Here is a 72089-nt window from a genome sequence, read left to right as displayed (position 1 = left end):
TGCACATCCACCACCAGACCGCCTAGACACTGTGGGCTGAGAAAAACTTCAAACATCTGCTTCCATAAGTAATGTACTGGTGATACCTGCTTTGTTAACAGTTGATGTTGCGTGCCTCTGCGACACCTCTCAGCAGTGCTTGCAGCCCCCCTTGCCACCCACGCATGTGGAGGACCCTCCTACATCCTCTCCGTGGCTTGAAGCCATAGTAACTCTAGTTGGGCTGCTAGCAGGACTGGCCCAGGAGGAGACACTGACCCTCACTGGGTCCTTGTCTCTTCTACCAGCTCTCCAGCTGAACGTAGTATTTAAGGTCAGAAATTTTGTTTCCAGAGAAAGCCAAGGAAGGATTCATGCAGATGCCAGAAAAGACAATAATAAAGATAAACAGCAACCCAAAGGCCTAGCTTTGGGACATTAATGTCCCTCATGAACTGATGGTGATGGGAAGATGTTTCTGTAGGTATAGGTTAGTATAAATTTGCCTCTTGCAAGGTGTCCTGCTTCCCCCTCAAGCTGCTCTCAGCATCAGGGTCCTATGAAAGCAAATAGCTGTTGTAGCCCACAGTTCTTACTTGCCTCTCCCTGCTATGAAAAATAGCAGCCCAGACTGCTCCCCCTTTACAAAAGAACCCCCAGCCTGGCTATAGGCTGCAGTGGAGCAACCACGACCCTCTGCAGATAACCCTCCTCCACCGGACCCGTCTCAGCACACAGCTGTTTCTCAGATCAGTGTTGGATAGATGGATGCCTATACCAGAAGGTGTGATTCTCCCTCCATGATCTGTCAAAAGCTACTACTGAAATATGTCTAATGGGAAAACACTCAGGATAAAAGCCAAATAAACATGAACTGGAAGAAAGAAATGGGCCATCCTTTACCTATGTCAGATATAGCCCCAACCCTCCCTCTTCCAGCCAGCACTGATACCTGAAGTATCTACACACTGTCTCTAGGCAGGGATTAAGCAGGGCTGTTTTGGTATGTTGACATTTCTCAGAGGGTTGTTAAAGCATCTGGCTTTGCCTAAGAAATGGCTGCCTGGCTATATGCTGCTCTGATTTGTTTCCCAATGTTCAACTCACTGAATCCATTTCTCCAGCCTCATTAAGCCCTGTGCTACAGTGACAGAACATCACGTTTCTAGCAGGGTGCTGCGACATTGCCAGCAGAGAACTCTAGACGAAGACAGGGGTCTATCTAGTCAGGCGGAAGAACAGCCATGGGTATCTCTGGCAAATCCAAGCGCTTCGCTGAAATTAAAAGCTTTGCAGCCACATGCTACTTTATTTTAACGACTTTCCTGAGAGAAGTTTGAAGCAAAGCATGGGATACTACCTATGGCGTAATTTCATAATGAATATCAGCACAGACTTTTTAACGTACCACTTGTTGCTGTGCAGTCAGAATCACTCTCTCTGAAGGCCTCATCCTGTCTGAGAAAAGTTAATAACCTTCAACTTTTCTCTCCAGCTGGAGGCGGTACATGTTCATATCACCATAGGCTGCAGAGCATCTAAACCTTTAGCTTTGGAGCAATGTCCTGCAGGAACATGGCCAGCCCAGAGGAGACTGTGAGAAATTCTGTCCTCTGGAGAGTCCTGTTTATTTTAAGCAAAACAGCTAGTTTACATGTTGGCCTTTTAAGCAAAATACTCTGGTTCATTCTGCCCTGGATTTAGTTATGTAACCAAATCGCTATGTTTTTTAAATAATCTAAATGGAATTTGTAATGTTGCCTCCCAAGGGAAAGGGCCCGATTCTTTTTTTTTTACAGCTAGTGCCTTCACACAGGTGAGACTTCACCAATTTCAATGCAATTCAGCTTGAAAACTGCATTGTTTATCTCTGCCTTGCACCCAGGAAAACTGAGGCATAGAAAAATTGAAGTGTATAGACCAAAACTACTGAGCAAAATAACATCAGAACCAGGATCTGATGCAACACTCTTGAGACCTGGGCTGTCCGCTCACTGGTATCGCCTCCTGCCATGGCAAGGCATTGGAAATGATCCAAGGCGACTCGAACGTTACCACCCTCTGAGAGTGTGATATTTCCAGAGGACAGCAGACTCAGTCTTTGATTAACTCAGGATGCACCAGGGAAGGTTCAGATTGGATATTAGGAAACACTTATTCAAGGAAAGGGTTGTCAGGCATTGGAACAGGCTGCCCAGGGCAGTGGTGGAGTCACCATCCCTGGAGGTGTTTAAAAGACATATAGATGAGGTTCTTAGGGACATGGTTTAGTGCTAGAGTTAGGTTATGGTTGGACTTGATGATCTTGAGAGTCTCTTCCAACCAAAATGATTCTATGACCCAAGTTGCCCCGAGTTGTGGCCCATCTCTTCCTGATTTCCACATCAGTGCCAGACCTTGTCCCTAGGCTGTGCCACCTGACAGAAGGTGGCCTGTGGCTTAGAAATGTCGCGTGACTTGTTTAAACTTGTTTAAACTCCCAGTTATAGAAGGTCTTGGGGCTGAAACACCCTGGGGAGTGGGGGTTGGACATTGGTGTCAGGAGAAGTAACATTAAACCCAGTAGCTGTGGTCAGAAGTTCCACAATGTGATGCAGTGAGGTATCAGTGTATGAATTTGCCCTTTCAAGTTTTCTTTCAAGATGTATCACACATTTCTCCCTGCCTCACATAAGCTTCCTCAGAGCTGGCCAGGTCTTGGCAGGCAGGGATGAGTTTCTTCATAGCTTTTTGTGTCTAACATCTTCCCACAGGTCTGATCTTCTTCCTGGACAGCATTGATTTGAAGAGGGTGAACTAAGTTTTTTCTCGAAGTCAAAATCACGAGTTTGAAGGTTGAAGTGTGTTTTTGGCAATCTACACTACAGGCATGTGAATCATGGGCACATGTATTATAAACTTCTGCATTTGTGTTAATTGACCCCTGGTAGCTCAGTATGAGCAGACTGCATCCTTATACCCATTTGGGGGCCTGTGTCCTTGGATCCTACCTTGGGGCTGATATACAGAAAGGGTCACAAATCCTCTTGAGGTGCTACCTACTGGAGTCACTCTTTTGGTCAAAGATCTTTATTTTTGCTTACTAAAGGACACCAATATCGTATTTGTCTGCCTCTGTACTTTTTTCCAGCTCAGACCAAGATCTGCTGTCACTTGCAATTGCCAACATCTGGGTAAAGCAGAACACAGAATTTCTGGAAAACTGGCTTTTGTGAGATTTCTAACCCAAATTAATGAGTTGTAGAGAAACACAGCCTTTGAAGTACGTAGAGACGACATCAAGCTCTCAGTTTTCTTGAACTCAGAGAACTCCTAATCCTCAATCCCTTCCCTGCAATTAGAGCAAGGACAGTTGGTGCTCTCCACACACCATATGACCAATAATGCCATGTTTTGGCTTGGAAGCACCTATACTAGCAAGGAGCTGCCATGTCAGTTAGAAGTCCAGCCTAAACCATGTGTGGTTAGCAGCAGCTCTGAATTTTTGCAGTGCCTATTTATACAATTTGGATTGACTTTAAATTCTACAGCTTACTTTTTCTTCTGTCACAGTATCGTGCAAAGAAATGAAACCCCAATCTTGTAACTGATCCTTACACTGTCAGTGCAAGATGCACAGCTGAATTTCTTATGTATGAGTCCTGACATGGCAGATGACTCTATCCTGTGTTGAATTATGGAGCATATTTTAACATACATAGTTGCTTGATACACCTTAATTATACCACAGGAGGGAGCTTGTATGGTTTAGGCTGAAAGCTCCAGTCTCCAAAATGTATCAAACACCTATTAATATGACCATAAAAGGTGATCATTTTAGGTGACTTGCATATAAAGAGATAATAAATACAAAATATTGGGCTGGAAAAGTTGCCAGGCTGCTTTTGAAGCCCTGTATTCTTCTTCAATGTGCACTTCTTCATTTATGCTAACATTGAATATAAATGCCATGCTTCAATCCCTCTTGGATGACATGGTGGGGTTCTTCCACCTCTTCCCAGGTGAGCTGGGATGACACTGATCTTAGCAGGATGAACCCTGCTGCAAGCCTCCCTTCTCCCTTCCCTCTCACCCCTTTCTCTTTGCCCTCCTTCTCACGCAGGGACACAAGGTGGTTGGCAGGTACAAGTGGTGTGTCCTCACCGGTGGTCATCTTGGTCTACCTCTTTCCATGCCCCATGTGCAAGCCTAAAGCATGTTACGAGCACCTCAATACCTCTGTCTTTGCTTCTACCCCCATCACTGTGGCCAAGGACTCAGAGAACAGAGGATTTGGGGTGACCCCTACTGAACCTGGCCCTGTAAGACACCTGGCATCTCCTGTCATCCTCATGGGTAAGCTCATCACCCTGTCCTGTGCTTCCCTCACCGTGCTTGGCCGTGTTCTTCAAAGCCAGTGTGCTTTGGCTGCTTCTCTCCGAGTTCTCTGCTTCTCAACCCCAGAGTTATTTCAGGCAGCGCTGCACGGTTTCCCTTCCAAGGGCTTATGAAACGCTCTTCTGGGACTCTTCACCTGACTCATTGTTTCCTTGTCACCCCATGCTGGGAAGCACCACCGTGCCAATGACTTCTTTGGGAAGCTCCTGAGGAGAAGAGAGCAAGAGTAGCCAGGCAGAGCCTTTAACCCACAAGTTTATCTCCACAGGCTCACAAGAGTGGGGTTTTGGGGGGTTTCTGGGGGGCTTTTAGTTTAGTTTTGTTTTGTTTTGTTTTGTTTCTGCTTTAGCTCCTTCTTGCTTTGAAGAGATTTGATTTCACTTTAGATGACACCCCACTCACACTTTGGGCATCTCTCAGGCCAGACTAGAGTGCTACAATAGGGACTGCTCCATACTTAGCAGGACACTCCAAATTGCTGAATGCCGTATAACCACACCCATCATCAAAGGCCCATACGCTCCCATTTCATCCGCTAAATTACAAACCACAGAATGACTTTGTTTTATTCAATGGCAAACAGCCTGACATGGAAGCCACCCACCTTCAAAGTGCTTTTGTTTGTTTGTTTGCTATCTTACTCAGACTGGCTTTTCCTGCCACCATCTCGCTCCTTGTGTCAGAGCAGCCACTTACGAATGCGGACATGCTTTTCATTTCATGTGTTTTTTTCCTGAAATTGCAATTTCTGCCTCATGGTTTTCAGCTGGAAGGAAGGAAATGGCTGTCTTGGTTCAGACAAAATTAATCCTTTTTCTTCATGTACAGTTTTCCCCCATCCACTGTTTTTATTTTAAGATTTTTTTTTTTCCCTTGAAACTCTTAAACAAATTATTTATCAGCCTTGAGGTCAGTGATTTCCAAGCATGAACAAATATGGTCCCAAATCTACAAACTCCTTCCCATCTAACATATTCTACTTTCTCAATTGATCCTCTTCTTAAAAATCACAACACCTCTGATGAAGAGAACAAAAAATTCTTCTGCTGAGAGGCAGACAGGGACCCATCTATTATATATGTTAACAAATACAGGCTTCACATAGGTATCTTATGACCTCCACCCACTCTCTTTCAGCCCAGCTTCTTGCAGAGACAAGGGCCTGTTTGATCAGATTACATGTCCATCTGCCTGTCACTCCTCACCAATTACTGTGGAATTCCCTGGCCATTTTCGGTTGGGTTTGATGAGGTCTTCAAGATGTTAAGTTCCTACAAGGTCAGTGAAAAATTAAAAGGCTGGCCAGAGAGAAAAGTTGAAGCAGGAGATCTACTCTTATGAAATATCATCAAATCCACATGGGGACTCACATTCGAATCACAAACCGTTGGAAACTGAGACTTATTAATCCCATTGCTGGTGGAACAGCTCAGACTTTCTCTCCGTTTCTGTTTTTGTTTGGTTGCTTGCTTATTTGTACATTTGCTAGAACAAAGAGCTTGCTCTAGTGGAGTGCTACAAACTTCACAGATCCAACCCAAACACAGTTCTGCCATCCAAACCCACATCCAAACCACCCCAGCTGAGACCCATAAGGAGCAACACAGACAAGGAACAACTGTGGGGGGGAGTTTGCTCTGAATTTTGGTGTCCCTTCTCTGTGAAGAGTCTGGATACACCCCAGTCTTGTTTTCCTTGTAGATCCCACAGATCCAATAGTACAGCACAAACTCCCATACTTGGTAAATCGTGTCCAGTTTTTGACATGCCCTCAGTTCCTGAAGGATATTGAGAAACTGGAAAAGCTACAAATATAGCTTTATCAGGGCTTCTTCTCAGTAAGGGCAGGCACTATAACAAGGTCTTGAAGCACAAGGGGTTCAGATTCAACATTAAGAGAAATGCCGTCATCAGGAGGTGGTGCAGCACTGGGACAAGTCACTCAGGAGGTGGTGGCAATCTCCATCCACAGAGGTTTTCAAGGCTACAGTGATCTCTGATCGGATCCCATTTCAAGCAGAACCCACAGACCTGCAGAGATCTGTTCCCACTGATATTTATGTCATTCTGTGAACATAATTTTCTCCTTCCTTCCTTCCTTCCTTCCTTCCTTCCTTCCTTCCTTCCTTCCTTCCTTCCTTCCTTCCTTCCTTCCTTCCTTCCTTCCTTCCTTCCTTCCTTCCTTCCTTCCTTCCTTTCTTCCTTTCTTTCTCTCTTTCTCTCTTTCACTCTTTCTCTCTTTCACTCTTTCTCTCTTTCTCTCTTTCTTTCTCTCTTTCTCTCTTTCTTTTCCTTTTTCTTTGTATTCCATTTTGCTTTTAAAGAAGGAAAAGAAGTTTGGCCAGATTGGCTCAACAAAACCCCCTCCTCTACCTGCATATTGTTTTCTTCTGTAACTGTTTTTTTTTCAAGTTTTAAAATACCCATTCCTTGCATAAAGAAGGCACCAGAGGCCAGTCTTCTGCCTGCCCTTTCTTGGCATGATAGCAAAAAAAATCACTGTTGTTTTTCTGTTCTTCACCCTATCATTCCTGTGCATTTTCACAGCTTCATTTATAAGTGTATGCTCAGAATTCATAGAACTCCAACTTGCAGCAATCAAGAGCTGAGTGGGTCGCCCATGTTAACCCTCAAGATTAATTAGTTTAAAAGAAAAGACAGCACTGATGCGGCTCCTGCTACTTGCCCTGTCACAGGCTGGTCCTTAGCACTGAATTTAAAGTGGAGGGAAAGAGCCAAAATCATCTCTCAGCTCAAAAGAGCATTTTCAGCTCATTAATCTAAGTTTTCACAAACCAACTCCTGCCCCAACTCTGAGGCACAAGATGATGTTTAATAGAAATCTTTATGCATAACAGCAATGAAACTTTGAAAGCACAAACAGTCATAGCAAAATACCCCAAAATGCCCCATGAGAACTATATTTCCCTTTCTTTTTAATCAGTTTGACACCAAAACTATTTAGGTTCAGGAAAACAGTGGATTTCCCACTGAGCACATCTGCATCCACCAATGCCTAATCTTGGACAGCCTCTCCCTAACTCCATTTTGGAAATGTCTTCCCATATAAGCAGGTCAAGGCAATAGTATAGATGTTGCAGTTTCAAGGACCTATCTTAGAGAGAACAGAAACAGCTAACGTATACCCAGATCTCACAGAGGCCTTCAGTTCTGATGAATAATCACTATATTTTTCTCTTTTGCCTAAAAAAAAATAAGGAAATAGCCCCAGGGTCACTTATGGGCACTTCCTCTGCTCATACTTCTGATTTGTGAGGCAGACAGATAAAAAAATTAGAGTTACAATGGACTAAATATATTCAGATTCAGAATATAAATTTCACTTAAAGTCAGTTTGCGATTGCTAAAGACTCAGATTCATTAACTAGCTTGTCTGAATATTGTCATGAAAATCTAAGCTTTATTGAGTGCTAAAAGCCTTAAAAAAGATGGAAACATATGAAAATAAAAGGATAAATTCCCTGCTACCACCACCACTCTGAGTGCAAAAGAGAACCAAACCATAACAATGGGCTCATTACAAATGCTCCATCATTTTGTAATAACCAAGCACTTAAAATGTTCTTGGTAGCTGCTCTGAGGATGCCATTTTTTTCATTATGAGTCGTATTTAGTACATAATTTATAGCTGGTAGGACAGGAATAACCCTACAGTATGAATGCGCTGCAAGACCGCTGTAATTACAGCAGTGCTGTGGTTGTGGGCTTTGTGGAACTGATACTCCTTTTTAATTGTGGAGACGATAAGATCAAATCCAACACCGTGTTTCTCAGCGGCAGGTTTGCGGCTGTAACCGTAGCTGCCAGCTGCTTTCCTGGTTATCTGCTCTCCCTCCAGGAGCCTACAGATGATGGGACGACTGCAGAAATGAGGACTGCAGGCTCCAAACCCACCTCTTAGGGCAGTTTGTTGGAAAGGCAGACACCCGTTGCATGTGTGTCTCAATATCAGGAACTACTATGAAAGATAACCAGCTTTTTGGGAGAGATGGGCTGAGGGCAGAGGACCTCTCACCATGGATGCAATGCCACAGCCCCTCTGTGAAACTCATCAAGTGCATCCACCACCCACCCACCTACCACATCCCATGTCCACGGTCACAGACCATCTCCCAGAGCACAGCATTTTGTCTCGCCACAAATCCACTTTTTTTCTTCGTCTTCTGACCCCCAAACCATCAACCAGTTAGAGCCTGGCCTCCTTGGAAACAATAATAGAGCACGAGCAATTTAAATGAATAGGCAGATGGGATAAAACCGAGCAAAACATCCAGATGTTTCTATTCCGTCACTTCTGGTTTGTGCTCCGTTTTCTCCAGTAAGTCACTGAAATACTTTGATGTGAGAATTTTATATTGGTGATGGCTTTGTATCAGCCAAGTCACCAGACAATAATCCCCTGGTGTAGATGCTAATTGGCTTTGTTGTGTTCTTAGGACAAAGGGGGAAAAAAAACCTAAAACAATTCTCTACCAAAAATAACTTCAGAAAATAAATATTTTGGCCTCATCTTGCAAAAAGTCAGTGTGACATTTAGAGGAAGCTAAGAAAAGGAGTCTTTCCTGCTTTAGGAAGAAACTTTGCTTAACTGGGTCCTATTAACTTCGTCATACTATTACTTGGGCACTGTTTGGTATTAGTCACTAGCTGCTCCTTCTCAGCTTTATCCAATTTAATTTCAAATATAGTGCAAACAGATGCCTTTATGTTTCATTTTAAAATCATTTATTGTTCTACATGTAGCAAAGAAGCTTAAAAAAGAATGCGAAAGAATTGCCAGAAAGGTTTGGTTTTTTTTTAAAAGATATATATATCTAATTGCAGTTGTGGTTGCTGTGGTTTCTTTTGGGTGGGTCAGAAAAAAATCAAGTCTTCCTTCCTCGGGGATATAAGGGGAAAAGAAAAGAAGAAAAAAAAAGATGAAGAGGAAAACTCATTCCCATGTCTAGTGCTTTTTATCAGTAATGGAATGAAGCAATCAGGTTTAAGGGCTTGTCTAGACGGAGGACTCTGGCACTGATGAAGCTCCCGCAGTGTAGCAAAGTCTCTGCAAGTCCCAAATGCTGTTCAGAGCAGCAAAAGAAGCCACAGGGGTGCAAAGCCACCATGCAAAGTCAGGGGGCTCCATGCCCTGCAAAATCCCAGCTCAGGCAAGGCGATCCAGCTTGTTTATACAGGGGAGAACCAAACATAATTTGAGAAATTGCTTTTCTTATGTATTTATCAAAGGTCCTCAAAGCAACATTACCAGCACAACATAGCTTTTGATCAATTAAAATATTTTAACAACTGCTTCTTTTGGAAGGGTTGGGGTTGTAAATGAAGAATGGTGAATAATTGCTGAGCCTAATCCATAACTCCAGTTTTTAAAAGAAGCTTATTTTAGTTAGAAATATAACAAACAAACAAATGAGCAAAATTTTCTTTGTAAAGTTTTCTGACTGAGACCCATAATAACAGAGTGATACCTTGGTTTTACACCACTGTTTGTCAACAGAACTTAAAGCACATGCTGAGCCACTCCATGTCATTATCACCATTTTATTGGCAAGGACACAACGTGACTTCCCAAAAGCTTCACAACAATTCATGGCAGCACCAGAGCAAGTGAGCAGATCTCCTGAACTCGGTCCTACATTCAGCCTGTTCAGTGGTGCTACCTGCCATTTGGATGTCTGTGACAGGTTAAGCCCAGCTGGGTTAATTTTGCTATCTACTTTTTGCAGAAATGATGAGCGGCGTTATTCATGTGTTTCCTGCATCATGTCCCTTTTGGTGGCTGTGTTGGGACAGTTGGGAATGTTGGAAGTTCTGGAGAGCCCTCTATCCATTTATATAAATAGTCCAGAGCTTGGTTTATCCATAGACCTGACAGACCGGGGGCCAAATCGTGCTCTCAGCATCCCTTGCATGACTCTTACAGAGCTGCCCAGACAGCAGATAACTGAGACTGCAGCAAAAGGTGTCCCAGGGCAAAATGCTAAGAAAAATGTAGGAACAATTGGGATGCCAGGATCCTGGGTCCTGCACTGGCTTAGGGGAGCTGCCATGAGCCTTCATGCCTCTCCCATGAGGCTTCAGGCTCTGGTGAGACCCCACCTGAAGTTCTGCATCCATCTCTGGGTCCTCAGCACAGGACACACATGGACCTGCTGGAGAGAGGCCAGAGGAGCCACAGAAATGATCCGAGGCTGGAACAGCTCTGCTGGGAGGACAGGCTGAGAGAGCTGGGGTGTTCAGTTGGAGAACAGAAGCTCCGGGGGGACCTTATTGTGGCCTCTCAGTACTTAAAAGGGGCCAATAAGAAAGATGGGGACAGACTTTATAGCAGGGCCTGTTGCAACAGGACAAGGGGTGATGGTTTTAAACTAAAGGAGGGGAGATTCAGGTCAGACATGAGGAAAAAACTGTTGCTCCTGAGGGTGGTGAGAGCCTGGCCCAGGTTGGCCAGAGAGGTGGTGGATGAACCATCCCTGGAGACATCCCAGGCCAGGCTGGACGGGGCTCTGAGCAACCTGAGCTGGTGAAGATGTCCCTGCTCATGGCAGGGGTGGCACTGGATGAGCTTGGAAGGTCCCTTCGACCCAAACTGTTCTATGATTCTACAATTTTATAGTGATGTCGACTGGGTACATTCACACCACGTGAACTCTACTTGTCCCCATGATGGGGCACTCGTGAAAGAGCTACATCACACCAAAACCTTCCCAAAGTCCCCTGTGGAACCATCCCGGTGGGGAATCAAATTATAATAGAGCAGGTGAAGTCTGACAGCCTCAAAACACACTAAACTCCATCTAAATATTTTGAAGTTTTTCAGCCAGGCCCAGCAGAAATCACAGGAGAAAACCAGATGCATCTCAGATCAGGCCCCTGTTTCAGCCCCATTAATAGGAGAAAGAATATTCCTCCAAAAGACCCCGTAGAAAACCTGCACAGAGTCAAAGGGGACACCATGCAGGTACAGGCAGCAAAATATAGAACTATAGGAAATAGCTGGCCAGCCAGCATCGTCCTGGAAAGGCTAACATTTGAATAATACTGAAAGATTTTTGCCATCCGGATCCTTCCATGAGAAAAGGCTGAAATATTTGGTGTACACATTTTTCAAAAAGAGAACATACCATACATAGTTAAAGCAATGACTAGTGCTCTTAGTCCCAGACACAAACTTTTCACTGAAGTTTTTTTTGGGCTGAGTCACGTGATTTATTCGGTTTTCTGTATCTATATATAAAACCACTCTCTTTTTTTTTTCTTCCTGGTTCATCCTTATCCATATCCCAAAACCTGCACACTTCATAAGCTATTTTGGTTTACCACATGGCTTGGCACTTAGTATTTTTCCTACGATGTGAAAACAAAACTCCAACTTGGCTGTTGGTGGCCATTAACTGAGATGCAAATCTTCTCACTTAATTGCCAGGGCTCTAATGAGTGGTTATTACCTTTTCTGGTGGCCAGACAGCCCTATTACTCACAGACCTTAAATAGGGGTATCCCAAACCCCTAAAGTGGGAGTTGTTAGTCCCTTGTGACTTCCACCTCCCGCATGGACGGTCCTTTGGATTTTGGTGCCAAAAGCCTTGGTTTTGGGCAAAAAGCCTCAGGGCCAGCCAGAGCAGGCCTGTGCCCTGTTGGCTTTTGATCTGCTCTACAGTGCGGCCCAACTTCTGGCCCCAAAGCTTTTTTTTGCTGTGAATAAATTATAACTAAACACATCCTCGAGCTTCACTTGCCCAGTCGGAAAACTACTCTGCTCAGCCACACACATGACATCATCATCAATTTTAGTTACAGGAAAATAAAACCAGGATTACCTGCAATTCTAGTGCCAGGAGAAGAAGGGGAAAAAAAAAGTATGGGGCCTCCTTTGGGGCTTGGTTGTTGCATTTATTTTTTATTTCTTTTTAACTCTGACCTTCCTTCATGTTTGTTTGCCATCAGAGATGCCACTCAAGGTGAGGGGAGACTTTGAATGGAGAACAGAAAGACCTTTCCCACGGGATCACATTAACAGGGGGCTCTCCAAGCTGTCTCTGACAAATCGCATGTGTTTTTCTCCCATGTGTGAACATACAGGGAGAACTTGGCAAAACCTTTTCCTGGCCATGACCACCACTGCCTGTGCTCAGAGCTGGGCTTAGGCCCAAGAGCCCATCCAGGATCACTCTCCATGGGGTCTTGCCTCTGTTTTCCCTCCTACAAGCTCAGGGACCCCTCAGAACCACTCCACAGGGTCCCCCAGCTCTGCACTGGGGGCTGAGGATGCATCTGCTGGGACGTTTGGTGCCCTTTGCTAGGAGCACACTTTCTACTTGGAGAAAATCACCCAGATATCTGCCTGACTCGGTTAAATTGCAGTTTCTCAGGCTCTGGAGAGGTATGTGTGCCCAGTCGCTGGCTTCCAGAGCTCCCATGTACTTTCCTGAGCTGAGCGCTTGCTGCCAGCCCCGTTGTTCTGCCCCCCACCAAGTCCCTATTGTTTGTGTCCCTTGCTGGTGGCAGCACATCTGGCTCCGCAAAACTCCTCCTGAGCAGGGGCCCAGGCTGCAAGATTTGGTGTGTCGTAGTTTTTTTATTCTAGGAATGATTCTGAATGATCGTTTTTAGGGGAGCAGCTACAGGCTCCACAAATGGAGCTGATTCGCAAAAAGAGGGTGTTGGGCTGGAGGGTCAGTAAACCAGGTGCTTTGGTGAGATGGCAAAATGGGAGCCCAAAGACTGAGGATCCAAATTGGCACATTGGCTCTAAAAACTTGCAGAAAAAGCCCTTTTTTTTGCTTTTCCCATCTCTAGCAGGTACTGCCCCACTGATGGCAAAGTGGGGAGAAGTAATAAAGAGAAAGCGGAGACATCAGCCCCAGAACAGACACACTGCTGCTCAGCAAAGCTCTTGCATCAGCAAGATGTAAACTTTTGTGTTGGTGCTGGGCTGTATCAGGGCCTCATTTTAGGGCGATGTAACTCCCAGAGCAGAGGGAAATGAGCTGCCGCTCAGGACTGTCATCCTGCTGACAAGCATCGTGGCTTGTGGTGTGTCAGAACAGCATGGGAGCACGCTCGTTTCCATCAGGAACTGCGCTGGATCAGACTCCGGCATCCTGTTTATGTTACAACATTGGCATCCTTTTTTTAAAGGGAAGCTGGAAGAATTGTGCAGCTAGGATTTCTAGTCACTTTTCAGCAGGATTATCAGTGCTTCAGCAGACCCGAGTGAAGTTCACAAGTGAAGTATCTCCAGTTTCCAAGCCCCTGTCCTGACTAGCAGATGTTGGCCAAAAAAGACATTAGCCAAAGCACGACACCTCTCCAACCATCCTGAGATGCCCGTCTTCTGCTCACACGCCTTTCCAGTCCTCAGTGGCATGGTCAAGAAACAGCATGCTCCTTCTACCTCCCCGGTGTGTTTTAGGGAGAGAAGGATGAGACAAGGCACAGGCTGTTATAATTACAGCAGCACCACTTGGACCCCCTGGTAACACAACTGTTCTGTTTCCCTGCTCCTTAAATGAGAAAGGCAGGATCCTGACCCTGCAAAGCTCTCAAGGAGTTGTGTTACTCAGGCCATGGGATAGGAAAGGGCCACATGATGCGGACTTGTCCATAGGTCCAAAAGAGAGACTGAGCAGCCCCACATGTGAGGTCAAGTGCTTGCCCCTGGCATAGCCACATCCTGGGACCACTCCAGCATGCACAGGCTGAATCCATGGGACAGCTTTCTGCTACTGATTCCCCCTGGGGAGAGATTTCCACATCCGTGCAGAGCTGATGTGGGTATCTCTAGCCCTGGCTCCTGCAGAAGAATCTCACCACGGCTGAGCCAGGAGCACTTTGTTTACTCCAGGAAGAGGAAACCAAAGCAATTTGGCTTTACCCACCAGCATCAGCCCCAAGGGTGATTTATTGACCTGGGGCTCCCTCCTCACCTTGCAAGCACAGCACAAATCTGCAGTAGAGAGTGACACTATACACTACACCCAAGATATGGCTCAAAACATTGCCATGAGGCAAAACAGGAAGATCCACAGGGCTTATCACTGCAACAGCAGGCCAAGATAAGCCTACATCCACAGGGTCTGATGGGGTCAGAATTGGTCGCTTAGATCTGGAGGTCAGAACCAGCACAGAGAGAGTCTATTTGATAGGACAAGGGGTGATGGTTTTAAACTAAAGGAGGTGAGATTCAGGCTGGACATGAGGAAGAAATTGTTGTCCCTGAGGGTGGTGAGAGCCTGGCCCAGGTTGGCCAGAGAGGTGGTGGCTGAACCATCCCTGGAGACATCCCAGGCCAGGCTGGACGGGGCTCTGAGCAACCTGAGCTGGTGAAGATGTTCCTGCTCATGGCAGGGGTGGCACTGGGGGAGCTGGGAGGGTCCCTTCCAACCCAAACTATTCTACGATTCTATTTTTTAGGGCCACCTTTCAGAAAAACACCTATTCTCCTCTGGCTAGCAAGAGCTGTTTTAAATAACAGTCCTGCTAAACTCTGCAAACCCTTCCTAGCAGAGAAGAAGTTTTACCCTTTTACTAATATTTGCCTACAACCACAGAGCTCCAAAACCGTGGCCAGCTCAGTAACACTGGCTTCGCTCCTTAATCATACATAAACCATTTAAATGCACAACAAATAAATAGACAGGTTTTGTTTTCCTCCATCAGGGCTTAGCACCTTTACAAACGGATTTCTTTGATAGTTAAGCAATAATAGATTGGCTTTCGTTTTGTTAAGGCCTTACTTATATCAACATATCTGTTCAGTACTACACTTCCTTTTATGAAATGCTGGAATTCTTTCATGTTGAAAATGCTTTTACAGCCAAGTCCTCAGTTGTGCTGGCATTTCTTGTGTCTTGAACTCCAAACTGGCTAACCGCAGTCTCAGAATTCCCAAAGGAAATAATGAAAATTCCTAAAATCCTTGGAAAGGAAACAGTTGAAATTTTAAATTGAGTTAATCGTTTTAGCGAAAATGCTTGTAATAAAATAAATATGGTGAGCTGGAGTGAGGAGGGGGGAAAAATCTGCTTCAGAAATGAGCGTCAAGGAAAAAAAGAGAAAGGGAGAGAAGATCTCCAAAATTGAAGCCTTCTCTGCTCCCTGACAGTATTTTGTTTTAGGGATAGCTGCAAACTCCTGTTGAAAGGAGGGCTTTGTTGGGTCTCCTGCTGCTGTGGAGAAAGCACTGCGCTTGAGAGCCCACTTAATGCTTCAAGATCACTCTGGCCCTAAAGGTTTGGCGTGAATGATGCCAGGTGCCTTCAGTGGCTGCTAATAGTTTTCTGAGGGCAGAAACCTGGTCTCTAGGATTGCACTTTTGTGATACCAGGATGATTTAATTAAACTTCTAACTCAACTAAGCAGCATAGGTCCTTGACAGGCGTTTTTTTTCATTTGAAATTAAAGCTTAAGGGCTCTAATTATAGCTGTAAGAATATGCAGGAGAACCAAAACCACCATGATTTTTGCCTCTATTTTCCTATTGTGAATGGCTATAAGAACACTCCATTACCAGATCTCAGCAAATAATTTCCAGATGATGCGTTGTTTGTGGAAACTCCTTACCATACCTTTTCTCCCTTTTTAGGTGAGCCAGCCGGTAAAAGAACAGCAGAAACAGCAACATCCAGGTGATACATCACCAAGAGAATGACACGGTGACCAAGCTCTTCTGCTCCATACCTTGAGTATTTACTGTTTCACAGCTTTCCTTACATGAGCTGAAAGCTTTGCAAGTCACTGCTTTATTGTCCAGTCTTTTGTAGCCACCAGATTGCTGACTAACCCATGCTATAGGGGAAGAGTCTTTATTTCTGGCTGCATTATTTACTCCTTCCCCAAGCCCAGCCATCCATCTGCTGGGAAATCTCCTCTGGCATCCAGATATTCCTGCTGTTGTGCCACATACTGCAGTTGTTGCTCATCGTCATCTGTGGCTTGGAAAAATACAGCAGCTGGGTTCAGAGTAGCACACAAACGTCCATGATCTTCAAAGGGTTAGTTGGTCTCTACTCCACACCTATCACCATCTTCTATTTGCAATGAGGTCTGGAAGTTTGGCAAGTTACAGGATAGTCATCTCTGAACAGAAATGACAGCTTAGGAGTGGGTTACAGCCCCTTCCCACTTGTGCAGTGCTGCCTTGCCCTGCAGGAAAGATCATAAAAGACCATGCCACAAGAATACAATATTGGCAGCACTTGGTCAAACCAAAGGCTCATCTGGACTGCAACTGTTCCTCCAGCCATGACCGGTGCTAAAGATGGGGTACAGGAAAAGGATGCAATAATTACACATGGAAATAGCAACAGAGCAACTATTCTGGAGTTCTGCTCTGCAGTAGATGTCAACACTTTCTCCAGAGAAGCATCCCTGTCCTTTTCCAAGGAAAAGGCATTTCTCTACCTGCCTGAGCCATGTTCTACCAGGCCAATACCTTAACTTCCTTCAGTCCTCCATCATAAAACATCAGACTCTTGAAACAAATTGTATCTCTGCTCTTTGGTCAAAATATGGGTTTCTAGGGTTTTACATCTCCAGAATACAACAGATTCAAGGTATTTTTCAAGGACATCCTGCCCACCACAAACAGACCTCACAGAGATCAAATGGCTTCCAACTTAAAGGCACCTAGAATAGAATCATAGAACCACTGAGACCCTTAAGATCGTTAAGTCCAACTGTTAACCTAACACTGCCATGTCCATCACTAAACCATGTCCCTAAGCACTACATCTACATGTCTTTTAAACACCTCCAGAGATGGAGACTCCACCACTTCCTTGGGCAGCCTGTTCCAATGCCTGACAAACGTTTCAGTGAAGAAATTTTTCATAATATCCAATTTAAACCTCCCCTGGTGCAACCTGAGACAGTATCTTCTTGTTACTTGGGAAAACAGACTGACACCCACCCTGCCACTATCTCGTTTCAGGCAGTTGTAGAGACTGATAAGATCTCCCCTGAGCCCCCTTTTCTCCAGATTAAACAACCGCAGTTCCCTCAGCTGCTCAACATGTCCTAGATGGAAGTATTAAGGGTGTTTTCCTGGTGATAACAAGTTTCTGTTTCCTGCCAAGCACACCGAGGAGTAGGAGAAGACACTAGGAATGAAGGGTTTCTTGTTGGACCATCTATTTATTTCCAGTGCAAAGCAATGTATCTTCCTCAGGACTTCTGAAAGCACATTCCCAAACTTTCCATCCATCTCATCTCCCCAGGAGATACTGGCCTCAAGAGCTGAGGGGTCATGGTCTCCCCAAGGTAGCAGGTCTAAGCTGTGCAAGGCTGACACCTGGCTGTGGAGGGCTCACCTCTGAGCTGCAGAAAGACTTGTTTGTACTGAGATCCCTTCACATGCCCGTGCCAGTCTGGTGCACACTCAGCTGGGGATGCTAGTCTGAAAACATTGATTTCCCTCTGTGAAAATACCCTAATTTTCCTCAGGGAGGGAGCTCATCAGTACTCCATAGCAAAGAATTAATAGCTGGAGAAAGAGATTGGGTGTTTTCAAGAAATAACAACTCTTTTTACATTGAGGAAAAAAAAAAAAAAAAAGAGAGAGAGAACAGAAAGAAACAGCTCTAAAACATGTGATGCTGAGGGGAGGTCAGGAAAACAGAGCCTGCAGGGGTAGCAAGTCAGATAAGATCATGCCATCAGTGAAAGCACTTGCAAAAGGAAATGGATATTGTTCTAAACCTCAATTAATTTAATCTAGTACATCACTGAGAACAAATTATGATCTCAGATAAAACAAAACTCTGCTGAAACAAAGAACAAAGCTATTGCAGTCATGATTTACAGTTCAAAGATATTTTGTTTATATCCTCTTCATCAGACATCTTTGTTTCCCCTGGAGAGCATATGAATAATTAAAGGTGGTTTCTTATGATGTGTTTGCTATTGCTCAGGGTTGCCAACCCAAGGACTGATACGGGAACAATGGTGAGCTGTTAGACTTGCTGGTTGCATGTTGCCTTCTGTAAATAAACCACAAGAATAAATGACTTCCCTGCAGTAATAGCAATCATACTGCTTTGTTTAAGTCAGGAATCTAAATAACAGGCATATGAAGACTAGTGTGGTTTGTAAACTTGGGTTGTGCTTGAGGAGCAAATGACAAGGACCAAGCTGTCAAAGCAGCTTTGACTTCTGAAGGAACACCTGCAAAGCTGGGGGAGCTAGTCCCCTCCTACCAGAAAGGTCCAGCTTTGCCTCTGTAGGCAAAGCTTGGATAAGGACGATAAGTTAGAGCTGTCTGGCCTCAAAGGGGAGCCTAACTCATGGGTTACACAAGGCTAAACCTGCACAAAGCACAGAGATCATGCAAGCCTAGATCCTTCATCCATGTTGTCTGGACCCAAGGACAACCATGGCCTTTGCAATTCATGCAGGCATCTTCTGTGAGCAGTGGAAAAAGTGGGGAGCAAGCCTGAGAACAACTTTTCAAGGTTAAACATGCATTTAAGACTGGATGAGTTAGATTTCAGAGGTCCCAATCTCTCTCCTCTCACTCTAAAGGAAGGACCATTGTCTTCAACTTGATACCTTGTGGCCTACAGTGAAGGGAGATGAGTCCAGCCAAGGACAGGGTACACCTGGCAGTGTGGACAGAAGGCACAGTGAGGCCACATTTAAACCTTTGAGATCCCTTTGCCATGCAGACTATAGAGCTGAGAGATACATGGCCAAACAAACACCATGCTGCAGAAGGCCTGCCCTGTGTGGCCTGAGGAAAGGCAGCTGTATGCTGATGTATACTCATTTCTCTGACATGTGAGGGAAGAAGGAATAAAAGAAATCCTTGACTGCAAGTCATCCTCCTGCACAAAACAGGCTGCTGTTGTGAACAGTTTAACCATGGGAATGAAGGAAAGGAAGAAGGTTGCCTCTTTATCTGTGCACGGAGACAAAATGGGGTGCACAAGGAGGAAAGCGGGATTGCAGAGGAGCACTGGCTGGTGCTGAATGCTGGCAGGGACTCCGTGTCAGGCCGGCTGCATGCAGGGACTGCAGGAAGCACACAGCAGAGATGATCCAGAAGCAGCATCCCCAGGGACCAGGGAAGGAAAGTGTCTTCATTGTGCCATTCCTAAGACATGCTGGGCACCTCACAAAACATGTGGTCAACATCCTGGATACAGCAAATCCCAAGCGCTGGTGGGGTCCAGCTGAGAAGCACGTGTGCTGCTGCTGACAGGACAGGACGTTGCTGGAGGCCAGAGCAGGACAATGGTAGGACACCGAGCATCTCGAGGGCTGCCAGCCCGCAGAGGGAGGGCCTGCCTTGGAGTTATTGGTTTGCAGTGTGCCTGGTGTAAGAGGATTTGGGCCCTGCTCCTGGAACCGGGGTCCCCAAGGAATCACCACAATTGAAGGAAGAATAATGAAAGCTCTGGTCTTAATGTAAGTCACCCACTGTCCCAATGAGGCTCTGTTCCAGGACCTCTGGTTTAACCCAAATTGACATCAACTTGGCGAAAGCCCGCAGCTGCACATTCCTTCCGTACAGTTTTACAAGCTGCAAATGCGAAACCACAAACGAAACTGGGAAGAAAAAAAAAAAAATAAAGAGTCTGAACCGTGCAGAGTTCCCCCATCTTCCCTCCTGCCTCATTTTCTGATCATCATACCACTGTTGTCTAACACTTTTTCTCAGTAACTTCTTACCTTTTAAAACCCTCAGCCTCCCAGTAACATCAACTTAATTCCTTTTTGAGTGTTAATATGTCTTATCTCTGCATCAAGGGCAGAAATCAGGTCCTGATCATTCTTGGTCATGTTAGACCATCTTCCTGGGGACAGGCTCAAGGCGAAGAGCCTTGAAGTCTCGGAGTCTCCTGGCAACAGTCGTAACTCATTAAAAAAATCCCCCAAACTACTAGTAAAATCCCTTGTCTTCCTGGACAAGGAAAACACTTGCCAGTTGATTAGGGCTGCTGAAACTCAATCTGTGGGACTATGTGCTCATGAAACACCTCTTCACTAAGGACTCTGTTTCCTGGTGAAATGGCTCCCCCAGCTTTGCAGGCAGAAGGAACAGAGACGAACTGCCTGCCCAGGTCAAGCCAACTGCTAAAGCACCATCCAAATGTTAAGCAAGTTGATTCTCACCCTGGAGGTTCCTAAACTGTTCCTAAACTGGATGTCTACTCCTCCACAACCTGTGAGATGTGTGCTAACCTCTGCTAGAGTCAACAGAGCTTTAGACACCAGCCTTCGCCAATGGGAGCTGGATGAAACTGTTGTGCCTTTCAATTTCTCTCCATCCCCATTTCAGTGGTGTTTGCTCATCCTCCAGTCTCACCAGGCTGGCGAAAGCCAAACCAGGCCATGGCTCAGCAAAGCTCCTGGTCCCCTTCCCTAGGCAAAGAGGTATAAACGGGCAAGTTTGCTAAGAGAAAAGGTGAACATCATGGTGTAACAGATCACATCCTGGGCTGATGAGCTATCGATGTTACTGACATGACTAATGAAGAACACTTTCCAAGACCAGTACCATGTGTGCATTTTTGCTCCAAGAGGCAACTCCCATGTCATCTAGTTCAACCACACACTGGAAATGGGAATGCTGAATTTCACACAGTTGCCTCTGCACTGAACTGACTGAGCAACAAACTTCATTAATACTCCTCTCTCCCACTTCTCTGTCCAGATGTGATCTCCACTGGAAGATCTCCAGGGCTGTTTCCAACAGCTCTACTCCTTGCTCAGCTGGGAGCTGACTGAAGGGCTGCCCACATATACCACTATCTCCCATTTACCATGAGGTCTGTGTCATACAAAGGGCTGTCATGACAAAGTGAGCTATACAAACAGGCATGTGCACATCTGCGGTTCCTGGACTGATCTGAGTCACTCTGTCACGTTCCCACTCAGCATCCGCTGCCCTACCTCTAAATTTAGCCCTAGGGGTGAAGGTGATTCCTTCTCTCCCTTTTTAGGTGAAAGGCACAAGACCAGCCAAGAAATCACAGGGAAGAGAGAGACAGCACTGTTGTCAAAGGCTGAGACAGTTGTTTTGATCTGGTTTTATTTCCCTTCTTCTCCTCCTGCTTCCAAAGCAGCTTTTGTTTTGGTTTGGTTTTTGGTTTTTGTTTTTTTTGGTGTCTTCAGCTGCCAGCTCTATTTGGATACTGCCCCATCATACACCAAACTCTGTAAATATCTGAGAGCATTCTGGTACATTCAGCAGTACCTAAAAGAGAGCAGAAAGTTAACACTGTAGAAAAACTGGGCCAACTCTTGCCCAGGAAAGTGATCCAGTTTATTAATACCAGGGAGCTCACAACTGAAAGTGTAAAGCACCTACTGGGTCTTCTCATGCTACTTCTGGAAGGATAAAAGCACACTAGAACAACAGCCGATCTCTGAGCCAATCTGTGAAGATGTGTTTGCCAGCAGTGCTAATGCATAGAATAAACTGTTTTTTTCCAATTGGTAATGATTTTAATCTTTTCCTTCTGTCCCTGAAACCAAGGGGCCAACAGAAAACAGTGTTGGCTCATGGCGTTTCCTTCCCCTTTTCAGTGCATTTTATGTAATGTTAATCACATGCAAACTTGGAGATCACCTTCCACCTAAGGACGGCCGTGGGTTACTACGCTTCTACAGATGTTACTTCCCACAGACTATGACCCATTGCCACACTGAAGGTAAGATGTTCTCAGCACCTTGCTCTGCAGTTTTCTTGCATACATCACACCAACCCTTGGCATTTCTTTTCTTCAAGAGCTTTCGCTTGAGAGCTGTTCCCAGCATTTGTCAGTTGAAGCACGGGACAAGCCTTGCTCTCCAAATCCAATGCTCCACAAAGGCCAAACCACACAACTATCTGCACACATTTTGTTATGCCCACCTTGAAAGCCAGGTACTGGACAGCCTTCCATTATTACCTGTGTAATTACCTGGGGTTCATCTTCTCCTAAATGCCAAACCTGAAGACTTTGCAACTGATACAAAGCACTTATATGTTATGAATTATTATCATTACAGGCACCTCCCATCAAGTTGACTGGATGCATCTTACTGATTTGAACAGTCCTAGAACAAGGACCCTTCTGCTTTTCAAGAGATGCTGTTTCATCCTGAATTTTGAAAATAGGATCCAGGATTTTCTCTATCTTCACCACACAAGTGACAAACCTGGTCACCTTCCCATCATGGCAGTGGAGGAGCAGACGGGAAGAACTGAACCCAGGAGCCCCAAAGGATGGACACATTCCAGCCAGTCACTCAGGACACCAGCAACAAGGTCATCACAGAATCATAAAATCACAAAATCACAGAATGTCAGGGATTGGAAGGGACCTCAAAAGTTCATCCAGTCCAATCCCCCTGCAGGAGCAGGAACACCCAGATGAGGTTACACAGGAAGGTGTCCAGGTGGGTTTTAAATGTCTCCGGAGTAGGAGACTCCACAACTCCCCTGGGCAGTCTGTTCCAGTGTTCTGTGAAGAAGTTTCTTCTCAAATTTAAGTGGAACCTCTTCCAGTGTCCCAGTTAGAACCCATTACCCCTTGTCTTATCACTGGTTGTCAATTGGTTATCAGTGGTTGTCATGGACATCCTCCTGAATGAAGAGCACCAATTTGCCCATTTCAGCTCTTGGGAGACTGTGTATGTGCGTGCAACTACAGAGCCTGGTCCAGGATGGATTCCTGGGGATAACAGGATAAAAACTGTACAAAACCCTTCCTCTGTTAGCTTTGCTCACTGCAGCAGGTAGCCCCCAATCTTCCTTCGCATCCTGGACATATCTGGGCCTGGCTGTGGCCCCAGAAACATGTGTAAGCTGAGTTCACATGTGCACAACAGAAGTGACTCAAATCAAAAGGCTACAGCCCAACCCACTCTTCTTTCTCCTCTTTCCTGCTCCCACCCCCATTCCCGGTCAGTATTCAGAGCACAAGTCTTCTTTCTTTGTCCTTCAAAGGGAAGCATTCTGTATCTTATTTATTTTGAAAACAATTTATAAGGGCAATAATAACATCCTTTGGCTTCTTGCCTCCATAGCCCCAGGCATTATATATGCCTCATTATGGGAACTGTACACACCCTGCCATGTACTACTTATATAGCCAACTCACTGTAGGCTCATTAAAAATCTGTAGGTATTGGCTGATATACACAAAGCGGAAAGCGCACAGCGCTAGTAATTCTTCGTATTACTGCCGAGCGTAGAAAATGACTGCGTAATAGGTCGTGTGGTTCAGCAACACAGCTTGGTATCCTGGACATCTGAAAACCTTTTGTGGTTCCAGCATCCCACACAACCGCGTGCCATTTCTGGATGCAGAAGGTGACGATACGACCGGTTACACAAGGAGGCAGTCGTTTTACACAGATACACGCTAGAATCGATGCAAAAAAAAATATTCGCCTCTTGTATAAGGAGATAAATAACACAAAATCAAAGCGGCTATGACAGAAAACGTTGGAGAAAAAAGCTGAGTCTTGGAAACCCTGGGCTTTTAGCAGAAGAGTAATGCACCTCAGAATGGCCAAGAAGAAAAATGTGCAGAATGTCCTTGCATTGTGTAAAGAGTAATTGCACTGGAAAGGAGTTATAAAGTAAGCAAACATGACTTCCAATTTGATCCATATTAAGATTTATTGACCCTGAAAGTGAATATTCTCTGCATTGGGGCCAAGGTTAACATTGACTCTGAGGCCAATGGGAAAGCTGTAATGAAGTGCACATTAAGAGGCCCTTATGAAACTATCTGGTTTTGCAGAAGGGGTTAGAAGCCTCCACATATGATCAGCCCCATCTTCCTCTACATTTCAAAGGCATCCAGATCTGTTAGGCTTTCTGCCAAATCTCAGCCACGTCAATTCTGTGCCAAACTGATAAACCCTTTGGAGAACTTTTCCAACAGAAGTATACACAACCTCTGCATTACAAACACCCTGATATTCTGATCATGGTCAGGACCTGTTCATCTCAATCCAGCATAAACACAGATGGAAACAAAACTTGACCTCGGCTGATGTCAGGCTAAGAACACTTTTGACAAAGCCATAGAAAAAGTCGGTATTAGTGAACTTCTACCCTTTGACAACTCTTACTTTAGGGAAGAGCAAGCATGCACTGCCAAAACAGTGCTTTGCAATGTGGTGCAAGTAGAAATTACTTCTTTGGAGTCAATAAAGATGTGATAGCTCACTTACAGGGAAAGAACCCATCTTCTACTGTCATACCCTGGCCTTGCCATTGCAAGTTTACAATTTGCTTTGAAATTCACTGTGAAATGTTAGATGTTTTGTGTCCCAAACATGATCTGTTTTCCCCAGTTTTCCCAACCAGGCCAGTAAATGATACCACCTCTGCCAGAGAATATAGACTTCCTTAATACTGATCTACCAAACTTCCATTGGCAAGAGGCAAGGAGCAGAATCAGAGAGAAGACCATGGTTGTTATGCTCCTGGTGACATTTCAGTCCAGCACAACTTACCATGAATATATTTTTGGAGACTACACAAGACCACAGCACTGACAGGGAACATGGACTGCTTCAGAGCACAGAGGGAAAGCAGCACCGCAGTTATTTCAGCCCAAATCCAGATACACAACTTACTTTTGAAACAACTTTGAATAAAGTTGCAATGATTTCCCTGGGACTTTTTTGGGTTTGTACACTCTGATGTCTTTCTCCAGCTGCTTGCTTTCTCCTTGTGTTTGGTTTTGGTTACAAGGTCTGGAGAAAAGAAAAATAGTTGTATGTATATATAAACAGACCATTAAAATAAAGAGCGTCATGTACTGGCACAGAAGAATTTGTAGTGTTATTCATATGTTTTTTAGGTTCAGAGAGGCTGTTTTTATGCACAGCAAATGGCATCTTGAGCCCAGCTCTTACCAGTGTTCTCATCACAGCCTTGTTCGTCTGTGCTTCATTTTTCTTTTGCCACGAAGCACCCACTTTGGGTCAGATCCTGCAAAACACAATTGTCTTCTGTAGGAGGGAGGTTAGCTCAGCTCTCATGGATCTTGAGAAAATTGGTCCCCGATGTCTCCTCTTTTGGCACTCTGTCATGGGTTGACTGTTAAACACCTCCCTCTGACCCTCTGCAGTTGTGCTTTGCTCTGTGGTAGCATCTCCTTTAACATCCTAAAATAGGAAGCATCTCAGCAGGCTCTACGGGGTGTTTCCAGGCTGCTTAATTATGTCAGAATTAGGCATGAACTGGAGAGAAAGACAGACAGATGGGCAGCATGTCATCAAATGGGAGCCTAAACCTTTCCCAGTAACACAAGTGTGCAAGCCATGCTCCCAGACCACTGGGCGAACAAGGTCTCAGGAAAAGGAGAGCACTTGCTGCCCATAATTCAACAACAGCTACAAATACATCCCAAGACCCATGTTGTAGCCCTTCCTCAAAACACAATCAGTAAAAATTCAGCTCTCAACCTAAACCTTTATTTAGCCGCATTTTACGATTACCGCATAACTTGGCATCGAGGGCATGGCCCTACATGGACTAGGAAAGCGCGCAGCGAACAGGGACGGGAGCTGGCAATGCAACTTTCCCACACTTTCTTAAAGAATCAATTTTCTTCTCCCAAATGACAAACAGGGGGAAAAAATAAAAATTAGTAAAAAAAAAAAAAAAAGGCTGTTTCCATTCACTAGCTCCAGGAGTGTATTAAAGACAACATGGCTGCAGCAACTTTGTACTGGCAATGTTAGATACAATCTTTTGCAATTCCATACAAGAAAAGCATATTTTATCCCTAAAAGATGTCACTATTAATTTAGTGCAAAATACACAGTCGCACCCAAGCTTTTCATTAGCACTTGGGCATTTGAGCCACCTAAATGGTGCAAATAGCAAAGATTTTGTGGTCCATCATCAGTGACTACCATCGCCGTCGGAACAGGGAAACAGCACAGTGAGGTTCGAGGTGAGGCTCCAGCTTCCCGCACTGGGAGTTTATATCTTTAAGAGGCACAAAACAAAAAAGAAACCCAGTCTTTGAGCTGAACCGCTCTAAAATGTGCCCGTTTTATTCCTCGCAGGCCTGAGCAGCCTCACACAATGCCCCCGGGGCACAGGCTCCTCATTTGGCAGGGCTCAGCCCACAAGCCAGGCTGGGGAATACCTTTACGCTGGAGAATTTGGCTTGTAACAAGGCTTTTCAGGAACATGACAATTGCCCACGTGAACGCATGGCTTCCTGCATTAATATGCTAAAGAGACAAGACAAGAATCTTTAGCTACAGCTGAGGACTAATTAAGACTGCTCTTTTACAAATATTGCATGGTTCATTCCATTCTTCCCCGATTAAGAACAAAAGAAGAAAGAAGTCATTTATTGTCATGAGTCACTTCAGATACAAAGGAAGGAATTCCAACAGATGACTGAGACAAAACAAAAGCTGACATTATGAAAGCCATGTCTAAACACTAATTTAAACTGTCAACTTGCTAGTAAGGAAGGTTCATGACAGAGAGAGAATTAAAACTTAAAAGAGCACATAAATCATTGAAGAGATTAGCAGTGTGTGATGGGGCCAAAGTACGCCGGGCTGGAAACTCACTGAATGGTAGCAAGCTCCCTCGCAATTTGGGGGTGAATGCCATGTTTTGCCAACAGTGGTGTACTTAAATGAGTAATTTGGGCCGCATTCCCAGAAGTGGGAGTTGTGTGAGTCAGTGGCATTACTCCTGTTTCCAGCAGGTAAGGATCAGACCCTTCGTGTCCTGCACAGCATCTCATCTTTAGATAAAATCTAGCCCAAGCTTTCTCCAACTTATTGGGAAGTGCTTAATTTTGGAGAGGAGCCAAAATGGCTTTGGGTCACATCCAGAGCTGCTGTAAATGGTCATGACTGACTCCCACGATCTGGCTACACCGCTCAGGGAACCAACCCTTCCCTTTCAATAGCACCACAGTATGTCCTTCTCTTCTGATTTACAAGGGACGTATCTTGAGGTAGCGCCTCTTAATTCTCTGCAGACCAGCTTTCCACCAGTAGAAAACTAGTTTGTCTTCACCATAAGAAACATGGTGTGTAAAAATGCACTGTGTGCTACAGGGTTTCATCCGTGGATTTTTTTTTCCTGCACCTTAGAACCATTTCTTATAAAGACAGATTTTTCACTTTTCAGCCCAGTCGGCTTTTCAAACTGGTACACAGCCTCCAGTTGTCACATGTCAGCTCTGCAACCCATGTTATTTTGCATAAGTCTTGCAGGGGCTGTGGGCCACAGTTCTGAAAAGTGAATGGATGTTGCGACTCTGGATCATCTAAAATCTGTGTCTTTATCCATTTACTCCCATTGTTGCTAAAACTCCCCAAAACAAAGAAACTGTTACAGATTACCAGGGTAGAACCATTCATGTTAAGGGTTAGATTTAGCACCTATCTTAACTATTTTAAAATCTCTGAAATCCATGCAAGCAAAATCTCCGTCTTTTCTTCAAGTCAACATGCAAACAGCTCCCCTGCTTTCCTCCCAGACCAGAAAGTCAGTAGTGAAATCTCCAGCCACAACCTTGTCCTCCCAGAGTTTACCTTAGTGAAAAGTAAAAGGCCAATAAAGTATTTAAGTTACTGAATAAGAAAACTTTAGAAAAAACATTAATTCACCCATTTTAGGGCAAACATTTTGCCCGTTGCCACAAGAACCTGTGGACAATACTAGCTCATCTGGACACCAGCAATGAAGAAGTCCCCCATCCAGAGAGACCACTCTCCCAAGGACAGGGATATTAGTCTCTGCAGATCACAGGGCCCCTTTATCTGAACATCATGTTTAAATTTGATGGAGAGACTCTGCACTGGGAAGGTCCAGGCCTTCATGTCCTAGAAGTGATGCTGGAATTAGGTCGCTCTCAGCTGTGGCTCCAATTCAGGCAGAAGTTCAAAAAAACAATTGTAAAACAAATTAAAAGAGGGGAAGTACATGAGCTGCAGAGTCTTTTAACTTGAAGTGAAGTTGGGAAAGATTAGCTATGAGTTTAGGAGCAATCAGGATCCTTTCCAGCATCCTTGCATTTGGCTAGGCTTGTTGCAGATGAACAGATTTTTTTTCTCCCCATCCTTGCTATTGAAATCACTACAGTTTTTGCTGTATTCCTCTTGCCTGCTTGTGTCACAACAGTACTTGGGAGACACAGTCATTGGGCCTGTTGTGTTAGGCACTCTAAAAAGGCCTAACAAGAGGAGTGACCTTGCTCAGTCAAGAGACAACAGAAGAAGACAGGTAAACAGTAGGACATAGTGACCACAACTGTAAAAGAAGAGGTTGAAAGAGAATTAGAAAATAACTACAGAGAGCTCTTCACAAGTGTGAAAAAGAAGAGCAATCAGGCTGCACCAGGAGGCTCATTATCTCTCCATCTGACCTCCCGTACCAAATAAGGGTTAGATTGAAAGGGGCTGTGTTAGTTCCTGGTCTCCGCTGCTTCTTGTTGCTGGGGTGAAAAAAACAGGAGCTGTTGGAGGGCTGCTAAGAAAGGGGTCACATTCAAGACAGGGTCAAGCAAAGGGCTTGGGAGAATGACTTTTGCAGCAACATACCAGATGATTTCATGAAGCAAGGATGCATGTGATGACAAGAGGAAGGGGTATTGCAGAAACCAAGACAAGAAATGAGATCCTGGATGGCAGATTTACCTGTGTGAATGGGAGAATCCCACTGTGTCTGTTAGAGATGTTCTACAGAAATGTGTAAGAATTGACCATGTCCTGGAGGAGAGGGCACAGAGATGACCAAGAGAAAGATGATCCACATTATGGACAAGAATGAAGGCTGTGTTGACTATGTTATCCTTGGAATTCAACAAAGAAAGAAGCAGAGAAACATGGAAAGAAAACTGAAGAGGTGTTCCTTTAGCCACGTTGGTTAGCCAAGGAGAGGAGTCTCTGAGCCATTCTTGAAGTAGAGAACAAGGCTGGAAAGTTAGGAGCAGAAAAATGCCAGCTGTTTTTTTGTGGAGTGGTACAACTAACCAGAAAAGGAGAAGATCCCATGTGAAATTTGGAGTGGGACAAGCAGACTAAGCTTGCAGTACTAAGAGAAGAATCAGGAGGAGAGGGAAACATGAAATCTCAGGGAAGGCAAGATTTCATGTCATCATGAACATCACTTTCACTCAAAACAGTGCCGCTTTGGTCAAGGTAGAGGAGAATGAGAGCACTGGGCTTGCTCTGAAAATGCCCCCTGTATCTATAAGCACCATCTGCAGGTCCACCAAGTACTGGGTCTGGCTACTTCTTTCAAGGCAATGGGTTGTTCTGCCTGTTCAGACACAAGCTGGGCAAAGGCAGACCACCCAACAACAGTCACGCTTTGTGCACTTTGGTCACCATTCCTCAGAACCTCTCATGGGAAATATGAATCTTGATGCAAACCCAGTGACATCAGTGGAGTCATGCACCAGGCCGACGTCTCATGTTGAACCGTGCTTTCACATCGCTGCAACTTTCCCAAAAGCCTCAGATTAAAATTGCTGCAATGAAGGGGTGAATCAGGCCTTTTCATATTGACGTCAGTGAAGTTACACCCAGGGTAAAATTAGCCCCAGGACAGTTGTTCTGACACTTTCACAATAGCCCTTTTTGGGGTTTTGGCTTTGTTTTGCGCCTTTTTTTCCCACCCCTTTTTTAGTGATTGTCTACTAAACCCATTTCTACAGCATGGAAATGGAGGCAGATGGACCCAGCCACTTTATGTGAGAGGATCACGAGTCAAGAAGCAATGTAACAGTGCTGACAAACAGATCATGCTTTGGAGATCTGAGCCTGAGTGTTACCTTATGTTTTAGCAGCTTGATTGGCTCTCACACCTGGGACTGTTTGAATTTCCCACCAGCTCAGCACAGCTTTTTTCCATTTATTTTAGGTGTTGAATTAATTGTGAGCTCAAAGAAACAACATTTCCACGCTCTTGATGAAGAGCGCATATATCAGTTGAGAGCAAGAAAAGTTGCCAATGTTTTCCAAAGGTCATTTACCTGCATCTGAAATGTGGGTGAGCAGCTCAGCCCTGGGGGTTGTTCAAAGGCCCACTGGTATGTGCCGTGATACGAAGTCAACGTAAGTGTCCTTCAGTATGTGTGTGTTGATCAAATTGAGGTCTGTAAGTACATGTGCAGTTGGCTGCATTTTTTGCTCAGCTCCCGTCCATGTTTGTAAACACTGGAGAAAGAGACCCAAATCTGTGTCCAACACCAAGCAGTTACAGAACGTACTGTAATTCTGTAATGCGAAACAGAGTGGCTCGCTAACCGTGCAGATCTGGAGAGAATTCCTGACATGATCCTTTTACGTATTTTATGTTAATCACTTCCATCTCAGGAACACACGCAAACAATACCCTATTAGACATTCCCTTTGGCACTCGGACAGCAGCTCAAGCTGCTGCATATACCAGAGCAGTGGCCAGAGCAGTCGCAGTTGGGATGGGAGGCCATCAGTGGTTGCTGCAAACGAGAAGCGACCAAAGGGCAACAAGCAAAGATCAGAGTCATGACTGCTGACTCCTAATTTGGGTTTCTTCACTGGCTCTGCTGGTTTTCTTGCAGGCTTTTCCAGCAGAGTGAGTCTCCAGCTGCTCACCCAAGAAGGCTCATGGATGTCAGAGCGTTGCCATGATACCAGAGACTTTCTGCATAGTGGTAGGAAGGAAATTGTCTCAGCATGGAGCTCCAGATCACTGTGCCTTGAGCTCCCCTTGGGTAGCACAGAAAGGATGGGGCTTGGGATAAACTGGTACCTGCCTGGTCAGGTTTCCTTGTTCCTTATCCTTGCCTGGTTGCAGAGTGGTGTTAGGGGCACATGAAGATTTAACTCTTTAAATAAATTTCCTATCATAGAATGTTTTGGGTTGGAAGAAACCTTAAAGACCATCTAGTTCCAACTCCCTGCCATGAGCAGGGACATCTTCACCAGCTCAGGTTGCTCAGAGCCCCGTCCAGCCTGGCCTGGGATGTCTCCAGGGATGGTTCAACCACCACCTCCCTGGGAAACCTGGGCCAGGCTCTCAACACCCTCATGGGGAAGAATTTCTTCCTAATATCTAATCTAAATCTCCCTTCTTTCCATTTAAAGCCATTACCCCTTGTCCTATCACTACAAGCCCTTGTAAAAAGTCCCTCTTCAGCTTTTTTGTAGGTCCACTTTAGGTACTGGAAGGCTACTATAAGGTATATCCAGAGCCTTCTCCAGGCTGAACAACCCTGACCCTCTCAGCCTGTCTGTAAAATATTTTCCCAGTGGAAAGAAAGAAGATGGACTAACTAAGAGCAGGGATGTATATGCAGGGAGCTATGGTAGGGTTTTGCTGCAGCCTGTGACACCAGTGTCACCTGAGGGGAGGTGGAACAACTCTGAGTATTATGGGTACAAAACCTGCTGTTGTGGTAAATAGGCAGGAGCCCATGGGGACCTCAGTGCTGGCCTGCAAAGAGCCTGGGGAGCAGGGAGAAGGAGAAGAGAAAGAGAAGAAGGCACCCACCGCATTTGTGGAAGCAACTTCTGGAAACAGTAAAACAAGTCCTCTGCAATGACAAGGGTGATTCCTGGGGGCAACACCCAGGAAATGCAGAAAGGAGAAGATCTCTTTAAATGCACAGCGTTACACAAGATTTTGAAAGGACCTGAGCCCTCAGATACTATTTTCTCCTTCTACAGCAGATTCTTTTTTTTACTAAAATGTAAATTTTACAGGCTTCTATCTTGCAGCCCTTTGGTCTCAGTGAAGTAAGATATGTTTGCGCTGGTGCCACTGAGAAGTAGTGCCTGGGTTGGGACATTTCTGTTCAGGATGTACTTTTAAAGCAATTAAAAAGCAGCCTTGACTTTGAATAGTAATGCTGAAATGGAATTCACTCCAACATTCACTAGTCTAAATGTCTTCACTGAAATCATGCTGTTTCCCTATTGTTATTTAACAATAAATCCTGCCCCTGGGGAAATGCGTATAAATATGAATTTAAGAGTTCCCAGATACAAAGAATCTCCCTTTTTTACCCTCCCAGGAGATAAATAACTTAGAAATCATCTCACAAATATCTGCTTTTCTCGATGCTTTTCCCTTTAATGCTGTAAGATGCTTCTATATGAGAGGGAGAGCATCCAGACACTACAAGAGCACAACATGATGAAGAAAAGCCTCTTAATAAACAAATTAATTCCTTTATTCTAGTGTTGAGGAGTCAAACATCTACATGTGCATGTGCATTTGCTCCTTGAAGCCCAGCTGAGTTTTTTGTGCCAGAGTTGACTGGGAAAGGTAACATGGATTGTTGCAGTTATTGCGCTGCTTCTTTTCTCAGTTTTCTGGAGTCTAAAAGGCACTTTTGGAGCTGCCCATGGGGCTCCCACTGGCTTCTCCATCTGAAGATGTGCTATGCAGAGGTGCTTTTTTAGAGGCTTCATTTTAAGGCAGATGAGAGGGAAATGCTGCACCCCCAAACCTCCTTGTCCTCGTGCTCGCATAGGTCTCAAAGCAGCAGCAGCTTCTGCACTGTGGGTCATGAGGACCAAAGGACCAGAGAAGCAGCTTAAGGGACAACTCAGAGCAACCGAATTAGGTCCCGGCTTTGCATCACAACCAGGGTGACTCTTCAGTCCCCACTGAGTGCAGAGGGATACATGGAGAGCAGTCTCCTGTGCTTCAAAAAAAATTAAGAGCTTCATAGCCCTCCACTGAGTACACTATCAGCCAGATCTTACAGTCTAGCCCATTTGTGTTTGTGAGTTTAGGATGGATAGGATAGGATAGGATGGGATAGGATAGGATAGGATAGGATAGGATAGGATAGGACAGGACAGGACAGGACAGGACAGGACAGGACAGGACAGGACAGGATAGGATAGGATAGGATAGGATAGGATAGGATAGGATAGGATAGGATAGGATAGGATAGGATAGGATAGGAATAGCTCGGGTATACATGATATCCACAACCACATACATATAGAAATCCTGCAAACAGTGGAGCAAACTCACAAGGCGTGTCAGAGTGCAGAATATATCTCCTCACTGCTTCTTTTTTTAACACTTCATTCCTAACAATAATGTCATCTAGAAGAAATCCCAAAGAAGATCTATCCAGGATGGAGTGGGGAGCAACGCTCAGCAGGCCAGCAAATAGAAAGGCATATGTGCACCTTGGCAAGGCACTGGATGTGTGGTGTGATAGGTGCTGAGCATGGCCAGAGCACCCAGAATCCCAGTCTGACAGCAGGAATACACCGTGCATTTTCCATTAAGACTGTACACAGTCCTCAGGAGTAACTTGGTAATGCCCCGGGCACTTGGAGAAACATTGAAAGTCATCCAGCTAAAGCTCCACCTGGAAAGCGATGGGTGTGAAATTTAAGAGCTTGGTGATTGGCATGCCGAAAAAGCAGAGGTGAAATAGCTGTGAGGAAAGATCCTGCAAGAGTTGGTGCTGTACTTTGCTGCTGCAGAGGGAAAACATCTGTGGTTTTGTCACCTCATTTCTCTGTGTCTGTCCGTCCCGAGTTTTAAAGATTCCTCTACTATAACAACCTAATCATGAGATTTGACCCTGCACAATATCCACAGTCATTAACTTCTCCTGACTCTCTTCTGACTCTTCACCTATCTCTCTTCTATCCTTCTTCTATCAACGTTTATTTGCCTCTAGTTTTGCCCTGAGTTTTTTCATCAACGCGTTGAACTTTTGGGGGAAAACAGCTCAGCTTCTACGATTTTTATCAAGGCACTGGCAGTGAGGGGGGAGAGCCAGCCATCTTTGTGGTTTGTGCTGTGGAACACTCACTCTGCTCCCTCCCTTCCCCATAAAAAGCCAGAAATGCCACTCAAATCACTATTGTTCCCTATGATTTAATTTCATACTACTGCTCAACAGCTACAGCTATTTACAGCGATCCCTTGTTAAGTGATCATGGCTTACTCTGGATATTTATGAATTTTTAAGGGAGAGAGCTCATCCCCAAATTCAGCATCTCTCCTTGCAGCTGCAGTATAGATATGACACGTTTACTTAATGTGCTGGATGCTCAAATATTTAACTTGTGGTTTCAACAACTGAAAAATCTGTACTGTGCTTGAGGGTTACGTGTGCATCTCAGGGACAGCAGAGGGAGAACAGGTCTGCAACTGAAGGTGCAAATGTGTTTGTCAACATGCTGGAGACCCCCGTCACCACTTCTCGCCTCCCGCAACACAATGTTTAAGGGAGCATGAATTAATATAAACAGCCTGCTGATGTCCATTTGACAGAATATGTGGGAAATTGAGTTTACCTCGAATTTATGAACTGGGAAGGCTATTTCTCATCCTGATTAATGGTGAGTCATGGAGCAAACCCGAGGCCATTCGCAAACCCGTGTGCTATACGTCAGGTGTCATGGGAGTGAGAACAGTGGGAGAGCAAAGAAAGGTCTCATGACAGTCTGTTAACTAATTTTCATGTGCCAAGTGAAGACGTGTCCTGGAATTTCACAAAACTATATTTAGTAATGCCTAGTGTCTCCAAAGAGAATTTTGTAAGATGCTGGAACAGGAAGAAAAACACACACAGGTATAAAAGCACTCTAAGAAAGCAATAACTTACACAACTTTAGCGGGATATCCAACAATACATTTACTGCCAGCTGGAGACTGAGATGGATATCCAGAAGGCTGACGAACAGCAGGCTGCCCAGCCCTGCATGTCTGCTTAAATACAAATGCAATAACAGCTCCTGCCTGGCCTTTTTCTCCATGGATTTCCAGGGGTTTTACCCTGGGGAGCTGCTGTTTCTCTGGGACATTCCCACATGGCAGATCTGCTTCTAGTGCAGCCTTATCCTCATGCTGAGAAACCTCAGCAGAATCCCAGAGATGTGATTTTTCTTTTTAAATAACTCTACATACTTTTTGGCATACCAATTTGTGATGACGGTAACACTGACATTGGAGGAAGAGGGCAAATCCTCAAACCCTTAGCCATGTACAGAGAAGGGCAGGGAAAGGCACCAGCATGTTGCATGACGGGACAGTGAGCGGACCCAAGACACGATGGAGCTTGACTGGCTGCAAAAACCCACCTTTTAAGTGCAGCCATTCATAACTTAAGACTCACTTAGGGTAGCTCATAAGTATGTTAAATCTACTGTGATCATGGCGTACAAAGCTTCAAGGTACAAAAAGTGCCACTGAAGGCTAGTCAGACTTTGCACACAAAGGAATATGATACTTCGTTTAAAGGGACTTACTTTCCCTGCCAGCATAAGTTTTTTAGGAGAGGACCCATGCTTTTATGTATATGAGCAATCTCCAATGCCACAGGCCTCCTGCCCTTTAGGAGCTCAACACTGGCTTCAAGTTCAATATTCAATAGTATGGAAATACAGGACCAATGTTATTTCATTCCATGGTCATCCATGGCTTGGTCCTACAGTTGAGTAGCATGGGAAAGTTATCCTGCATCTTTCTGGTGTATTTCACCACCTCATGCTTGTTCGTTTGGACACCACACAAAAAGAAGGGGAATTTCACCCCAAATGAACCTTAAAATACTCTCTGGTTGAACAGTGGTACAATAAAACCCACCATTGCCAAGCAGAATTATTATCAAATATCTGCAGGGAAAACAACCAGGAATTAACCTGCTGCAATACACACAGGCTTCTTTCATCAAGGATGAAAACAAAACAAAACAAAAAAAACAAATTAAAAAAAAGAAATACTAATGCTACAGGGTCTCCCCAGTAGCACACTGGGCACAATCTAGTATTGTATATATGGCCACGCAATGGAGGTCCAGAGGACATGCTGTCCCAGCATGAGGGCTGCCAGCATCCTGACAGAATTAGGAAGTCTTCTCTGGCAGTTGCCCTGTAGACATGAAATTACACAAAGAAAGACTTCATTAGGAGCCCGAACTAAATATAGTCAGGTGGGGAGAGTGGAACATTACATTTTAGCTCTTGGCAAGCAGCACGACTTCACAACCTTTAGGATATTGTTTTAACTAAGCTGAAATTCTGCATGGCTGTGATTCTGACCGCTCAGCACCTACTGGGGCAAAGAATTATGAAAATAAAACCTTTACCTGAGAAAACCATGAAAAACGTGCATACCCTGATCGCAAAGTTCTTGTACAGACAAAACCGCTGCTGTCACTGGGAGCAAAGGGGTCAAACATTATTGGCATCAATTAGAATTCTGTATGAACAAAGATGATGGGATCAGAGCCAATAAGATTGTTTGCAGCTCCAAAAATTCTTAGAAGATTGCGGATAAGAGAGAAAAAACAGCATGAGCCTATAACAAGATTTTCTGAACAGTCAGGGTCCATCAACGTCTTCACTGGTGGGTCATCCCTGGAGCGAGAACCCTGTCCTGCCTAACGTGCGGCTCCTCATCCAGCAGTGTCTCAGCATCACTGGTCCCTCAGCACAGGGGGCCAATTACCTCCCTGCTGAGGTCTTTGAACGCAATCCCAGCACCTTCAGGAGTTCAGCAAAAATGCAGGCACGTGAGGACCAGGATCTCCTTTGCAAAAGTGTGGACACTTAGATGCTCCTGAGGGAGGTAAGGGCACCAATGTCCAAGCTGGCATCACCTGCAGGCCTGGGTTCTGCTTTGTCTTCATGGGAAGAGATTCCCAGCAGCAGATAAGACAGAGTTTGATGAGAAGACACCTACTCCTGTCAGGTGATCCCGGGCCCTTCCCCAGGCAGAAATCAGAGCACCAAGTACCCAGGTCTGTAAACCAACCCTGAGTATGTTTTTGGGTGCCAGAAACAGGAGCCAGATTCTAGTCCTGGCTTTCATCATTGCTCAGGTGTTTTATGCAAAGTTCTGGTGGTGTCAAATGTGTATCAGTCCCTAGAATGGAGGCAGACCTGGATCTACCCAGTTGATCCACTGTTCTTAAAGAGCTTCAAGCTTGATAACACTCTCACCTCTCCCTGCAGTCTCCCAGGACATGTAGGTAACATTGAGTCAAAGTCAGGTTTAGGGCCAAGGAGTTTGGACTATTTCTCAGGACAGGAGGGAAAGGAAAGCTCATAGGTCAGTGGGACACAAGCAAGGCCAAAGACAAAGCTCAGGGAGGGTGAAAAGTTAAAGTTAATTTGGAGGCCTTTGCCTAGGTCTTGCACAAATCCAGAGCTCACACTGCCAGTGACAAGCCCTGTAAAAGGGACATCTTTTTAGGGCTGCCACACTCTGTCTCTGTCTGGTCTGCACAGGGGAACAGCACAAACACCCATGAGACAGCAAAGAATCAGCCTTCCTCATTAAAAAGCCAAAGGCATGTGGATGTTCATTTCAAGCTCATAAGGTCCCAACAATTTGCACAGTTAGGAGTTAGGTACATAGAGGCTTTTATGAATCTAGCCTTTGGACTAGCCCTTCTGTTTCTCCTGGATCCCTAATGATATCCACAGTTCCTATTAAAGGCTCAGAAGTCCCATACTCAATCTTAAAAGCATCCATTAAAGTGAATAAAACACTCACGAATCCAGCGCATGGTGCTGTAAGAGGGGACAGAAAATCCCAAGAACAAAAAGGACACATGAAGAGATGGAAGGGGACATAGAAGGAAAAGCAACCTGCAGATGATATCTCCTGTTTTCCCACAGCTACATCACTGAGGGTGAGGCCTTTGATGGAAATAACTCTTCCATGGGACCACTGTGCAATGCAAAACCTTCACAGGAGCATCCCACCTCGCATGCTGTACATCTCGTCCATCACGGAAAACCTGAAATAGCTTTTTGAAGACATCTCCCATTAAGTATCCTTCCTCCACCAGATGGTCAGGAGACAGAGGGAATGGCCAAGCACAGGTTCACAGGGGGAGCTTCCAACCCAAGGGAATATCCACAGATAAGACAGGAAAAGGTGTATGACCCTGAGAGAGCATTTGCAGCAGGCCAGTTAAATAAACACCATGGAATAAAGGCAAGTCAATTTACTCTGATTGACTTTTAACCTCGGGCATGTCTCTGCACTACCCCAAAATTACAGGGCCCCCTGCCAAAACCCAGAGCAGGAGCACGGCGCTGCCCTTCCCCTCCCCAGCTCGGGATGCTGGACCTCAGCCCCGGGATCGGAGCCTCCCTGGACAGAGCAGCTGGCAGCCGAGACCAGCGAGGGCTGCAGCTTCCGAGAGACGCTCTGCAAACATCACTGTTTTAGGAAAAATATCGGCAAAGAGCAGTCACGTGTTTCACTCCAGGAGCTGAAGGCGTGAGAAGGGCTTTAAAAAAAAAAATAAAAACCTATTCATTGAAGAAAAGCAATCCAGAAAAGAAACCAAAAAAGGAAGCAGCCCTGATGCAGATCTCCCCAGAGAGTTGTGGGGCATCCTGAACAGATTTGGACAACAGCACCAGCCTGGGCCAAGCTGCCCTGGCCCACACGTGCTACAGTGCGCTCCTCTCCAGATGTGCTGACCTGTCCCTTGAGACCAGGGGTTCTCAAGATGGATTTGCTGCAGCTATTATTGGCCCCATGCTGGGGCTGTGTCCTGCACTGCCAGTTCAGGTGGCTCTGCTGAGGAACCCCTACCTTCAGGTGTTACCAATGCAATTATTTCCTAAGATGCCACCAGTTTTCCTGCCACCAGAATGGAGCCAGGCAGCGGCACATCTGATCCCCTTTGCTGCAATGCTGCTGAACACAGTTTCTTCTTGTCTCTAGTCTCCTGAATTTTGATTTTTCTCCTTTAAAACTGACCCTAGCCTTCTCTAGCTCTGCAAAATGTAGCCTTCCCAACAGGGCAGCACATGTGGCTCTGCATTGTACAGCACGTGTTCATGCTCGGAGCAAATCCAGGGACACAGAAACAGCAGTGTCTGGGACCAGGGATGCTCAGTCCCAGAGCAGAAGCAGCCTCATGCACCCACATCCCCAGACAACCGTGGTATTTGCCTCTCTGGTGTCTGACAGGGTGGTACCAGGCAGAGCAGGAGGTCTTCCAGGTCACCTCTCTTCCCACCTTTTGCCGCTCTGTGGCTCCCATCAAAGAGGGATCATAGAACCATAGAAGAGTTTGGGTGGGAATGGAGCTTCCAAGTTCATCCAGTGCCACCCCTGCCATGAGCAGGGACATCTTCACCAGCTCAGGTTGCTCAGAGCCCCGTCCAGCCTGGCCTGGGATGTCTCCAGGGATGGTTCATCCACCACCTCTCTGGCCAACCTGGGCCAGGCTCTCACCACCCTCAGGGCAAACAATTTCTTCCTCATGTCCAGCCTGAATCTCCCTTGCTTTAGTTTAAAACCATCACCCCTTGTCCTATCACAACAGGCCCTGCTAAAAAGTCTGTCCCCATATTTCTTATTGGCCCCTTTTAGACATGGAAAGGCGGCAATAAGATATTCCAGGAGCCATCTCTCTCCAGCTGCACACCCCAACTCTCTCAGCCTGTCCTCCCAGCAGAGCTGTTCCAGCCTCAGATCATTTCTGTGGCTCCTCTGGACCCTCTCCAGCAGGTCCATGTGTGTCCTGTGCTGAGGACCCAGAGCTGGATGCAGTGCTCCAGGCAAGATACTCCAGGGATGGGTGACAGCAGAACCCTCCAACAATGCTCTCCTACAAACATGGTACCAGAAGAAACAAAATGATACCTGGCTTCTACGTCCTCCATTTGTGCCAGCTCTCCAAGCCCAGCATTTATCATTTCCTTTAAATGCACAGCCCACCGTGCCTTCTCCTGCCCCCAAACCAAATTCTCACAAGGAGAAGCCCAGGCCAAGTTCTTTACCAGCAAAGTCTTCTGGAGCTGAGAAAAGAGGTAGACGGGTCCAAAAGAAACACCAGACCTACTGAGCACTGAAACTGAACCCTGCCACTGTGCAAGAAGGCACAGGCATGTATAATATAATATATACTGTACATACCAAGAGAAAGAATATACTTTTCACTGTAAAGTGTTTTATATGCTAACCATCAGGCATACACGAAGTCAATGGATGCTGGCACTTTACATAAATATATGATGATGCAGTGCTATATGTAATAAAAATCTGGAGCACAAAATATGGAAGCAATTCAAGAAAACAGATCTCACATTTTTGCCTTTGTTACAGTTAGATTCTGACATGCTCTGATTGAAATTCAACATCTGCATGCATTTAAAATTAAAATATATAGGTATTCATGTTCTCCTCCTTCCACAATGTTTTACTGCTGCCTTTTTCTTCTTAAATATTAAAAACATTACATTATTTTATTTCAGATGTCTCAATATATTACACATCACCCTTTCACCTCAGAGCTTTGGTTCAAATCCAGCTCTTCACTGAGGAAATAGAAAACATCTGAAAATATTTAGTAGTCTCATCTTAGTGTCTAATCACAGTCTGCTCTGACATGACAAAACACAACAAACAAACTGGCTTGCCACAGATGAAAAATGTTTACACAAAAATACTCAGGAGTGTAAGCATGAATAAAGGCATCTCTAACTGCATTAAAGCCCATGTTGTTAGGTAATAAAATAGCCTGCAGATAATCTGAGCTGCACCTGCCCCTCTGGAAGAAAAAGAAACAACAAACCCACAGGTGATTTAAAGTCCTCGCAGCCTAGCAGGTCCCAGCTGCATGTTTTTCTGTTATTCTAACGCGGAAAGATGTGTCAAGATACAGTGCAAATATTGTCCATGGGCATCATGGTCTGCAGAGTCTAAGTACCTTGTGATTTAGGAATCTCAGAAGAAAACTTTATTGCCAGTTAATCCTCCAGGACTAAAATATATGTACTTCAAGAGGGTCGAACATAAACAAGTCTTTGTCTTTGCTGGGGAATTCAGCCATTTGGTGGGTGGTTGGGAGAGCAGCTGTCCCAATAGGCTTCATGTTGGGCATTCATATGGTGCACAGCACGGTTCCTCCTCCAAAGCTATGATGATTTTAGCAGGCAAGAGAAAGTGTAGGAGAAAATTAGCCACAGGGAGTTGCAGGATCTTTCCCAAGGCCAGGGGCAGAGTCAGCTGTGGTAGTCCCAGGCCTGCTCCTCCACTACTTTTGCTGCAGGTCCCTAGTTCTCCCTGGCCCAACAAGCATGTGCAAGTCGTGGATGTGGGCTGAACCATTCTTTGCTCTTCAGCAAGCTCAGCTTGACTTCCTACCTCCATTTTGGCAGCAACAAGACTGCAGAGAGCTGCAAGTGGTTCAGTGCTCATGGATTGGATTTGACTTGAGTCATCACGGACCTGCCATCCCCTTACCCTGCTTGGGTTCAATACAAAGTCTGTTGAAGGTGTTCTCCTTGACTCTGGGCACGTGCCGTCAGGGCTATGTCCTTTCCCTGGGGGTTTAGCAAACCCCCACCAGCATGGCTGACCCATGGCAGGAAACATCTGGTTCATCCGTCACCAGGCTGGGCAGAGAATCAGGCAAATTATGCTTTTCTCTGTGGTTTTTCAGAAGTCAAAGATAAGAAAAAAGAGTGAGTATAAAGACAGAGTGATGTATTTCTGTTTGGCTTCTACAGACACTTCCACCTACCCTGCCTGCAGCATTTTCCCTTTCCTAGAGCTGAACCCATATTGGCTGTGATCAGGTTGTGCTTGAATAAGAAGTGGCTCCTTAAACTGTTTCTAAGGCCAAGTTTCCAAACCTGCAGAAACTGACAGAGACCTACATGGCAAAAAAATATTAAAATCCCTTCTCTGTCCATGAGTGTCTTACAATACCATTTTTTCAGGAAGATATTGTACTATTTCCTGCTGCAACAGTCAAATTAAATATGAATAAATTAACATGCTAACATTTCATTATATCCCCTTCAATGCAAAATAATATATATCCCTTAATTCAACAAATTAGAAAGAACATTTTTTTAAAGGGAAAATACACCAGCGTAGCTAAGTCTTTGCAGATCTTGGCACGTCCACAATACACAAAGGACAGGCCAGGGAGACATCCAAAAGTTGACCATGCTGCCTCCAGAAGTGAGGGCTGTTAATAAACTCACTAGGAGGAAGGTTTGCTCAGCCTGGGCACGGCTCTGGCTCTGCACTGGTCCATCCGATCTTACCCAGTTTCTGCTGGTGCGCTGAGCTGGTTCCCATTGCACACACACTGGGTTTCATGCCTGGATGATAATTTCCTTTGCACGTGACTCAGACAATACCCAGAGCATTTTCCATTAGGGCTTTCTCCACGGCACCCCTTGGTCTGGGTTTACATGTTATTGTCTGCGCTTCATTTTCATGTGCTTTCCTTCTCCTGTCATGTTTGCCTTGTACCCCTTGATGAAATCTCTCTCTTTGCTAACTGTATTTAAATCCAGCAATGACACGCAGGCTTGTTCACACAGCCTTTATGTCTTTGCACTTCTTTGCCCCAGTTACAAACCTACTCCAAATTAATTCCCATTTCAAGATGTGAACATCATTCCAGTCAGCCATGTTGGCCTGCTAGGCAGTATATTAGTAAGTTATTTCTCCAGGCTTTTGATTGACGTTGTTGAAAAGATGCTTTTCATGCATGTCAGTCTTTGTGGGGTGAAAATGCCTTTAACATCCTTCTAGGATTTACATGGGTTTCCCTGTTCTGCTGCTGCCAAGTTCAGATGCGGCTGGAGCATGTGGCATTCTTTATCCTACTCTTATTACATTTTCCTTTTTATCCAGCTCTGCTGCATATTTCATATTTTTCATATTTCTGCCCTATGATGTAAAGAACAGCAAGTTGCTCAATATGCCCTTGTCATGCCTGGCCAGTCCAGCATGAACCTCTCAGATCCTGCTGAGATCACTGCGCTTTCTTCTTCCTTTATATTTTTTTTCTTGTTTTGATTTAATTTAATTATTTGTCTCCTTTTCTAACATTTTAGAACTCAGATCTTCAAACAGCTGAGCAATATGTCTGGTGAGAGACCACGCGTGTGCTCGTCAACAGGGACAAGCCCAAAGCACTGTATGTTTGCTTCCATCTCAGTGAGCAGAGATCAGGTCTCATTTCTGGCTCTGGGTGCAGCAGTCCAGACCCAGATCCGGAGCTGAGCTGTTTCCAGGCTGTTTTCACTCCTTTGCAGACACAGCCCTTTCTGGTCAAGCTCTTCCAGAGGTCCACAAAAACACGGAATCACAGGATGGTTGGAGTTGGAAGGGACCTCTGGAGACCATCCAGTCCAACCCACCTGCTAATGCAGGGTCACCAGAGCAGATCACACAGGGTCATGTCCAGGCGGGTTTGAATGTCTCAGAGAAGGAGACTCCACAACCTCTCTTTGGCAGCCTGGGCCAGGGCCCCGGCCCCTCACCCTGTCATTGAGCACCACTGAAAAGAGTCTGGTCCATGCCCTTGACACCCACCCTGGAGATATTTATCAGCATCAGTAAGATCCCTCTCAAGTTTCTCTTCTCTAGGCTGAATAGCCCCAGCTCTCCCAGTGTCTCCTCATCAGAAAGATGCTCCAGACCCCTCAGCATCTTTGTGTCCCTCCCATGGACTCTCTCCAGTAATTTCTTGTCCTTCTTAAACTGGGGAGCCCGGAACTGGACACACAACTCCAGATGTGGCCTCACCAGGGTAGAGGGGGAGGAGAACCTCCCTCAACCTGCTGGTCACATTCTTCCTAATGCACCCCAGTTACAACTGGCCTTCTTGGCGACAAGGTCACACCACCCAAGCCTTTACCATACTGGCAGCCATCTCTGCAGCCTCATTACAGAAGCCTGCAGAAGTGTGGCTGAGGGCTGGAAGCCTCAGACCCAAGCACAGGAAGGGGGAGCAGAGAAGGAAAACATCATTTCACTTACAAAATGAGTAATTTAGAACAGAAAAACAAATGGAAAAAATGCCACGTTTCTCAGAAACACTATTGCACACCTGAATGTTGTTTTAACAATCCCAAACCAATTTGAAAACAGTAAATACTGGACTGGTTCCCTAAAAGCCATGTTCAGAAGTGGCATTGTATGTATTGAATATATCGTCCATCATTCACAACCTTTAGAAGTTTCTTCTTAAATGAAAATGGTTGAAGATCTGTGTTTAAACCACAGCACTGTTGCTTTGTTCCTAAGGGTTGATCAACAGTGCAGCACCCCAACATCCACACTCAACACCTTCCCCAGTGACGGGTCTGCCACAGTCTCACCCATTTTCTCACCAAGAAGACACAAATGTTAGTACAGAGACCACGGTTGAAGTCCTAGAGCACCTAAAAATAATCAAGAAGTCATAGACCAGGAATGAAAGTGATTTTAACAGAAGTATTAAGACACAAGCTTTTGAGTTGCACTTGGCTACCATGATCACTTGTCAATCTCAAAAAAAAATAAACAAATTAAAAAGATCACCTGTTTTTTTGGCAAGCAGCAAATGGAGAGCTTTCTTAAATTTATAGCAGTACAGTCCACACTTGAATTGTTCCACTGATGGAAACCCAGCAATCTCCTCCGTCACTAATGCGGGTAGAGGACAGGCCACTGATGGGAATAGTTTCACAATGCTTTTATTGGAAGCATCTGTAGAAACCATAAAACAACAACTACAACAACAGCGACACAAAGCCATGTTTTCTCACTTCTATCCGAGCAAGGAGGGTGCCAGAGCAATTCCCCACCCTACCCCCCCACCGCATGGTGGTTTCCTTTGTTCACATTTCACTGCCTGGATCCAGCAGAGAGATTTACGGGCTGGTGCCGAGCTCGGGATGCGCACAGCATTGGTCTCCCAGGACCGGGGCTGGACCATGCAGAATGGGGGTGCAGAAAGGCTCCTGCAGCTTCAGGGAGGAAGCAATTGGATGGAGGAAGGTTATTAGAAGCCAGATTCCAGCGCCTTCCACTGAGTAGCAGCTCACCAAAAATCAAGCCCTAGTAGCTAATGAGATTCTTCGTAGGACAAATGTTGTCACTCTATGTCTGCAGGGTATCACACCCAAGGACACAATGCCTGGATCCGGACTGATGTCCCCTACACTCCCTTCCGATCTTGGTCACCATCCCAGCAACGAGGAGTCCATTTGTTTCAATGTCTGATGACTTCCCTACGATGAAGGGTGCCAAAAGCACTTGCCAGCCTGGCTGAGAGCAACACTTTAGTGCCTCGAGCCAGGCTGGGACCTGAAGCAGGACTGGGCAACATGAAGCCTGGTGTGGAGAGGGCTCAGCACGGCTGTGCAAGGGCAGGATGTGAGATCCTGGGTGCACTTCTTGGCTTTGGTACACTTTCCCAGTGTGATTTTCAGTAAGTTACTACATCAGTCTTGAGTCACCCTGCCCCAGCAAAGTGGGGACACTGACTCTCCAGGTTTTCGTGAGGAAGAAAGTCTCCTAATTTGTGAAAGGTGGGAGGAGGAGGATAGCAAAACAAAGCAGAGAAGAAGACAACAAGCCAGCAGTAGAGCCACTCAGCTATGTTGTGAACACACAAGGCTGTGAACATAAATATCCATGGTCTGTCTAACACTCAGTTCTGCCCAAACCCTCAGTGATGACCAAAAGCGTATAGGAACAGAGCTCCAGCACTTCTGGGCAATGGTAACATCGGGTTCTGCGTGTGCAAAACAAGAGAGATTTTTTTGCAGCCCTGTGCACATGTGTGTTTTTGTAGTGCATGTGCTCATGATAAACCAATAGAACAAACTCAAGTGAAATACAGACTGGGAAAAATGCAGCCTATTAAAGCCACACAGAAACTTTCTTTTTCCCATATTCATGCTGTTTTTCAGTTTTTCTAAATATACTTCCAGGCTTTTTCTCTTGTTTTAAGTGTGGTCTTTCATGTATAGTTTTCAATGTATGTTTAAGTCAACAGCTGCTGCCAGCTCAGATTTTTGCACTGTGCCTCGGCTTTCTTTTCTATTAAGACAAAGTGCTGGCGCTGCTCTTTGACCAAGTACATTGTTCATAGTACTGAGCAGTGATTTTTCCATATCTGACTGTCTTTGGGTTCACCCCAGGAGGAAGGGTGAGCCTGGTTTATTAAGCTCTCAGAGAGCAGGAACATCTGGAGCTCGGGGTGGGCTGCTGGCATGCCTCAGCAGAAAGGAATTTGGCACAGGGTGAGGTCTGCCCAGCTCCAGAGGTGTCACTGCAATCGGTTCTGGTGACGGAGAAATAACGAAGTCCCCACATAAAACAGCATTAGGACCACATTTCAAGCTATGCTGGGCTGCTCAGGGATTTTGTTTCTTCTGACAGGGAGCCAGGAGGCCCAGGAGCCATGTTGGTCTTCATTTTCATGATCCAAAGCTACATTTTCCTCTCTTGCTATGTAAGATTCTTCCATCCAATGAACGCTTGTGTTTCCCTTCCTGCCTAACTCAATGGGCTAGCAAAAATCAAGGCAGGTGTAGAAGAAAAACTCTGGTACTTGTTTTCGGAGCCACATTGATAGCTTTCTCTGAGGCACTTTTGAAAACCCATTCTCCTACAAGTCATGGTACAGAAACCAGTGGCTAAAGATGGGTAGTGTGCACCATGGCCAGCAATGTGGGCCTCCTCCATGCCTCTGTTGAGCATCATTTTGGTCAAGCTGAGATGAGACATCCTGAAACAAGCTGGCCTGTTCCTTTTGGTCACAAGACCCCAAAAGATCTCTACATGTCATAGAATCATAGAATCATTTTACCATTTTGGTTGGAAGAGACCCTCAAGATCATCGAGTCCAAACATAACCTAACTCTGGCACTAAACCATGTCCCTAAGAACCTCATCTATGTGTCTTTTAAGCCCCTCCAGGTATGGTGACTCCACCACTTCCCTGGGCAGCCTGTTCCAATGCCTGCCAGTCCTTTAACGAATAATTTTTTCCTAATATGCAATCTGAACCTTCCCTGGCACAACTTGAGGCCATTTCCTTTCATCCTATGACTTGTTACTTGGGAGAAGAGACCAATACCCTCTATGCTACAACTTCCTTTCATGTAGTTATAGACAGTGATCAGGTCTCCCCTCAGCCTCCTTTTCTCCAGGCTAAACAGCACCAGTGTCACTCCTCCACAAATACCCTCATCTTCCCCGTGCTCTTACACACCCCAGCTCTCGACCTTTCCTTGAGTTGAAACCTTTTTCCCCTCAATATTACTGGAGAGTCATGTATACAAAAAAACTCACTGGATGGGGCTTTCCCCTGGGACGCTGAACACCACCCCACTAAAACGTTTATGTCTTTGGTCTCCATGTGCATTTGTAGTTGCACTTGCTGCAAAGCCAGCCCACCACCCCAGCATAGATAAAAGCTATCCAGCGTGCAAGTCCTAGAAGTTTATTTTGGCTGCCAAGCCAAACATGGAGATAGTCCTTAATTAGAAGTGTTGCCTCTGCAACTGTGCAGAGCAATAACAACAACAGTGGAATTTGTCTGAAGTGTGCACTCCCCTCACACAGCTATGGCGAATTAAGCAAAAATGTCAAACTCAGTCAGCAGCCAGCAGACATATTCCATCACATTAAATGTTTACATCGTAGGGTAGCCTGACCACAGAGCATCAGTGAGAGTACACTTCTTGACAAGTACTGGTGATGTTCCTACCCAGAAGAGCCTGGGATGTTCCCCTCTCCAGCTTTTCAGTTTACTGTGATGGTGATTAAGAAAAGATAGTTTGTAGTTAATGTCTGTCATTCCTTGGTTTTGAGAAGATCTGTAACATAGTTTGTCCCAAGAACCCAAACTGCTGGAGTACACCCAGTCCGGGTATTCCTCACTTGCTGTAACATTTATTTACTTAGCACTGATCTATTCAGTGATGTTTATCCTTACAGAAATATTTGGAAACATCAGCATATCAGTGTAAAAGGTCACTCATAAAATAATACCTCTGCCTGATATTATTTTAAAAGTTTTAGACCTTCCTATAATGTTTACAGAAATGGTACTTACCTGTGGATGTCCAGGAGTTACAAAGAATACACAATTGAATGCACAGTAGCACATTGCCTCATCACAAATATGCTGCATTTCCTCAGGAAGAAAAATATTTCAATAATTTATGAAGTTCTTATAGACTTTGTTATTACACATGGATGTAAGCCTCACTGAAAAGCCTACTCTCCCACTTTTGTGGGTTTTTTTGTATAATACCAGAAGTCTAGCACACCCCAACACCCAAAGAGTGAAAAAAAATTAATCAGAGCCTTCCAGCAACTCTTTAAAAAACAGCTTTTTTTCTTACATGATGACAATGTGACTTTAAGGTAAAGTGTTCTCAAGACCTACCAAACCTAGAAATAGTTGCTCTGTCAAGTGTTTCTGGTCTGAAGCCTGGGGAACCAGACCTGCTCTCAGGAGTTGTGAAGCTACTGGTTTCCTCATCTGTGCCAAATGCTGTCAGTATCCCCAGCCCCTCGCCAGAGCACATCACTACACACCAGGCAAAAAAGAAAACTAAGAGTGAAAACAAAATGGTCAAAACCCTCCAGGCCCTTGGCTGGAGCTCCACAGGGTCAGCAGAGGCCAAGACACAACCGCGAGATTCATTTCTCTCCACCTGCTAGAATTAGTTTGATTATTTAAGTAAGACCAAAAAACCCTCAGTCTTCACTTATTGCAACAGGCTTATGTCTTTCTAGAAAGTAGAGCAAACCTGATGCCCCCAGAAGAGACCACATCCAGTTGCAAATGGAGTTTATCTCAGCTTGGTAACACCGTGGTAGTTTGCTCTTAGCTAAATCAAGTTAAAAGATGCATCTGAAACACCTGACTGTGAACAATTCTTCCCAGTGAAATCTGGTGCAAGCAGAACAAACAATTTTCTTCCTAATAAAAGCAAGACCTTCAAGACTGACGGAGCCAACAAGTTAATGAAGTTTCCTACTAAACAGGAAGTTGTGGGACTGCGTCAAGAGAAGCAAATCCATATTTTGGCTAGAGAAAGAGCGGAGAGGAATAATACAAATTAACCACTGGTGGTTTTTTGTTTGCTTGACAGGAAAATACCCTGCAAATGTACCAGTTTGGGCAATGCTTGATCTGATAAGGCTGGCAATAAAATGAAGGCAAGCTGCAAGAGCTTCAGAAAAGGGATGGGTAAAGCCAGCACATGCACAAGGACCATCATAATTAAACCAGGGTCCCACTATTAATATTTCTTACAATTTTTACCACAATTGTTGTTATTACACTAATTACAATGGCAGCAATACTTGCACTGCAGCAGTGTTCGGCTTTTCTGCCCTGAAGCAGGAGAGGAGGATCCCACTGTGTCACTCAAGTGTGGAACAAAATAAATAGCTCCAGCCCCAAAAGAAGGTTTGTAAAGGAGCATGTTCTTTTGCAGGAGCTTACAAAGGAGAATAAACTCACTGTTTGCTCCATTCTCATATGTATAAGCCTGCTTCCACTTTCAAGGACTTGCATGTTTCCCTGTCATCCGATGGGCAATTAGTCCAGTGCATCTCACAATGGTGGCAATAAACCAAATCAAGACCAGCGAAAAAATACAGACAAAAATGCAATCATGTCATTACTGCTGCAGAACATACGACCACATTTTGCTCCTAGCTACCAAGCAGTACTGTGGGATGTGTGTATTCATGTGAAAATAAGCCCAACAAGTCATTGAGATATATACAAAATGGGTGATTCATTATAATTGTTACATTAGAATTGCTTGACAAAGAGACAGAAGAAAGCTGTTGATTACCAGGCACCTCAAGAAAGACCACAGATACAGAGAAACTTAATATTATGGACAATGTGGACGTGCAAATTTCCATCTGCAGACTAACAGGCAGGCCTGTGAAAAGAAATGAAGACAAGCATACTCATTAGATTAAAAATAACTGGAAAAAGTTGCGTATCCACCAATTCAAAAAGGGTGGAAGTCACTGAGTCACACAGTCGGAGACATTGAATAGGGCAACGATCAACACTCAAAGGTCCTAATGGGCAATGCACCCTTTAAAGACCTAATCCTTTGAAATAATAAAGTACAAAAGGCAGAAAAGTCATAGAGAAAACACATAGATCACATGCTAGTTACAGTCCTTCAGTTCTTTGGGATTTATCTTTGCTCAAAGAAAGCAGTCTTATTGAACCCGCAGTACACTGGGTGACTTGCAAGTGTAAGTATTTGTTGGATCAAAGTATGCATTACTTCAAAAGCATAAAATGCCTAGATATTGAAGGCAATAAATCTTTCTCTGTAATATACACGCATATATAATTTATATGATAAGCTTAATGCTGAGATTTTTATCTTAGTTTCCAACAGACATGAGATGCAGGCAATTATGTTCCCTACGAGTGAGTCTGTCTGTCCCCTCTCAGTCCCAAGGAAAATAATTTTTGAGCCCATTAGCCAGTTTCAACCAATTTTAGCACAGAGATAGAGACCTTGAGGGTACTAAGTTCCCATACGCTTTGTGATAGGAGGTGGCCAGGTCGAAGTGGCAGATCCATGCCTTGAAGGAATGGCATCAGCATAGACACAACACTTTCTTAGACCTCAGAGAATCCAGAAGGACCCCAGGAGTGCCCAAGTAGACATGCACAAAGCTACAGCTTCAGTCCAAACTCACATCTCACTAGACATCAGCAAATCAAAGCACAAGACCTGTTGATCTCCTGCTTGTGAAACAACCCATCTCTCCCTCTGTTTTGGTCCTGACAGCAGCTACGACGCCTTCAGAGCACCTTCACCTCAGAATTCTCCACTTACTGCTTTTGTTTCTGCCCATTTGATGGGAGCCCTGTTGCATTTTTGTGCCTTAACTCTCTGCTCATAACTGTCATGCTATCTCCTAACATATGGAAACAATTCATTTTCTTTGTCATCGTTTGGATCTGAAACTAGGGTACTCTGAAATGTAACTATACATGAATTTCCCTGAACTAATTACATAATATTTATCCTATTTTCTTTAAAGTAATACTCGCTAGCTAAGAAATTAAGAACTGCATTGCTTATAATAAACTCTGCATGCTACATTGTAATCTAAACTGTACAGTTATATATGGTGAAGAACTAAAAGGTTTGAGTTATTCCCCTTGGCAAACATTTTTTTAAGGATTGCTTAAATAAGCAGTACAGAAACCAGATGTCATTTGGTAAGAGTATCTGAATGACCAAAAATTTGCTGTCTGGGTATTTTTTTTTTTTACTTTATAAAAACATGAGAAATTCTTTGGATTTATATCATATTTAGCAGCTGTGAAACAGTGCAAACATCTGTTTGTACCTATGGGGAGCTGACCTACGGGGTCCTCATCTCTTAATCACCAAGCAACAAGCTAGTCTCATATACATAGTTTATTGTTTTCTTTTCAGCTGCCTCCTGCACTTCAAAGTTTTTATACTCTCATGTTCTATTATCACGGCACGAGGGACAGTCCATTCATTATAAGCACAGATCAGTGCAGCAACTGATCGAAATTGCCATAAAGCACCGTGGACGCCAAAGTGTCCTCAAACATGGCTCTAAGCAACTTCCCAGTATGTCATAACAAATTGCTGCTTCCCTTGTTTTCCCAGCATTATTGGTTGTTGGTTTGTTGGTGGTGTGGGTTTTTCTTAAACTTAAAGGCTGGAAGAACAGAAGATAAAAAGGAACAGAAGTCTCTTTTTATAGTCAATCCTACTGTGGTAAGAGGAGTTGACAAGACAGCTCCATGAGGTCCCATGCTCCCTACTTTCTAGGTTTCTGCAATTTTCAGATATTATAGGAAATGGCTGGTATCTTCTACATCTGTACAGCATCCCAATGACTGGAAACAAAGGAAAATAAAGTTATTTTAATGGGTATTCCCTTCCAAAGAGATTCTCCTGCTGTACCAATACGTAACACACAGCCTAAATAAGATCCTATCCTCCATCATGACTTCTAAAGTAACTCAAGGGATGAAGGAGAAAATACGTTTACTTGAGAAGTGTTTTGCCCTGTTCTTTACCACATTACTTACACACACACACCCCCAATCCTTAGTGATTTAGCCAGGAGCAAAATTTTTCAGTCTCTGTGATAATCTCTCCCCTTTTTCCCTAATGTAATATTGACCTCGGGACCTCAATTTTTATGCAGTGAGAGAGAGGTGCAAACAGCATGAAAGAAAAGATTTGTGGGCCTTGGACATGAGAGTGGAATCAGCACTCATAAGAGCTTAAACTATACTCTGAACTAAGTCCGAAAACAAATGGGAAACACTGTATGATTCCATCCCATTACAGTACAAATAAATCATTTCTGGAAATCTAAAACAAATGGCCCAAGCTCAGCTCTATGGATGATCCAAATGCAAAAAAGCTGCTAATTCTAAAAGGCAGATGTAAGTAACCAATTAAGTAAGAACACAGCAAAACATAAGGAGTGTAACTTTTTTAGCAGGAAGATGTTAAGGCCATAGAAGTAGGTCTTCCAATCACCTTTTTTGGTATTCCTGAACAAACATTCTTTTTTGCTTACGTTAATATGGAATGTATTATGACAACGTTCTTATGGATATCCATGCCTTTTGTCTATCAGTACTTGCAGATACATTCAAAACAGCTGCAAATATTTTTTAAATTATGTAAAAGTCCCAAACACTTTGAAAAGAATATTAATATCCCTTTAAAACAGCAGTGTATTGTATTAAATTAAGGAGAGGAATTTAGAGAACAAAAAAAAATATTGTTAGCATTAACGTTTTCACTGCTTTCAAATGCAGTCCCCTTAGATAAGGCTTCGAATTATTTTGGTTAAATTTTAAAGCATTATGGTGTTTGCACATTTAGATGACAAAGCAGATAATCATACATAGAGATCACAAGGAAAGTTTTGTGTTCACAAAGCTCAGCTGTGTTTTTCTATTTCATAATATATATATATATATATATATATATCACCTCTTACAACTCTTGCCTCTTTTCTCTCTGCGGATCATCATAGATACAATACCATTCCTAGTGCAGATGGAGAAGTTATTTCTCTTAATGTTGCTTCATCAGTCTTTGTGCAGCTGTAAAAAATAAAATAAAATAAAATAAAATAAAATAAAATAAAATAAAATAAAATAAAATAAAATATTACCTTAGAGGGATTTGGGAAGGGGAGGTATCAGTTCTTACAACAAGAAGGTTGATAGCAGGCAGGGAAGCTATGAGACATGAACGGCTCTATCTATCCCCTCCGCCAGACCCTTGGAAGAAGGAAAAATACTAATCAGTGCTTTTCCCTGGCATGTGGGAGCAATGTCATTGTGGTAGAAGTATTGGCATTACCAAAAGATCACTGCAAAATCACCACAGGAAGGTGCTGAAGATCAATGGATTTCCAAGCCCAGGTGTGATTTCTTGCAGGTTCTGTCCAAGAAACACAACAGGAAACTGCAGTCATCTCACCCACGCAGCATTTTGGGGAGCGTTTGTTCTGCAAAGGCAGAAGGATTGGTGTCTTGACTCAGAGTCCAGCAGAAAAGAGCAGGGGATGGTGAGGAAGAATCCGGAAGAGCTGAAACACCGTGCTCTGTAACGGTTGCACAAAAACATGATATGCAAAAGTGATTGCAACTTGGAAATGCGTTTTCTGGCTATCCAGTCAACCATTGTTTTCAGTTTTGAGAGCTGCTCAACATGTAACCTGGACATAGCATAAGATCTTTGAGCAAGTGCTTTCCTACATTTTTTCTGGCTGTTTCTTTTGTCGTGGACTGTGATGTGATTTCTCTGGTTGGGTGTATGCAGCTTCACTGTCACCCTCCTAGCGTTGACTGACAACTTGTCAAATAACAGGGCCGATGGGCAAAAGAGGAAAGAATAAAGCTAATTCCATGTGCTAACTCCACTTCTGGACACTTGTGGACTGTTATTACTTTTCATTTTTTTGCTAGGATTAAACAACTAATAAACACAGATTTCATGTCCTATAAATAACTCTGTGTTTGTCAGCTCACTCCAAGAATAATCGATAGTGCATGAGACTTCTCAGTGCAATAAAACAAGCTCTGCATTTACTTATCCCAAAGATACTTATGAATTCTCTACTTCATTTTGTCCCTACCTAAAATACCATTTATCCTCTCCCAAAACCCAACCAGAGATTTAGCTGAAGGCAGCTGGGTGCCTTCAAAACTTTTGGAAACAAGTCCTAGACCTAAAGAATTCCTACATCTGTGGAGGCTCCCTTACCACTTGGTCAAGCAAGATACAAAACCCTGTCAGAAACCACCTGCAGTCCTTGGCTGTCTCCTAGTGCTAAGTCCTTGCTAGCACCTCATCTTGGTGGAGCAGCTTTTGGAGGTAACTGTCTTGGTGCTATCAGTCGCTCCAGACATGGGCATTACTTCTCTGCCAGGTCCATGGAGTTAGACATATTGGAGAGGCAAAACCACTGTCACACTGCTGGGAGCTGCAAAATGCAGGACGCAGTGTCCCCACAAAGGGTAAAGCATCAACCCTCACTGGGAGTCGGTTCGTATTAGAATCATCCATGCTAAAAACATAGGAGCTTTCCAGTTTACCCATGTTGCAGTATTAGACTCGAAAATTAGCTGCTGGTTTATCTGAAATGTAAAGAATATTAACTTGGACAATGTTAAATTGTCATCAAACTATCAGATAGTTCTTTGGTGGTCACAGTGACCAAACGTCAATGTGCATGAGCATTGCTCCATGAAAGGTTGCTGAGTGGGGGTTTGTTATTGCCCAGCATTTCACCCTGAGAGCACAGAGCCTCTTGGTTACCAGTCAGAATCACAGAATAGTTTGGGTTGGAAGGGACATTCCAAGCCCATCCAGTGCCACCCCTGCCATGAGCAGGGACATCTTCACCAGCTCAGGTTGCTCAGAGCCCTGTCCAGCCTGGCCTGGGATGTTTCCAGGGATGGTTCATCCACCACCTCTCTGGCCAACCTGGGCCAGGCTCTCACCACCCTCAGGGGCAACAAAATCTTCCTCATGTCTAACCGGAGTCTCTCCTCTCCTAGTTTAAAATCATTACCCCTTGTCCTGTTGCAACAGACCCTTCTAAAAACTCTACATTCTGCCTTCTCCATCCCTTCCCATTGCAGAGGGAAAGCTCACCCTGCCCCATGCTTCCTCCTCCAAAGCTGTTGAGGAGCAGCAGAAAGCTCAGCACAGGAGGCACCCAACTCCTTCCCAAGTTCCCCCAGGTTTTAGCAGAGGCTTTGCTGTCCCTCAGCTCGGTGCACAGCTCCCGTGCTCACCATGCAATGCCAAGCTCCTTTCCCTCCCATTGTAACCAGTCTGCAGGATCTCACACCCCACAAGAAGCAGCACAGAGGAAACCACCACCTGCACCCAACACCAGAGCAAGGAGAAGGTCTCACAGGAGAAGCTGGAATTTGCTGCGTCTGCATGTGGAAACAGCCCTGCTATCTGCACATGTGGTTACCTGGCAAATCCAATGGACAATTTTTGGATTATAATTCCATTACGCTCTCAGATACCAATTCTTGCAACCTGCCCTTGCCAAGAAAACTCCAAGAAAGAAAATCTCTTGAAATCTCTGCTCACAATCCTCCAGCTCAGAGCTTGGCAGCTTCCTTCCAAAATTAAGTGATTAAAGCAGTGCTAATGAGACATTCATCACCTGCACCTTTTTCCTTAGGATAAATATGCAGGGATCTGCATTGCAGGTGCATGCAAAATTGCTTAAATAAATATCTTTGAAGCACAGGGAAAAAAACAAATAAAGGACTCAGTGACAAAAAGTTCTCAAAATACTTGAAAATATAACTGAATAAATAACTCCCTTTCTTGGACTGAAATTTGCAGACCTTAGCAGATGTGTCCAAGCTAAAGGAAATATCCAGGGAACTGGATCTCTTTCTGATGAGAAATAATGAAGAGCACTGCACTGGCAAGGAGACAGGCTGGAGGAACCTACCGGTCTTTTCCAGCTCCGACTTCCGTGATAGCTTGGAGTTATCCTTAGGCATTGGCTTGATCCATCAATGAGGTTATTTATTGCGAACCCGGGCCCCAGGGCTGCCAAGCCTACCTCCATATTGAACTGCAAGCATTCAAACATTCACCGAGTGAATAGGATTATTGGGGACTTAGAGTCAAGCACGTGCCTGTGTCTTTGCAGGAGTGGAAAGACTGTAAAGACAACTGTATATAAGCGGGGGTAAAAATCCTCTTAAGAAGAGGTGTCTTTGGAAAAATATGGGGGTCATTTTTTTAAACTTTTTTTCTAATGTTTTAAAAATGCCACCATGGAGGTGTCAGCTTAAATTATTAGGGAAAATACTAAGGCAAATGAAGAAATCACATTCCACAGACCTGCATGGAGGTGGAAAGGGGATATTTTCAGTGTTTTGGTGGTTTTTTTAGGCCATGCTATAACAGTACCTGCCATTGTATTTGCAGAGCAGGGTGTAAAAATCTGCTTACAGGATTTCTAGCTGCACCGCTATACTTGCAATCCTTTCTGTTGCAGGGCTCTGCTCCTCTGAAGGCAAAGTCCATGGCAAAACCCTTTCCCTCAATGGCAGTGGAAGCAGGAGCAGACTCTGAGTTTGTAAATATTAACTTATTTCAAAAGGCAGATTATTTACTCTCTGCTCTTATAACCACCCAGGCCAGATGGACGGGGTCCAAGTTTGTTAACAATAGCTCTTGGCGAGGACCAGCCGTAGCAAAGGTTAAATCCTGTTTTCCTTACTCGAGCGTGGAGCCCCATTGACTCAAGCAGCACCAATGACTTTGGGAGAGTGACAGGCTTTGATGCCAGGACCTGTCCCCAGTTTTGTAGGATGCAGGGAGTGAAGGTGGCTCTGATGTGGATCTCAGGAGATGTGTCTTCATGTGCACATCAATGCATAATGCAACGGACATGATAAACGACAATATCCTTTCTAATAACCTCTCTAATATGCTCTTCATTGTCAAGACAATGCAAGTCGATTCACTTGTCATGCACTGAAAAAAACTGAAAAAGTGTCTATTATCTTGTACGGGACCTCTCAGCATGACATCCTCTATTGGTCTCGGCCCCAGTGGCCACGTGCCTGTCTCTGCAGGCCAGGGATGGCCAAGAGCATCCCCACAGCAGGTGGCTGCATTCACACACAAATGCACAAGGGCCCTGTCACAAGTTTGAGCATGAATAAAACATATATATATATGTTTCATTTTATATATTGTATCTATATATATATATAAATATAAAAAATATATTAACGTATACACACCCAAGAAATTTTGTTCTGTGCTGTTGTGTTGTTCCACATCACCTCCCTGCTCCATGCTGCCACCATTCCATTATACAGCTGTTGCACAGCCCTATGAAGACAAAAAAAAAAAACAACAACAAAAAAGTTTTTGAGGGAACTGTAAAGCTCTGGGAGGGATGGAGCCCACTGTCTCCAAGGTATGAGACACCTCATTTTCAAGGTCTGGTCTTCCCTCTTTGTTAATCAATCGCACAATAACAAGCAGAGGAGAACAGCTGCCATTTGACCACAAATCTCCAAATTCACACCAAAAACCAAACAATGGATGTCAAGGAGATGGTGGACCATCCCAAAACACCCATGGAGTGAAAGGATGAGTTGCCTGCACTCAAAGAAGAGTCGTGTCTCCACGCAGCATGGTAAGAACAGCAGTGGTACTGAGTCACCCTGCAGGCCTTCCTCAGTCTGTGCATCGTCCTCCTCTCTATCATAGAATCACAGAATTATAGAATAATTTGGGTTGGAAAAGACCTTCCCAGCTCATCCAGTGCCACCTCTGCCATGAGCAGGGACATCTTCACCAGCTCAGGTTGCTCAGAGCCCCGTCCAGCCTGGCCTGGGATGTCTCCAGTGATGGTTCAGCCACCACCTCTCTGGCCAACCTGGGCCAGGCTCTCACCACCCTCAATGAAAAAAAATTTCTTCCTCATGTCCAGCCTGAATCTCTCTCCTTTAGTTTAAAACCATCACCCCTTGTCCTATCACAACAGGCCCTGCTGAAAAGTCTATCCCCATCTTTATTATTGGCCCCTTTTAAGTGCTGAGAGGCCACAATAAGGTCTCCCTGGAGCTTCTCTTCTCCAGCTGAACACCTCAACTCTCAGCCTGTCCTCCCAGCAGAGCTGTTCCTTCCCTCTTCCAGTCCTCTTACTCCCCGCCTGTGCAACTGCAACAAAACATGCTGATCCGTCGCTTTGCCCGGCATGACCCACACAGATGGTTTGCAAAGGAAGCCCTCGCAGAGGAAAGCCAAGCAGCCAACAGTGCGGTTTAGCAGGGAGCACTCGGGTCCAGAGACATTCCTCCCTTGATTAGGAAGGTTGAGCTGGAGCCAGGGGTGGGTCAGCGATCTCCTTCCTCCGGCTGCAGCCATTCTCGCCACGGCTTGAATCACACCTCTCGGAGACACCCTCGGGTTGGGCACGGGAAGTTCACGGCTGCAAACACGCCAGTGAGGAAGGGGGAAGAGCATGAGGACGCAGGGGAAGTTCACGGGGGTTCAGCCAGAGCTGGGTCCGGAAGAACAGAGGTCTGATAAAAAGGAGAAAGGAATTGCAATCGACGTGACACGCAGGGACTCCTCATCTCTTCTCCAGCCAGTGCAAGGTGCTGGGCACATTGAGAATGAAGAGACATGCTCACAGCTTGCAGTGACTTGCAAAAAGAAAAGGCACAGACCTGCTACTATGCCTCAACTTGATGAAATGCAAAGTTTCCAGATCTGAGCATGGTATTTCTCATCTCTTCTGGTACCTCGTTGTAAACCTCCCCGCTGAACTTGGACAGGTTTGCTGCGATGCACACACTGCGCGCTCTGCAATACAGGAAAGACTAAACAAATCTCTTCAGGCAGCTTGGTCAAGCCATACCATTTTTAACCCTGAAGCCACGAAGGAGAAAACTGCGCTTCCTAGCAAGGAGAAAAACCAAGGCAGCAGAATGAAAAATAAAAAACAACAAGGGAAGCATTACTCAAATAATCTCCACAGCAAGAGGAGGGATCGGAGTCCAGAGAACAAAGAGATCGTATGACCAGATGGGACAGATCAAGCTGACCACAAAGCCTCTGTCCAACATTTTTTGACAACTGCCAGAGCCATATGTTCTTGAGGATTGTGGAATAACTGGGAAGAGCGTGTGGACTCAGAGAGCCTGACCGCCCTCGGAGCTGCGTAGCTGCAGGGTGTGAGCCAGGGCACCTAGGGTGTGCTACCCAGATTCCAGCCCCACGCCCTGCAGAGGGAAAGAAGCTGGTAGATCATTTAGCTCACCTGCTTTCCAGGCTCCAACCAGCCCTTCTCCTGCTTTTCTCGATGTTTGGTCCATCACTAATGGGCCATATTCTGGGGGGAATTCTTAGGTCATTTATTTTGCATCACGTCTGCTAGGAGAGGTAGCAGGACTACGGGTAATTAGGAAAGCAGACAGATAGCACCACACAAAGCCAAGGACAGAGGAGCCACGTAGATGTGCATGAAGGGTGGGAGCAACTCTTTCTGCCAGCTGCCCCGTGAACTTGAACATTCATGAAGGGCAAAAGCGGCACATCCCAAATGGCCCGTCATGCCCTTTGTGCAACGCCCCTGTAAAAAACACACTTTCCTCATTTATTTTGTCAGCTGCTTTTTTGATTATTTAGCGCATTCCAAGGAGTGCGAGGAAATATGACGGATGACGTTCTGCGAAAGGGAAGATGACAGTTTTCAGGAGTGACGAGTAGTGGTGGGTACCCCACTAGAGATGCACAGGGATGCTCAGTCCTGTCCTGGAAATGTGCAATTTGTCACTCACTAGTGGGTAGTCCCTTTGTGGTGTCTACTACACACAGCAAATTCAAGACCCTCCCGAGCAGGACACAGGACCAACAACTACAATTGCACACAGTAGTTTTGGCCACTTAAAAATGGATTAGAGAAAGTTTAGCCCAATAATATTATTTCATTTTGGCTCTGCCTTGAGTGCTTTGACCAAGGGAGCATTTCACACTGTGAGTTACCAAGCCGGCCCTGGGCTTGGACAGAGCCTTGGAGTCCTTCTGCAACCAGAATAACACGTGTTTCTAAAAGCATAGCGCCTTCCCATATAGGCTTGTGTTCTCCTGCACATATAAGTGGAGCATGTGATGCAAAAACTCTGTTTTCCTTAAGGAGACAGGCTAAAAAACAGTTGAACATCACTGCTCTTGTTTTACCACCTTAACCAGACACAAAAGGGTCACTCAAGGAAGCCAGGACCAAAGCAAAGTTATAAAGCACTTTTCCCTTCGCAGCAGAGAGAAACAGAGAGCAGCAAGTCAATAACACAAGTGTCACCTTCTCCAAGGCCAAAACACTGTGCTAACGACAGTGAGGATCATAGTCTCATTGTCCCCATGTCTCTTCCCCATGAAAAACTGTTGCTATCCCCAAAGAGAAGTTCTGCAACAGGGTGAGCATTGCTCACATCAACATTGCCTGGGCAGGGCATGCATCGCAGCAGGACCTCTTCATCCAGACGACCACCATGCTCACGGTAATAGGGTGTCCACCAGACATCCACCAGCACCACAATGATCCAGTTCCTGCCCATATTCGATGGCTGGAAACCACTTGCATGTTTTTAACCTTCCTTCCCATCCACCAAGCTGCTCACAGGTGACCCCCTTCCCTTGGCAAAGTGATCCAGGTTAACAAAATAGTGCCTGGGGGTGGGAAGAGATTTTTACAGGGTTGGATCACCCCAGGGATGTGGTTCACAACCCAGAGCACAGATGGTTTCATCACCCAGCAAGGGTCACAGCGGACATCGCATCCCACCTTCCAGTCCACCCAGGTGCTTCTCACCTGCGGGTGCAGCCACCGCTGGGGACCGTCCCTCAGCGCCTGGGACCAATACTGGCACAACACTCAGTTCCTGGGGTGTGAGTCCTGTGGGAGGGAAGAGGATGTGTCACAGCTGAAGGGGTGTCCCCTGCCTATATGATAAGAAGATACCTTATAAATAGTCATTTTTTCACAGTAGATTTTCCAGGATTCCTATTTTTTAAGTCCTTTTTTATTCCTCTATTTTTTTCTATTTGTTACTTACAGTATTTGTCTTTCACCTGTCACAAGGCAACTGTGGCCTTAGGAGAGACAGAGTGAATAATGTGGCTTTTTTTTGGTACTGATTTTATCTACACTATGCGGTTCCTTCACTCTGGTAGGGAAAATGTTGTCTGAGGCTGGAAAACACCAGCACCTTCCTGCAGCAACCTTTTTGAAAGTAGCAGTAACTCAATGAAGTGGTTAGGGGTTTACAAGGGCTTGGAAAAAAATACCTCCTTTTAGTAAGTGTTAATTATATGACTAATTAAATAGAGAGGAGGTTGAAACACTCTCCTAGTCATAACCTGTGTGCTCCCAGCCCAGTCTTTGCGTGACAGAGAAAACAGGGAATGAATCCTGTTTGGCCTCCATGGCAGGAAGTGGCTACTAAACCAGCTCTAACTTCTAATTTATTTATCTGGGAAGCTGTAAGGAACTGTTTTAAAATTGACCAATGTTTCTGCTACTTAAAAAAAAAGCCACCAGTCATTCAGTAAAAACACATTTGGAAACGCCCAAGTTTTAAGAAAGAGATATAAAAGGCCACTTTGTTGATGTTTTTCGGCAATGGTATGTTGGCTTCTTTTTTTCTAAATGACGGCAAAGAAAAAAAACATGTTAAGTCTCTTATCTTCATGCAAAGTGGTTGCAGCTATCATAAAGCACACACATTGTGTCATTTCAAAACAAAAACAGGCTCGCGGTCAAACATTCTCCAGATTACCTCCTCTCCCCTTTTTTTTTTTTTCCCCCTTTATAATTTTGTGGACATTAATAAAGTTTAGGATATTCAAGTGAGGTGCTTTGTTCCTCCAATCAGGTCTTAACCGCATCCTTCTGGAGAAGCACAAAGAAGCCACGGGGCCAAGACTTGGCTGCAACACCTGCAGAGTCCTCTCTGATGCCCAGTGCTGTGGCACCAACCTGTCACTGGTCTCATGGACTTCTACCAGGGCAAAAATGGTGCCCAAAAGTGACGGGAAAGGGGGTGGTGACACAGAAATGTGGAGTCAACAGCAAGATGCTTTGTCCAGAGCCTCAGCTTGACCATGGGCAGCTTATTTCATCTCCCAATGCCTTGGGTCAGTAAAATAAGTGAACTAGGGGATCTTATTGATGCTGATAAATGTCTCAATGGTGGGTGTCAAGAGGATGGACCAGACTGTTTTCAGAGGTGCCCAATGACAGGGTGAGGGGCAACGGGCACAGACTGAAACACAGGAGGTCCCATCTGAACATGAGGAGAAACTTGTTTGCTGGGAGGCGCCAGAGCCTGGCCCAGGCTGCCCAGAGCGGGTGTGGAGTCTCCTTCTCTGAGACATTCAAACCCCCTGGACCCACCTGTGTGATCTGCTTTGGTGATCCTGTGTTAGCAGGTGGGTTGGATTGGGTGATCTCCAGAGGTGCCTTCCAACCCCAACTGTTCTGTGAAGTCTCCTTCCACAGAAGATTTATTTTCCATCCAGCGTGGCTACATCCCAAATACTTCAGGCCAGACTTTCAGGGTGAAAAAAGTTTTTGCACGGTAGTGGGATGATCAGAGCCCTCTGGGCTGCCGCAGAGTAGCTGGTGTGAAGGAGATGTGCTTTCATCCGCTGCCTTCTCCCTCCCCGCTGCCAAAATCCACGCTCACACACCTGGACTGTTTCCACCCACCTGGGCAGGACCTGCCATTCGAGGGCAAGGCATAAAACCCTGAGCCAACTCCAGCTAGAGAGCACCATCCAGCCCCAACACTGGGGAATCCCAGCCGAAAAATAAGCTCTAAATAAAACAAAAACATGAGGGGTGGAAAGCGAACAGTGACTGTTAAGGTGTGCTGCACCTGAGTAGGTTACTTGGGAGAGGTGGCGGCACAGCTGAAGGCTGCCTTGATCCATTGCATATGCTGCAAATCAAGAATAAAGCACTGCCAGCACAGCCAAAAGGATATTTTGGCACAGCCAAAAGGATGTTTTCGCACAGCCAGAAGGATGTTTTGACAAAGCTCAGCACTTCTGATGCTGCTGGGGCCATCGGATACCTGCTGGCCACCTGAGCAAAAGGAGGGGTGCCCCACTTCCCTGGAGCATCCATCACCCCTCCAGCACATTTCAAAGAGATTATGCCCCCCCGAGCCCTCCTCTGTCCCAAACTCCTTCCCAGTACTGCCAGAGACCTGTTTGACTCAGAGGTTTCTGTGGTCTCTGCTGGTTTTCCCTCCCACATCCTGCCCCATTGCAGGATGACTCAAATAGTGATGTCTGAGTCACATTTGAAGATGGTCAACTCCAGGGATCACACCACAATAGCCCTAAGCTACAGGTGAATTTCCCAGCCCTCTCTCTTGGAGATTTCTACCTCCTCCTCTTTCCCTTTCCTTTTTGTTGCTTTCTAAGGCTGGTTGGTTGCAGGTAACTGAGAAGAGGCTATGGTGCAGGGACAGGATGGTGGCTATTACAGGAGGGGCAGTGTTGGCGGGGAAAGCAGCAGTGCCATCAGACAGGCCCTGGTACGCTCCCTGGGCAAATGCAGATCATTTTTATTTGGCTGAGAGAAGCAGCCGTAAGATGCTCCATCCTGTGAGGAGGCAAGCGAGAGCCTTCCCCTCCCGTACAGCCACCCCTGCAGCTTTTTCACTCCATGTTGACTCTTCAGCCTCCATCATTTCTGAACAATTCAGTTAATGATGTTTCCAAATAAGCAATTAACCATGGAACAAGCAAGAGACTTGACGGAAACAGAGACATGCAAGAGGCATAAGATTTGTGAAAATGAGGAACTGAAGGAACAGAGGTGCTCGAGTATGTCCCAACTGGTGATGTCTGGCCAGAATGCACCCTCAGCCAACCCACTAGTGTGTTCATGCCCAGCTGGCCAGCACCTCTACAGCCTCAAGGCCCCAGTGGAGTGCCACAGCAGAAGCAGCCTGGGGTTGTTGCAATCTTGGGCACTGAGGACCCAAATCTGCCAGCAAGCAGGATTTACTTTTCCAGTCACTTTGAAACACATTAGTGCCCTCCATCCTCAGGGCTGCATTTTGCTTTGATAGCTGTGGCGAGCTTGGAGGTGTGTTCCCACCATGGGGACATCTTACAGAGTCGAAGAGAAGCTACCAAACCACAATTTACTCAGGGAGAGGTTTCCTCTTCCTGTAGCAATAAGAACTCAGAGGAGCTGAACTCCTCAGGTCTCTGCCCACCAGCAGACAGCTTGGGACACAGCCAGACCTCATCAGCAGGAACAGGGAGGGAAGTCCCAGAGACTGGGGAGCAGATGTCCTCACCCACCAGTTCACACATACCTGCCCCAAATTCATAGTGGTGGGAAGGCAGGACATGGCAACACCCAGGAGACACATGCTGAAGCCATCACTTTGCAAAAGCTCTACCTCCAGCCCTTCCAACATGTGACATGATAGCCAACCTGCCACGAACCCCATGAGCAGTTCACATGAGGTCAACGACCCTGGCAAGATAGCCTGGGGGTGAAGGAGGTAAATGAACAATAGACACTTGAATATTTAAAAATATAACAGGTTAAAAGCAGCACACATTCTAAAAACAAGGGCTTAAACTTCAAAACAGCCTGAACGCGCTATTTCAGGGAAATTTCTGAAAGCATTTATGACCTCTAGCGCTGTGAAAACGATGGATTTAATGAGCTTGTGTAACGAATGTGCTGAAAACGGCCCTTGCTGGAGCGAGACGGTCGTGAGTCACTCGCTCCGAGCGGGCACCAGCCCGCAGCCACCGGCAAACAAACACCCCAAGCACAACACAAACACTGATAACGCTTGTGCCCGGCAACAACCGACGGACCTTTCAGCAGCTATAACTAATCTATTTCCACTGCTACGCCGCATTACTTCAGAGACAAAGTGGGACTCTTTTTTTTTTCCTTGCTAATTAACATTTGTTCGCGCACAAAATGCAGAAGCCGGTGCCAACCGGACATACCTAGATAGAGCCTAATATTAGATTTCACAAAAGCATTCATCCTGTCTAAACAAACATCCTCCATACAATATTAACCTTAAAATCTTTGCCCAAACAGATGTTCGCACTGCGGGCACAGCTCTGCATCTTTTCCCAGGACGAAGTGAACCCTCCACATCCATGACCATCTCCACACTCCAATGAACAGAGGCATCATCAGGAAAACACGCTGTTATTTTAGGAAGCTTTGCATAAAACTTGGTTTCAAATTTAAAACCGTATCAGTCATTATTTGTCTCTAGCAGAGGCTTCGTATAAGGTTTCTTCCTCCAGCTTTATTGCAGTGCAAAGTTACTCACTTTTTGTTACAGTCAGAGACAAAGTCTTGCTTTAACAGCTGAGAGAATTTGCTGGCAAGTGATATACGATGTTGATTAACCAATAATATGGTTCAGGTCTGGTCAAACAGGCAAGCGGCTGAAATGGGAAAGCAAGTTTTTTAACAATTTGTTATACACAGTAGCAAGAAAAACAGGAAGTAGGTGTTTATTAGCAGTTTCCAAATATACCAGCCAAAATAAAACTCCCCATGCAGTCTGAGGTATTCAAAATACAGCAACAACCAGAATTCCTCAGATTATAAGAGGGTAATTAATCACAAACAGTGTTCACAGACCAGTGATTTGGAAACTTCCTTTTTATTGAAGATCTGGATCAAGAGCAAACTTCAAAGCAAAACTAATTGATCTGAGATTCATTGCGTCTGGCTGATAAAGCAAAAAAATAAAATATCATTCTGATGAAGCCAGGTCTACGGTTTACATTCATTATGCCTTGACAGCCCATAAAACACATTAAAAAGCCATTTTTCAATGAATGCTATAGCACTGACCTATTTCAACATAAAAGCTATTCATACACAGGAGACTGTTGCTTCCTCATAATCAGTGTATTGCACCCAAAAGCCAGCCGTGTTATTCCAGGCTTGTTTCTCAGGAATGTGAGCATATCTTGGAGGCTGATTCATAAAAGGAAGAGAGCAGCCCACTTCTGGGCCAGGCTCACATGCTTTATTCAGAAGCAACATTTCCGAATTTTGTTTGGATTCAGCCAGCCTCTTAACTCTGCTGGGGCCAGGCGAGTGACTTGCAATGAGCAGCTCAGTCACTAAATGAACTCTTTTCTTCTCCTTCTTATTTTTCTGAAACTACCTGAAAATAGTGGGGCTTAGCAATTCTTTTTCATAGATGTTTTATGCACAACCCAGGCAGGGGACTGCCATTCACTGGCAGCCAGCATTCATTGCAAGATCTGCAGTTTAACCCATGTAATTTGTCACCTGGCTTTTCCTTTTTTCCTTGTCCTCCACTGGAGGATTCAATGTGCCACAATGATACGTACATGAAAACACAACTCGCAGCCCCACTCTGAATCCATAAGCCCTTCGCTTCCAGATGTTTTCCCCACACTTCTTCTCCCAGCGTGTCCCATGGATGCTCCTTGATGCCAGGTGGGATCTTCTGTCTGGTCCCCACGCAGGATCCTGCTATTTGGTATCAGGGCTGATCCCAGGAGTGGCTGAGGCACGGCCCACGGGGCAAGGAAAGCAGCCAGCTTTTAGCAGGGTTAATTTTTGTGGCAGACTGGAATGTTATGAATAAATACAGAGCTTGGAAGAAGAAGAGAATTATTTTCTTTACTGACTGTTTCAAATTCAAATTCAAATTTATTGAAAATTTCGAATTTTCAAAGAAAATCTGCTCTAAGCAGAGCTTTTCAATCTGCGCCTCTGCTTTGGTTTTTTGGGTAGCCTGAGAAGACACTGGCAAAAAGGCACTGAAGTGATACCCCTTTCAGATCCAGATGCTGGAGGGGTTTTTTGCACCATGAAAGGTATAAATGGCCAGTTCCTCAGAGGAAAAACTCTCATTTCAGCTGCCCCTGTGCTGGAGGTGAGTCCTGGCTTTCCCTTTCTGGAGACCTCTCAGGGGGCGTATTTGGGGAGAAGGTCTCCATCCTGCTATGAAGGCAGAAGTCCCAGCTGGACCAAAGGATGGGAAGTGCTTGGATCACACACCAAACCCTCCCAAAGCCAAGACTTCCCACTTCAGACCCTGTCAAAACACAGACGGTGCGGAGGCATCCAATTTATCCTCAATAGGTTTTGCAGACTTTCATTTTGCTGTGCTGCTTTCCTGGAACCAAAGGCAGAACTCTCTAAGCTGCCAGATCATGAAACCTCTGATATAAGTTTGAGCCTAAATGCAGGCTGTGATTATTTGACTTTTGTTTTTGCCTATTGTCTGCTGATGTCTTCACCTGTGTCATCCCCTCTCAGCCAGGCAGCCCATTGCTGCCAACAGGAAAGATCACCGTGAACAAAACCTTTTACAAGGGATTGAATTTCATCTAAAAGCATGTAATTCTACATAGCCAGAAGCAGTTTCTAATCTTTATATATAGGAACTTACAAGGCAAGGAATTCAAAGCCACCGGATTAAATGAAAAATGTGAATGAAAAGCTACATGCTGATACTCAGCTGACCTAGGCAAGTTACTGTACATTTTTCAAAGTTTTAAATTACCACTAATGGAAAATGTGGGGAGTAAGCCTGATGTGTCTCTCTATATCATTACTTTAAAGAAAGAAGTCCAAAACGATGAATGAATATTTGCAGAGAAGCCTCTGATGCTTTCCAACACGGTTGGCCTCACTTTGCTCCTACTGTATAGATTAGCAGGTATCATCAGATCAGATTAAGACCAGCTGTTCATTTCTAGTAAAGGAATTTCCCAAAAAGGTAAAATATAATTCAAGCTCTGCAACCTAGATACTTTGGAAGAATAAAACCTCTGCTCGTGACTGTAAAAAAGCAGAGAAAAAGACATTATCAAGCACTTAAGAGTTTTGTTTTCAATTATTTTGTATTAGAGGAAAGGTAAGTTCAAATTGCTCAGACTCTTTAAAAAAAATAAAGGGATTGTTAATAAAATTAGAAACAGATACACAACAAGCCGGTTCCCACAGGTGCGTTTTCTTACTGTGGAAACACCCGTGTGAATTTCCAGTTTCCCATCACGTCAGGAGAGACAATGAATTCTGAAGTTACCCCGTTTGCCTTCGGACTTTGCCACAGAAGAGGTAACCTCTTGTCTGTTTAGGCTGTCTGAGTATCCCAATGTCCCCTGTGTGTCCCGCACCAAAGCAAAGGTTTGAGCTGCCCGCCGGGGCTCACCGCGAGATCAAAGCTTCGGGCCACTCACAATAAAACAAGAGGGTAAAGCCCAAAGAATCAAAGAAACAAAGGAAAGGTTTAAGAGATAAGGATCAGCCCCAGATATGATATTTCATCCAGATCAGATCCGGTGCAGAAGTTCAATTCAAAGTTCATAAGACAAAAATACAAAGAGATCAGCTTTAAGGCTTTGTTGCTCTATATCTGCCCATGTTCTCAGCGATATTCCCATCTTCCAGGCAACAAAGATTTCACCTGTGTTATGCAAAACCATGTAACTTCTCTCATCTTCTCCTCCAGGCTATGCATCCACTCAAATATGTATTTCAGGCATTTCTAACATCCTCACCCAGCCCTAAACCAAATGCCTCCAGATGCACCTTGCGAACAAGGCATGAAGCCGCGCGATAACCAGTAAAACCAGAGACCCGCTCCCTTCCTCGGAGCAAGGCACTTCTCCACTCGCTGAAGCTCAGTATGAATATGGAGCAAGGACAAAAAACAAGCCAAAGGGCTGAAATGTCTGTAGTTTAATACTTTAAAGACCAGGAAAAAAAAAAAAAAAGAAAAAGAAAAAATCCTGCACCTCTAGATTTCTCAGAGGTGCCAAACCTGGCACACACTATGTTAGCATTTACAGATATAGTTGTCTTGGCTTACAAGGGAGTGCTTGGGAATTCTTTGCTTGAAAGAGTCTGTTTCTTAAGAATTTGGGGATGGGAGGGTGATGGCTGGGGAGGTCTGTGGGTGTTCGGAGGTAGAGGAGACAACTGGGCACTGAAATGCCATTGCCCTCTGGTGAGGTGCACACTTGGCTCTGCCACCCCTGGGAACAGCTCATCTAAATGACACAAAAGTATCGTCACTGATTGTCGGTCAGCTGCAAGCGAGATTACACAGGCTGCAAAGGGCCGTGCTTCAAAAAATCCTACAGTCCTTTTTCAGATTTATTAAAGTACATCACACACAGCCTATTCCTCACAGTGTTACAGACGCAGCATTTTTCAGCTTTGCTTTTGCCTCATCCAGGTCCTGACACCGTGGCAGAGTCACCAAAGCGCAGCCAGAACTCCCCTACGTCCCATGGACAGATGGACACTTCAGGGGTGCAACTAATAAAATACCTACAAGCCCTCATTTTCACCTTGTTGCAAACCCCCCATGGAAAAGCACTGACTAACCTTGTGAAGTACGAAACCAAAGTCAGCAGTCACACACAGCAGGCGAAGACACAGAATAATCAGGGTGGATGTCATTGACTCTGTTTCCTCACAGGTAGAAATGCACAAAGCTGCAGGGAGGAAAAGTTGGAAAAGAGGTTTTAGAAAAGTGCTAAAGAAGAAATAATTAGAACATACAACTCTGGTGAGTGCTGTAGGCTTGTGACCAAGCTGGTTAAGTATGTGCTGCAGTTCGAGCAAATGGGTCAGGGCACGAAACAGCATCCATTCTCTTACAGGGATGTTTTTGGCATTAAAACGCTAAAGGACATTGCCAGGTATTGATGGAGTGCTCAGGTAAATGCATCCACTGACACTGTGATTGCAGCTGAGCTGTGGGACTCATGCAAAGTGGCCTGCAGCCTCACAGCAAAGTCACTCTTATGGCACCAGGGAGAAGACTCATTTCTGAACCATATGGGTTCCACAATGCCTCCCCAGGCACCAGTGTGACTCTGGATTATCCCACAGAGTTTCCACTGGGGAGGAATCTGGATGCCAAAATCCAGTCCCTCCCAAAGGAGACAGGTTGTGCTCACAGGGAGATCAAGTTGAATGAAGAAAACCACATGGCTGTTCCAACACCTTCCGCTTTGAAAGAAGTTTGTGAATAACTCACGCACAATCACCCAGCACATGAAAGCTCTGGAGAATTAAAGACAAACACTAACTCTATTGCTGTTTATCTGATGCAGCACAAGTACATCAGCCCCAGAGGTTTTATTTTGGCCACAGGGGTTGATGGGTCCCTGTCAACACCACGTACAAATCGACCTACTGTGGGTTGTGGGTGTTGTTGTTTTTAATTTTGCCTCCAGAGATCATCCACCTTCTGAAGTTTCCTTACATGTTGTCTCAGAAGGTGCTTTCGCAACATCCACACCACAGATACATTAGCCAGCAACAGACGAGCATAATTCCAGCCTCATAAATCTTCTGGCAATTACTAGGCCTCATTCAGCCTCCCTGTGAGATAAAACAACCGCTTCATCATGACATCATGAAGGGATTTCAAGCCTGTGAAATGACAACTGTGATGTGCAGGTCAACAGTGCTTCTCCCATGAAGCCATGCCCAGGGCACTCCAGGATTTCAGTCCTTGTAGTGACGATGTGGTGCTTGAAAGAATTAGATGGGGAGATGCTGGGGTGAGGTGCAGGGGTGAGGTGCAGGGGTGAGGTGCAGGGGGTTCAGTACCCGGCATTTCTATTTCAGATTTTCTCATCATTTGCTCAGAGCCTGGCGGGAGATCTGTCCAAGTCTGGGGAGAGGTTCTCCCTGAGCTCGGTGGCTTTGGAAGCTCAGCTCAAGCTGTGAACCTTTCCAGCAGAAATTGTCCATCACGTTGTTGGTCACATCTGCTGGGTCCTGCTCATGGGTGGCTTTGTGCATACAGGCGAATTGCAGGAAGGGGAAAGCTGCTGAATCACAGAAACATTTAGGTTGGAAAAGACCCTTCAATATCATTGAGTCCAAAAACGTACATGCAACTTTTTTTCCAAGGAAAGAGGGAGGTGGGGTGATGCAACGTGACCCTCCACCCCACGGTGCTGCCGGCAGAGGAACCGCTGGGAATGGGTGAACACACTTAGGTGTCTGTAATTATGTCAAACACCTTGCCATTACAAAACAGAATAAAATATTTCAGGTGAGACCTGGTCCAGAAATAAACGTAACTGGTTCTTCAATCCACCTGTTGTTCTTTTAATTCTTATTGTTATTATTATTTACTGTAATTAATCAGGTCAATTCTTTCAAGGTAGATCCTACTGCAAGACAAAGGAAAGACAACGAAAAAAAGTGCTTGCATTTGGTCATGTCTTAAGTAGTCTTAAAGCTTTTATCTCAAGAAAATGCCAGTGGGAGCAACTGATACATCTGTTTTTACCTGGATTCTTGTCATGGCAGTATCACACTTGAGGAGTTTTTAAAAAGGCTTAAAGCATCAGGGCAGGTTGACCAGAAGCCAGAACTGCAGATCATTGGACAACTCCAATATCATGCCACGTGTTTAGATATTGGATTAAATTTAAAAATAAATAAATGATATCTTTTTATAAATGTAGAATGAAAGGACTGGGGAAAAACTTTTAAATTAAACTAAAATTTTTAATTTTGCAGTGGAACAACTCAGGCTTCCTGGAATTTCAGAACACAATGCAATGGGGTTTTTTAACCTTTTTTTTTTGTGATCAAATTCCACCTTTTGCCAGAGAAAATGCCAGTTACAAAAACTGCAAGTCGATCTGTTAAACTATGATTTGGGCCCCACATGAGTGAAGGTGAAACCGTATCCTTGTCCACAGCCCCATGGAGCTCACGGCAACTACATGTGACTGAAGCAGCATTTGCAGTTACATGTTTTTAGATTCTAAAGGATTTGATCCTTTCCAGCCCCAGCATACCAAACCAGATCCTCTACTCTGTATTTTCTCAAGCAAACTATAGAATTATAGAATAGTTTGGGTAG

General features: G+C 44.9%; 1 long non-coding RNA gene across 2 annotated transcripts; it reads right to left on the bottom strand.

Moving 5' to 3' along the window:
* Positions 1-44638: 44638 nt before the first annotated feature.
* LOC110364571 (uncharacterized) lies at positions 44639-61214 on the bottom strand. 2 transcript variants are annotated; one of them, XR_010472697.1, is made up of 5 exons: positions 61004-61214; positions 57420-57510; positions 53485-53728; positions 53294-53402; positions 44639-53222 (listed from the first exon to the last, which is right to left on the bottom strand). It is a non-coding gene; the product is annotated as an uncharacterized LOC110364571 (long non-coding RNA). The 2 variants fall into 2 exon arrangements; XR_010472698.1 differs by having other exon boundaries at positions 53485-53632.
* Positions 61215-72089: the final 10875 nt, after the last annotated feature.

Source organism: Columba livia, chromosome 5 (genome assembly GCF_036013475.1).
Source record: "Columba livia isolate bColLiv1 breed racing homer chromosome 5, bColLiv1.pat.W.v2, whole genome shotgun sequence".
Classification (NCBI taxonomy): Eukaryota; Metazoa; Chordata; class Aves; order Columbiformes; family Columbidae; genus Columba; species Columba livia.
Note: the sequence above shows the minus strand (reverse complement) of the source record. Positions and strands in the feature narration are given on the sequence as shown.